We start from the raw sequence: 69,390 nt of genomic DNA, 5'->3' as shown, positions 1-69,390 counted from the left end.
TTCCATCATGGGTGGGCAGGGTAGGCCAGGGCGTGTGGCTGCAAATTGAGGCCATTTTCCATGGGAAAAAGTAGTCATTTGCCCAGCCTCTGGGCATCAGATGAAAGCTGGCGTTTGGGGCTATAAGTTTCTGGATTGGCCTAGATTCTGACCACTTTGGTTTTGGAGAAATCCAGCAAAATTTGGAAATTTCTGTCTTGGGTGGCCAGGGTGGGCCAGGGCGAGTGGCCGCAAAGAGAGGCAATTTTCCAGGGGAAAAAGAAGTCATTTGCCTAGGGTCTGGGCATCAGAAGAAAGCTGGCGTTTGGGGCTCTAAGGACTTACATTGGCCTCACTTCTGACCACTTAAGTTTTGGAGAAATCCAGCAAAATTTGCAAATTTGCAGCTTAGGTGGGCGGGATGGCCGGGGCGAGTGGCCGCAAAGAGAGGCCACTTTGCAGGGGAAAAGGAAGTCATTTGCCCAGGCTCTGGGCATCAGATGAAAGCTGGCGTTTGGGGCTCCGAGCAATGACTGGGACCTGGATTCTGACCACTTGAGTTTTGGAGAAATCCACCAAAATTTGGACATTTCTAGCTTGGGTCGGCAGGGTAGGCCAGGGCGAGTGGCCGCAAAGTGAAGCAATTTTCCTTGGGAAAAAGATGTCACTTGCCCAGGCTCTGGGCATCAGATGAAAGCTGGCGTTTGGGGCTCTAAGGACTTGCATTGGCCTCGCTTCTGACCACTTTGGTTTTGGAGAAATCCAGCAAAATTTGCAAATTTCCAGCTTGGGTGGCCAGGGTGGGCCAGGGCGAGTGGCCGCAAAGAGAGGCCATTTTGCAGGGGAAAAGGAAGTCATTTGCCCGGCCTCTGGGCATCAGATGAAAGCTGGCGTTTGGGGCTATAAGGACCTGTATTGGCCTAGATTCTGACCACTTTGGTTTTGGAGAAATCCAGCAAAATTTGGAAATTTCTGTCTTGGGTGGCCAGGGTGGGCCAGGGCAAGTGGACTCAAAGAGAGGCAATTTTCCAGGAGAAAAAGAAGTCATTTGCCCAGGCTCTGGGCATCAGATGAAAGCTGGCGTTTGGGGCTCTAAGGACTTGCATTGGCCTCACTTCTGACCAATTGAGTTTTGGAGAAATCCAGCAAAATTTGGAAATTTCCAGCTTGGGTGGCCAGGGTGGGCCAGGGCGTGTGGCCGCAAATTGAGGCCATTTTCCATGGGAAAAAGAAGTCATTTGGCCAGGCTCTGGGCATCAGATGAAAGCTGGCGTTTGGGGCTCCGAGCAGTGGCTGGGACCTGGATTCTGACCACTTGAGTTTTGGAGAAATCCAGCAAAATTTGGACATTTCTAGCTTGGGTGGGCAGGGTAGGCCAGGGCGTGTGGCCGCAAAGAGAGGCCACTTTGCAGGGGAAAAAGAAGTCATTTGCCTAGGGTCTGGGCATCAGAAGAAAGCTGGCGTTTGGGGCTCTAAGGGCTTACATTGGCCTCACTTCTGACCACTTTGGTTTTGGAGAAATCCAGCAAAATTTGGTAATTTCTGTCTCGGGTGGCCAGGGTGGGGTCAGGGCGTGTGGCCGCAAATTGAGGCCATTTTCCATGGGAAAAAGAAGTCATTTGCCCAGGCTCTGGGCATCAGATGAAAGCTGGCGTTTGGGGCTCCGAGCAATGACTGGGACCTGGATTCTGACCACTTGAGTTTTGGAGAAATCCACCAAAATTTGGACATTTCTAGCTTGGGTCGGCAGGGTAGGCCAGGGCGAGTGGCCGCAAAGTGAAGCAATTTTCCTTGGGAAAAAGATGTCACTTGCCCAGGCTCTGGGCATCAGATGAAAGCTGGCGTTTGGGGCTCTAAGGACTTGCATTGGCCTCGCTTCTGACCACTTTGGTTTTGGAGAAATCCAGCAAAATTTGCAAATTTCCAGCTTGGGTGGCCAGGGTGGGCCAGGGCGAGTGGCCGCAAAGGGAGGCCATTTTGCAGGGGAAAAGGAAGTCATTTGCCCGGCCTCTGGGCATCAGATGAAAGCTGGCATTTGGGGCTATAAGGACCTGTATTGGCCTAGATTCTGACCACTTTGGTTTTGGAGAAATCCAGCAAAATTTGGAAATTTCTGTCTTGGGTGGCCAGGGTGGGCCAGGGCAAGTGGACTCAAAGAGAGGCAATTTTCCATGGGAAAAGGAAGTCATTTGCCTAGGGTCTGGGCATCAGATGAAAGCTGGCGTTTGGGGCTCTAAGGACTTGCATTGGCCTCACTTCTGACCAATTGAGTTTTGGAGAAATCCAGCAAAATTTGCAAATTTCCAGCTTGGGTGGCCAGAGTGGGCCAGGGCGTGTGGCCGCAAATTGAGGCCATTTTCCATGGGAAAAAGAAGTCATTTGGCCAGGCTCTGGGCATCAGATGAAAGCTGGCGTTTGGGGCTCCGAGCAGTGGCTGGGACCTGGATTCTGACCACTTTGGTTTTGGAGAAATCCAGCAAAATTTGGAAATTTCTGTCTTGGGTGGCCAGGGTGGGCCAGGGCGAGTGGCCGCAAAGAGAGGCAATTTTCCAGGGGAAAAAGAAGTCATTTGCCTAGGGTCTGGGCATCAGAAGAAAGCTGGCGTTTGGGGCTCTAAGGACTTGCATTGGCCTCGCTTCTGAAGACTTTGGTTTTGGAGAAATCCAGCAAAATTTGCAAATTTCCAGCTTGGGTGGCCAGGGTGGGCCAGGGCGAGTGGCCGCAAAGAGAGGCCATTTTGCAGGGGAAAAGGAAGTCATTTGCCCGGCCTCTGGGCATCAGATGAAAGCTGGCGTTTGGGGCTATAAGGACCTGTATTGGCCTAGATTCTGACCACTTTGGTTTTGGAGAAATCCAGCAAAATTGGGAAATTTCTGTCTTGGGTGGCCAGGGTGGGCCAGGGCAAGTGGACTCAAAGAGAGGCAATTTTCCAGGTGAAAAAGAAGTCATTTGCCCAGGCTCTGGGCATCAGATGAAAGCTGGCGTTTGGGGCTCTAAGGACTTGCATTGGCCTCACTTCTGACCAATTGAGTTTTGGAGAAATCCAGCAAAATTTGGAAATTTCCAGCTTGGGTGGCCAGGGTGGGCCAGGGCGTGTGGCCGCAAATTGAGGCCATTTTCCATGGGAAAAAGAAGTCATTTGGCCAGGCTCTGGGCATCAGATGAAAGCTGGCGTTTGGGGCTCCGAGCAGTGGCTGGGACCTGGATTCTGACCACTTGAGTTTTGGAGAAATCCAGCAAAATTTGGACATTTCTAGCTTGGGTGGGCAGGGTAGGCCAGGGCGTGTGGCCGCAAAGAGAGGCCACTTTGCAGGGGAAAAAGAAGTCATTTGCCTAGGGTCTGGGCATCAGAAGAAAGCTGGCGTTTGGGGCTCTAAGGACTTACATTGGCCTCACTTCTGACCACTTTGGTTTTGGAGAAATCCAGCAAAATTTGGTAATTTCTGTCTCGGGTGGCCAGGGTGGGGTCAGGGCGTGTGGCCGCAAATTGAGGCCATTTTCCATGGGAAAAAGAAGTCATTTGCCCAGGCTCTGGGCATCAGATGAAAGCTGGCGTTTGGGGCTCCGAGCAATGACTGGGACCTGGATTCTGACCACTTGAGTTTTGGAGAAATCCACCAAAATTTGGACATTTCTAGCTTGGGTCGGCAGGGTAGGCCAGGGCGAGTGGCCGCAAAGTGAAGCAATTTTCCTTGGGAAAAAGATGTCACTTGCCCAGGCTCTGGGCATCAGATGAAAGCTGGCGTTTGGGGCTCTAAGGACTTGCATTGGCCTCGCTTCTGACCACTTTGGTTTTGGAGAAATCCAGCAAAATTTGCAAATTTCCAGCTTGGGTGGCCAGGGTGGGCCAGGGCGAGTGGCCGCAAAGAGAGGCCATTTTGCAGGGGAAAAGGAAGTCATTTGCCCGGCCTCTGGGCATCAGATGAAAGCTGGCGTTTGGGGCTATAAGGACCTGTATTGGCCTAGATTCTGACCACTTTGGTTTTGGAGAAATCCAGCAAAATTTGGAAATTTCTGTCTTGGGGGGCCAGGGTGGGCCAGGGCAAGTGGACTCAAAGAGAGGCAATTTTCCATGGGAAAAAGAAGTCATTTGGCCAGGCTCTGGGCATCAGATGAAAGCTGGCGTTTGGGGCTCCGAGCAGTGGCTGGGACCTGGATTCTGACCACTTGAGTTTTGGAGAAATCCAGCAAAATTTGGACATTTCTAGCTTGGGTGGGCAGGGTAGGCCAGGGCGTGTGGCCGCAAACTGAGGCCATTTTCCATGGGAAAAAGTAGTCATTTGCCCAGCCTCTGGGCATCAGATGAAAGCTGGCGTTTGGGGCTATAAGTTTCTGGATTAGCCTCGATTCTGACCACTTCGGTTTTGGAGAAATCCAGCAAAATTTGGAAATTTCTGTCTTGGGTGGCCAGGGTGGGCCAGGGCGAGTGGCCGCAAAGAGAGGCAATTTTCCAGGGGAAAAAGAAGTCATTTGCCTAGGGTCTGGGCATCAGATGAAAGCTGGCGTTTGGGGCTCTAAGGACTTGCATTGGCCTCACTTCTGACCACTTGAGTTTTGGAGAAATCCAGCAAAATTTGGTAATTTCTGTCTTGGGTGGCCAGGGTGGGCCAGGGCGTGTGGCCGCAAATTGAGGCCATTTTCCATGGGAAAAAGAAGTCATATGCCCAGGCTCTGGGCATCAGATGAAAGCTGGCGTTTGGGGCTCCGAGCAATGGCTGGGACCTGGATTCTGACCACTTGAGTTTTGGAGAAATCCAGCAAAATTTGGACATTTCTAGCTTGGGTCGGCAGGGTGGGCCAGGGCGAGTGGCCGCAAAGTGAAGCAATTTTCCTTGGGAAAAAGATGTCACTTGCCCAGGCTCTGGGCATCAGATGAAAGCTGGCGTTTGGGGCTCTAAGGACTTGCATTGGCCTCGCTTCTGACCACTTTGGTTTTGGAGAAATCCAGCAAAATTTGGAAATTTCCAGCTTGGGTGGCCAGGGTGGGCCAGGGCGAGTGGCCGCAAAGAGAGGCCATTTTGCAGGGGAAAAGGAAGTCATTTGCCCGGCCTCTGGGCATCAGATGAAAGCTGGCGTTTGGGGCTATAAGGACCTGTATTGGCCTAGATTCTGACCACTTTGGTTTTGGAGAAATCCAACAAAATTTGGAAATTTCTGTCTTGGGTGGCCAGGGTGGGCCAGGGCAAGTGGACTCAAAGAGAGGCAATTTTCCATGGGAAAAGGAAGTCATTTGCCTAGGGTCTGGGCATCAGATGAAAGCTGGCGTTTGGGGCTCTAAGGACTTGCATTGGCCTCACTTCTGACCAATTGAGTTTTGGAGAAATCCAGCAAAATTTGCAAATTTCCAGCTTGGGTGGCCAGAGTGGGCCAGGGCGTGTGGCCGCAAATTGAGGCCATTTTCCATGGGAAAAAGAAGTCATTTGGCCAGGCTCTGGGCATCAGATGAAAGCTGGCGTTTGGGGCTCCGAGCAGTGGCTGGGACCTGGATTCTGACCACTTGAGTTTTGGAGAAATCCAGCAAAATTTGGACATTTCTAGCTTGGGTGGGCAGGGTAGGCCAGGGCGTGTGGCCGCAAATTGAGGCCATTTTCCATGGGAAAAAGTAGTCATTTGCCCAGCCTCTGGGCATCAGATGAAAGCTGGCGTTTGGGGCTATAAGGTTCTGGATTAGCCTAGATTCTGACCACTTCGGTTTTGGAGAAATCCAGCAAAATTTGGAAATTTCTGTCTTGGGTGACCAGGGTGGGCCAGGGCGAGTGGCCGCAAAGAGAGGCAATTTTCCAGGGGAAAAAGAAGTCATTTGCCTAGGGTCTGGGCATCAGAAGAAAGCTGGCGTTTGGGGCTCTAAGGACTTACATGGGCCTCACTTCTGACCACTTAAGTTTTGGAGAAATCCAGCAAAATTTGCAAATTTGCAGCTTAGGTGGGCGGGATGGCCGGGGTGAGTGGCCGCAAAGAGAGGCCACTTTGCAGGGGAAAAGGAAGTCATTTGCCCAGGCTCTGGGCATCAGATGAAAGCTGGCGTTTGGGGCTCCGAGCAATGACTGGGACCTGGATTCTGACCACTTGAGTTTTGGAGAAATCCACCAAAATTTGGACATTTCTAGCTTGGGTCGGCAGGGTAGGCCAGGGCGAGTGGCCGCAAAGTGAAGCAATTTTCCTTGGGAAAAAGATGTCACTTGCCCAGGCTCTGGGCATCAGATGAAAGCTGGCGTTTGGGGCTCTAAGGACTTGCATTGGCCTCGCTTCTGACCACTTTGGTTTTGGAGAAATCCAGCAAAATTTGCAAATTTCCAGCTTGGGTGGCCAGGGTGGGCCAGGGCGAGTGGCCGCAAAGAGAGGCCATTTTGCAGGGGAAAAGGAAGTCATTTGCCCGGCCTCTGGGCATCAGATGAAAGCTGGCGTTTGGGGCTATAAGGACCTGTATTGGCCTAGATTCTGACCACTTTGGTTTTGGAGAAATCCAGCAAAATTTGGAAATTTCTGTCTTGGGTGGCCAGGGTGGGCCAGGGCAAGTGGCCGCAAAGAGCGGCCATTTTCCAGGAGAAAAAGAAGTCATTTGCCCAGGCTCTGGGCATCAGATGAAAGCTGGCGTTTGGGGCTCTAAGGACTTGCATTGGCCTCACTTCTGACCAATTGAGTTTTGGAGAAATCCAGCAAAATTTGGAAATTTCCAGCTTGGGTGGCCAGGGTGGGCCAGGGCGTGTGGCCGCAAATTGAGGCCATTTTCCATGGGAAAAAGAAGTCATTTGGCCAGGCTCTGGGCATCAGATGAAAGCTGGCGTTTGGGGCTCCGAGCAGTGGCTGGGACCTGGATTCTGACCACTTGAGTTTTGGAGAAATCCAGCAAAATTTGGACATTTCTAGCTTGGGTGGGCAGGGTAGGCCAGGGCGTGTGGCCGCAAAGAGAGGCCACTTTGCAGGGGAAAAAGAAGTCATTTGCCTAGGGTCTGGGCATCAGAAGAAAGCTGGCGTTTGGGGCTCTAAGGGCTTACATTGGCCTCACTTCTGACCACTTAAGTTTTGGAGAAATCCAGCAAAATTTGGAAATTTGCAGCTTAGGTGGGCGGGATGGCCGGGGCGAGTGGCCGCAAAGAGAGGCCACTTTGCAGGGGAAAAGGAAGTCATTTGCCCAGGCTCTGGGCATCAGATGAAAGCTGGCTTTTGGGGCTCTAAGGCCGTGCATTGGCCTCGCTTCTGACCACTTTGGTTTTGGAGAAATCCAGCAAAATTTGGTAATTTCTGTCTCGGGTGGCCAGGGTGGGGTCAGGGCGTGTGGCCGCAAATTGAGGCCATTTTCCATGGGAAAAAGAAGTCATTTGCCCAGGCTCTGGGCATCAGATGAAAGCTGGCGTTTGGGGCTCCGAGCAATGACTGGGACCTGGATTCTGACCACTTGAGTTTTGGAGAAATCCACCAAAATTTGGACATTTCTAGCTTGGGTCGGCAGGGTAGGCCAGGGCGAGTGGCCGCAATATGAAGCAATTTTCCTTGGGAAAAAGATGTCACTTGCCCAGGCTCTGGGCATCAGATGAAAGCTGGCGTTTGGGGCTCTAAGGACTTGCATTGGCCTCACTTCTGACCATTTGAGTTTTGGAGAAATCCAGCAAAATTTGGAAATTTCCAGCTTGGGTGGCCAGGGTGGGCCAGGGCGTGTGGCCGCAAATTGAGGCCATTTTCCATGGGAAAAAGAAGTCATTTGGCCAGGCTCTGGGCATCAGATGAAAGCTGGCGTTTGGGGCTCCGAGCAGTGGCTGGGACCTGGATTCTGACCACTTGAGTTTTGGAGAAATCCAGCAAAATTTGGACATTTCTAGCTTGGGTGGGCAGGGTAGGCCAGGGCGTGTGGCCGCAAACTGAGGCCATTTTCCATGGGAAAAAGTAGTCATTTGCCCAGCCTCTGGGCATCAGATGAAAGCTGGCGTTTGGGGCTATAAGGTTCTGGATTAGCCTAGATTCTGACCACTTCGGTTTTGGAGAAATCCAGCAAAATTTGGAAATTTCTGTCTTGGGTGGCCAGGGTGGGCCAGGGCGAGTGGCCGCAAAGAGAGGCAATTTTCCAGGGGAAAAAGAAGTCATTTGCCTAGGGTCTGGGCATCAGATGAAAGCTGGCGTTTGGGGCTCTAAGGACTTGCATTGGCCTCACTTCTGACCACTTGAGTTTTGGAGAAATCCAGCAAAATTTGGTAATTTCTGTCTTGGGTGGCCAGGGTGGGCCAGGGCGTGTGGCCGCAAATTGAGGCCATTTTCCAGGAGAAAAAGAAGTCATTTGCCCAGGCTCTGGGCATCAGATGAAAGCTGGCGTTTGGGGCTCCGAGCAATGGCTGGGACCTGGATTCTGACCACTTGAGTTTTGGAGAAATCCAGCAAAATTTGGACATTTCTAGCTTGGGTGGGCAGGGTAGGCCAGGGCGAGTGGCCGCAAAGTGAAGCAATTTTCCTTGGGAAAAAGATGTCACTTGCCCAGGCTCTGGGCATCAGATGAAAGCTGGCGTTTGGGGCTCTAAGGACTTGCATTGGCCTCGCTTCTGACCACTTTGGTTTTGGAGAAATCCAGCAAAATTTGGAAATTTCCAGCTTGGGTGGCCAGGGTGGGCCAGGGCGAGTGGCCGCAAAGAGAGGCCATTTTGCAGGGGAAAAGGAAGTCATTTGCCCGGCCTCTGGGCATCAGATGAAAGCTGGCGTTTGGGGCTATAAGGACCTGTATTGGCCTAGATTCTGACCACTTTGGTTTTGGAGAAATCCAACAAAACTTGGAAATTTCTGTCTTGGGTGGCCAGGGTGGGCCAGGGCGAGTGGACTCAAAGAGAGGCAATTTTCCAGGGGAAAAAGAAGTCATTTGCCTAGGGTCTGGGCATCAGACGAAAGCTGGCATTTGGTGCTCTAAGGACTTGCATTGGCCTCACTTCTGACCAATTGAGTTTTGGAGAAATCCAGCAAAATTTGCAAATTTCCAGCTTGGGTGGCCAGGGTGGGCCAGGGCATGTGGCCGAAAATTGAGGCCATTTTCCATGGGAAAAAGAAGTCATTTGGCCAGGCTCTGGGCATCAGATGAAAGCTGGCGTTTGGGGCTCCGAGCAGTGGCTGGGACCTGGATTCTGACCACTTGAGTTTTGGAGAAATCCAGCAAAATTTGGACATTTCTAACTTGGGTGGGCAGGGTAGGCCAGGGCGTGTGGCCGCAAATTGAGGCCATTTTCCATGGGAAAAAGAAGTCATTTGGCCAGGCTCTGGGCATCAGATGAAAGCTGGCGTTTGGGGCTATAAGGTTCTGGATTAGCCTAGATTCTGACCACTTCGGTTTTGGAGAAATCCAGCAAAATTTGGAAATTTCTGTCTTGGGTGGCCAGGGTGGGCCAGGGCGAGTGGCCGCAAAGAGAGGCAATTTTGCAGGGGAAAAAGAAGTCATTTGCCCAGGCTCTGGGCATCAGATGAAAGCTGGCGTTTGGGGCTCTAAGGACTTGCATTGGCCTCGCTTCTGACCACTTTGGTTTTGGAGAAATCCAGCAAAATTTGCAAATTTCCAGCTTGGGTGGCCAGGGTGGGCCAGGGCGAGTGGCCGCAAAGAGAGGCCATTTTGCAGGGGAAAAGGAAGTCATTTGCCCGGCCTCTGGGCATCAGATGAAAGCTGGCATTTGGGGCTCTAAAGACCTGTATTGGCCTAGATTCTGACCACTTTGGTTTTGGAGAAATCCAGCAAAATTTGGAAATTTCTGTCTTGGGTGGCCAGGGTGGGCCAGGGCAAGTGGACTCAAAGAGAGGCAATTTTCCAGGGGAAAAAGAAGTCATTTGCCTAGGGTCTGGGCATCAGATGAAAGCTGGCGTTTGGGGCTCTAAGGACTTGCATTGGCCTCACTTCTGACCAATTGAGTTTTGGAGAAATCCAGCAAAATTTGCAAATTTCCAGCTTGGGTGGCCAGGGTGGGCCAGGGCGTGTGGCCGCAAATTGAGGCCATTTTCCATGGGAAAAAGAAGTAATTTGGCCAGGCTCTGGGCATCAGATGAAAGCTGGTGTTTGGGGCTCCGAGCAATGGCTGGGACCTGGATTCTGACCACTTGAGTTTTGGAGAAATCCAGCAAAATTTGGACATTTCTAGCTTGGGTGGGCAGGGTAGGCCAGGGCGTGTGGCCGCAAATTGAGGCCATTTTCCATGGGAAAAAGTAGTCATTTGCCCAGCCTCTGGGCATCAGATGAAAGCTGGCGTTTGGGGCTATAAGGTTCTGGATTAGCCTAGATTCTGACCACTTGAGTTTTGGAGAAATCCAGCAAAATTTGGAAATTTCTGTCTTGGGTGGCCAGGGTGGGCCAGGGCGACTGGCCGCAAAGAGAGGCAATTTTCCAGGGGAAAAAGAAGTCATTTGCCTAGGGTCTGGGCATCAGATGAAAGCTGGCGTTTGGGGCTCTAAGGACTTGCATTGGCCTCACTTCTGACCACTTACGTTTTGGAGAAATCCCGCAAAATTTGGAAATTTGCAGCTTAGGTGGGCGGGATGGCCGGGGCGAGTGGCCGCAAAGAGAGGCCATTTTGCAGGGGAAAAGGAAGTCATTTGCCCAGGCTCTGGGCATCAGATGAAAGCTGGCATTTGGGTCTCTGAGAACATGCTGGGACCAGGATTCTGACCACTTGAGTTTTGGAGAAATCCAGCAAAATTTGGACATTTCTAGCTTGGGTGGGCAGGGTAGGCCAGGGCGTGTGGCCGCAAATTGAGGCCATTTTCCATGGGAAAAAGTAGTCATTTGCCCAGCCTCTGGGCATCAGATGAAAGCTGGCGTTTGGGGCTATAAGGTTCTGCATTAGCCTAGATTCTGACCACTTTGGTTTTGGCGAAATCCAGCAAAATTTGCAAATTTGCAGCTTGGGTGGGCAGGGTGGGCCAGGGCGAGTGGCCGCAAAGAGAGGCCATTTTGCAGGGGAAAAGGAAGTCATTTGCCCAGCCTCTGGGCATCAGATGAAAGCTGGTGTTTGGGGCTATAAGGACCTGTATTGGCCTAGATTCTGACCACTTTGGTTTTGGAGAAATCCAGCAAAATTTGGAAATTTCTGTCTTGGGTGGCCCGGGTGGGCCAGGGCGAGTGTATTCAAAGAGAGGCAATTTTCCAGGGGAAAAAGAAGTCATTTGCCTAGGGTCTGGGCATCAGACGAAAGCGGGCATTTGGGTCTCTAAGGACATGCATTGGCCTCACTTCTGGCCAATTGAGTTTTGGAGAAATCCAGCAAAATTTGGTAATTTCTGTCTTGGGTGGCCAGGGTGGGCCAGGGCGTGTGGCCGCAAATTGAGGCCATTTTCCATGGGAAAAAGAAGTCATTTGGCCAGCCTCTGGGCATCAGATGAAAGCTGGCGTTTGGGGCTCCGAGCAATGGCTGGGACCTGGATTCTGACCACTTGAGTTTTGGAGAAATCCAGCAAAATTTGGACATTTCTAGCTTGGGTGGGCAGGGTAGGCCAGGGCGAGTGGCCGCAAAGTGAAGCAATTTTCCTTGGGAAAAAGATGTCACTTGCCCAGGCTCTGGGCATCAGATGAAAGCTGGCGTTTGGGGCTCTAAGGACTTGCATTGGCCTCGCTTCTGACCACTTTGGTTTTGGAGAAATCCAGCAAAATTTGCAAATTTCCAGCTTGGGTGGGCAGGGTGGGCCAGGGCGAGTGGCCGCAAAGAGAGGCCATTTTGCAGGGGAAAAGGAAGTCATTTGCCCGGCCTCTGGGCATCAGATGAAAGCTGGCGTTTGGGGCTCCGAGCAATGGCTGGGACCTGGATTCTGACCACTTGAGTTTTGGAGAAATCCAGCAAAATTTGGACATTTCTAGCTTGGGTGGGCAGGGTAGGCCAGGGCGTGTGGCCGCAAATTGAGGCCATTTTCCATGGGAAAAAGTAGTCATTTGCCCAGCCTCTGGGCATCAGATGAAAGCTGGCGTTTGGGGCTATAAGGTTCTGGATTAGCATAGATTCTGACCACTTGAGTTTTGGAGAAATCCAGCAAAATTTGGAAATTTCTGTCTTGGGTGGCCAGGGTGGGCCAGGGCGAGTGGCCGCAAAGAGAGGCAATTTTCCAGGGGAAAAAGAAGTCATTTGCCTAGGGTCTGGGCATCAGAAGAAAGCTGGCGTTTGGGGCTCTAAGGACTTGCATTGGCCTCACTTCTGACCACTTAGGTTTTGGAGAAATCCCGCAAAATTTGGAAATTTGCAGCTTAGGTGGGCGGGATGGCCGGGGCGAGTGGCCGCAAAGAGAGGCCATTTTGCAGGGGAAAAGGAAGTCATTTGCCCAGGCTCTGGGCATCAGATGAAAGCTGGCATTTGGGTCTCTGAGAACATGCTGGGACCAGGATTCTGACCACTTGAGTTTTGGAGAAATCCAGCAAAATTTGGACATTTCTAGCTTGGGTGGGCAGGGTAGGCCAGGGCGTGTGGCCGCAAATTGAGGCCATTTTCCATGGGAAAAAGTAGTCATTTGCCCAGCCTCTGGGCATCAGATGAAAGCTGGCGTTTGGGGCTATAAGGTTCTGCATTAGCCTAGATTCTGACCACTTTGGTTTTGGCGAAATCCAGCAAAATTTGCAAATTTGCAGCTTGGGTGGGCAGGGTGGGCCAGGGCGAGTGGCCGCAAAGAGAGGCCATTTTGCAGGGGAAAAGGAAGTCATTTGCCCAGCCTCTGGGCATCAGATGAAAGCTGGCTTTTGGGGCTATAAGGACCTGTATTGGCCTAGATTCTGACCACTTTGGTTTTGGAGAAATCCAGCAAAATTTGGAAATTTCTGTCTTGGGTGGCCCGGGTGGGCCAGGGCGAGTGTATTCAAAGAGAGGCAATTTTCCAGGGGAAAAAGAAGTCATTTGCCTAGGGTCTGGGCATCAGACGAAAGCGGGCATTTGGGTCTCTAAGGACATGCATTGGCCTCACTTCTGGCCAATTGAGTTTTGGAGAAATCCAGCAAAATTTGGTAATTTCTGTCTTGGGTGGCCAGGGTGGGCCAGGGCGTGTGGCCGCAAATTGAGGCCATTTTCCATGGGAAAAAGAAGTCATTTGGCCAGCCTCTGGGCATCAGATGAAAGCTGGGGTTTGGGGCTCCGAGCAATGGCTGGGACCTGGATTCTGACCACTTGAGTTTTGGAGAAATCCACCAAAATTTGGACATTTCTAGCTTGGGTCGGCAGGGTAGGCCAGGGCGAGTGGCCGCAAAGTGAAGCAATTTTCCTTGGGAAAAAGATGTCACTTGCCCAGGCTCTGGGCATCAGATGAAAGCTGGCGTTTGGGGCTCTAAGGACTTGCATTGGCCTCGCTTCTGACCACTTTGGTTTTGGAGAAATCCAGCAAAATTTGCAAATTTCCAGCTTGGGTGGGCAGGGTGGGCCAGGGCGAGTGGCCGCAAAGAGAGGCCATTTTGCAGGGGAAAAGGAAGTCATTTGCCCGGCCTCTGGGCATCAGATGAAAGCTGGCGTTTGGGGCTATAAGGACCTGTATTGGCCTAGATTCTGACCACTTTGGTTTTGGAGAAATCCAGCAAAATTTGGAAATTTCTGTCTTGGGTGGCCAGGGTGGGCCAGGGCAAGTGGACTCAAAGAGAGGCAATTTTCCAGGGGAAAAAGAAGTCATTGGCCTAGGGTCTGGGCATCAGATGAAAGCTGGCGTTTGGGGCTCTAAGGACTTGCATTGGCCTCACTTCTGACCAATTGAGTTTTGGAGAAATCCAGCAAAATTTGCAAATTTCCAGCTTGGGTGGCCAGGGTGGGCCAGGGCGTGTGGCCGCAAATTGAGGCCATTTTCCATGGGAAAAAGAAGTCATTTGGCCAGGCTCTGGGCATCAGATGAAAGCTGGCGTTTGGGGCTCCGAGCAGTGGCTGGGACCTGGATTCTGACCACTTGAGTTTTGGAGAAATCCAGCAAAATTTGGACATTTCTAGCTTGGGTGGGCAGGGTAGTCCAGGGCGTGTGGCCGCAAATTGAGGCCATTTTCCATTGGGAAAAGAAGTCATTTGCCCAGCCTCTGGGCATCAGATGAAAGCTGGCGTTTGGGTCTATAAGGTTCTGGATTAGCCTAGATTCTGACCACTTCGGTTTTGGAGAAATCCAGCAAAATTTGGAAATTTCTGTCTTGGGTGGCCAGGGTGGGCCAGGGCGAGTGGCCGCAAAGAGAGGCAATTTTCCAGGGGAAAAAGAAGTCATTTGCCTAGGGTCTGGGCATCAGAAGAAAGCTGGCGTTTGGGGCTCTAAGGACTTACATTGGCCTCACTTCTGACCACTTAAGTTTTGGAGAAATCCGGCAAAATTTGGAAATTTGCAGCTTAGGTGGGCGGGATGGCCGGGGCGAGTGGCCGCAAAGAGAGGCCACTTTGCAGGGGAAAAGGAAGTCATTTGCCCAGGCTCTGGGCATCAGATGAAAGCTGGCTTTTGGGGCTCTAAGGCCGTGCATTGGCCTAGATTCTGACCACTTTGGTTTTGGAGAAATCCAGCAAAATTTGGTAATTTCTGTCTCGGGTGGCCAGGGTGGGCCAGGGCGTGTGGCCGCAAATTGAGGCCATTTTCCATGGGAAAAAGAAGTCATTTGGCCAGGCTCTGGGCATCAGATGAAAGCTGGCGTTTGGGGCTCCGAGCAATGACTGGGACCTGGATTCTGACCACTTGAGTTTTGGAGAAATCCACCAAAATTTGGACATTTCTAGCTTGGGTCGGCAGGGTAGGCCAGGGCGAGTGGCCGCAAAGTGAAGCAATTTTCCTTGGGAAAAAGATGTCACTTGCCCAGGCTCTGGGCATCAGATGAAAGCTGGCGTTTGGGGCTCTAAGGACTTGCATTGGCCTCGCTTCTGACCACTTTGGTTTTGGAGAAATCCAGCAAAATTTGCAAATTTCCAGCTTGGGTGGCCAGGGTGGGCCAGGGCGAGTGGCCGCAAAGAGAGGCCATTTTGCAGGGGAAAAGGAAGTCATTTGCCCGGCCTCTGGGCATCAGATGAAAGCTGGTGTTTGGGGCTATAAGGACCTGTATTGGCCTAGATTCTGACCACTTTGGTTTTGGAGAAATCCAGCAAAATTTGGAAATTTCTGTCTTGGGTGGCCAGGGTGGGCCAGGGCAAGTGGACTCAAAGAGAGGCAATTTTCCAGGAGAAAAAGAAGTCATTTGCCCAGGCTCTGGGCATCAGATGAAAGCTGGCGTTTGGGGCTCCGAGCAATGACTGGGACCAGGATTCTGACCACTTGAGTTTTGGAGAAATCCAGCAAAATTTGGACATTTGCAGCTTGGGTCGGCAGGGTAGGCCAGGGCGAGTGGCCGCAAAGTGAAGCAATTTTCCATGGGAAAAAGATGTCACTTGCCCAGGGTCTGGGCATCAGATGAAAGCTGGCGTTTGGGGCTCTAAGGACTTGCATTGGCCTCGCTTCTGACCACTTTGGTTTTGGAGAAATCCAGCAAAATTTGGAAATTTCTGTCTTGCGTGGCCAGGGTGGGCCAGGGCGAGTGGACTCAAAGAGAGGCAATTTTCCAGGGGAAAAGGAAGTCATTTGCCTAGGGTCTGGGCATCAGACGAAAGCTGGCATTTGGGGCTCTAAAGAGTTGCATTGGCCTCACTTCTGACCAATTGAGTTTTGGAGAAATCCAGCAAAATTTGGAAATTTCTTTCTTGGGTGGCCAGGGTGGGCCAGGGCGTGTGGCCGCAAATTGAGGCCATTTTCCATGGGAAAAAGAAGTCTTTTGGCCAGGCTCTGGGCATCAGATGAAAGCTGGCGTTTGGGGCTCCGAGCAGTGGCTGGGACCTGGATTCTGACCACTTGAGTTTTGGAGAAATCCAGCAAAATTTGGACATTTCTAGCTTGGGTGGGCAGGGTAGGCCAGGGCGTGTGGCCGCAAATTGAGGCCATTTTCCATGGGAAAAAGTAGTCATTTGCCCAGCCTCTGGGCATCAGATGAAAGCTGGCGTTTGGGGCTATAAGGTTCTGGATTAGCCTAGATTCTGACCACTTCGGTTTTGGAGAAATCCAGCAAAATTTGCAAATTTCCAGCTTGGGTGGGCAGGGTGGGCCAGGGCGAGTGGCCGCAAAGAGAGGCAATTTTCCAGGGGAAAAAGAAGTCATTTGCCTAGGGTCTGGGCATCAGATGAAAGCTGGCGTTTGGGGCTCTAAGGACTTGCATTGGCCTCACTTCTGACCACTTGAGTTTTGGAGAAATCCAGCAAAATTTGGTAATTTCTGTCTTGGGTGGCCAGGGTGGGCCAGGGCGTGTGGCCGCAAAGAGAGGCCATTTTGCAGGGGAAAAGGAAGTCATTTGCCCAGCCTCTAGGCATCAGATTAAAGCTGGCGTTTGGGGCTATAAGGACCTGTATTGGCCTAGATTCTGACCACTTTGGTTTTGGAGAAATCCAGCAAAATTTGGAAATTTCTGTCTTGGGTGGCCAGGGTGGGCCAGGGCAAGTGGACTCAAAGAGAGGCAATTTTCCAGGGGAAAAAGAAGTCATTGGCCTAGGGTCTGGGCATCAGATGAAAGCTGGCGTTTGGGGCTCTAAGGACTTGCATTGGCCTCACTTCTGACCAATTGAGTTTTGGAGAAATCCAGCAAAATTTGCAAATTTCCAGCTTGGGTGGCCAGGGTGGGCCAGGGCGTGTGGCCGCAAATTGAGGCCATTTTCCATGGGAAAAAGAAGTCATTTGGCCAGGCTCTGGGCATCAGATGAAAGCTGGCGTTTGGGGCTCCGAGCAGTGGCTGGGACCTGGATTCTGACCACTTGAGTTTTGGAGAAATCCAGCAAAATTTGGACATTTCTAGCTTGGGTGGGCAGGGTAGTCCAGGGCGTGTGGCCGCAAATTGAGGCCATTTTCCATGGGGAAAAGAAGTCATTTGCCCAGCCTCTGGGCATCAGATGAAAGCTGGCGTTTGGGTCTATAAGGTTCTGGATTAGCCTAGATTCTGACCACTTCGGTTTTGGAGAAATCCAGCAAAATTTGGAAATTTCTGTCTTGGGTGGCCAGGGTGGGCCAGGGCGAGTGGCCGCAAAGAGAGGCAATTTTCCAGGGGAAAAAGAAGTCATTTGCCTAGGGTCTGGGCATCAGAAGAAAGCTGGCGTTTGGGGCTCTAAGGACTTACATTGGCCTCACTTCTGACCACTTAAGTTTTGGAGAAATCCAGCAAAATTTGGAAATTTGCAGCTTAGGTGGGCGGGATGGCCGGGGCGAGTGGCCGCAAAGAGAGGCCACTTTGCAGGGGAAAAGGAAGTCATTTGCCCAGGCTCTGGGCATCAGATGAAAGCTGGCTTTTGGGGCTCTAAGGCCGTGCATTGGCCTAGATTCTGACCACTTTGGTTTTGGAGAAATCCAGCAAAATTTGGTAATTTCTGTCTCGGGTGGCCAGGGTGGGCCAGGGCGTGTGGCCGCAAATTGAGGCCATTTTCCATGGGAAAAAGAAGTCATTTGGCCAGGCTCTGGGCATCAGATGAAAGCTGGCGTTTGGGGCTCCGAGCAATGACTGGGACCTGGATTCTGACCACTTGAGTTTTGGAGAAATCCACCAAAATTTGGACATTTCTAGCTTGGGTCGGCAGGGTAGGCCAGGGCGAGTGGCCGCAAAGTGAAGCAATTTTCCTTGGGAAAAAGATGTCACTTGCCCAGGCTCTGGGCATCAGATGAAAGCTGGCGTTTGGGGCTCTAAGGACTTGCATTGGCCTCGCTTCTGACCACTTTGGTTTTGGAGAAATCCAGCAAAATTTGCAAATTTCCAGCTTGGGTGGCCAGGGTGGGCCAGGGCGAGTGGCCGCAAAGAGAGGCCATTTTGCAGGGGAAAAGGAAGTCATTTGCCCGGCCTCTGGGCATCAGATGAAAGCTGGCGTTTGGGGCTATAAGGACCTGTATTGGCCTAGATTCTGACCACTTTGGTTTTGGAGAAATCCAGCAAAATTTGGAAATTTCTGTCTTGGGTGGCCAGGGTGGGCCAGGGCAAGTGGACTCAAAGAGAGGCAATTTTCCAGGAGAAAAAGAAGTCATTTGCCCAGGCTCTGGGCATCAGATGAAAGCTGGCGTTTGGGGCTCCGAGCAATGACTGGGACCAGGATTCTGACCACTTGAGTTTTGGAGAAATCCAGCAAAATTTGGACATTTGCAGCTTGGGTCGGCAGGGTAGGCCAGGGCGAGTGGCCGCAAAGTGAAGCAATTTTCCATGGGAAAAAGATGTCACTTGCCCAGGGTCTGGGCATCAGATGAAAGCTGGCGTTTGGGGCTCTAAGGACTTGCATTGGCCTCGCTTCTGACCACTTTGGTTTTGGAGAAATCCAGCAAAATTTGGAAATTTCTGTCTTGCGTGGCCAGGGTGGGCCAGGGCGAGTGGACTCAAAGAGAGGCAATTTTCCAGGGGAAAAGGAAGTCATTTGCCTAGGGTCTGGGCATCAGACGAAAGCTGGCATTTGGGGCTCTAAAGAGTTGCATTGGCCTCACTTCTGACCAATTGAGTTTTGGAGAAATCCAGCAAAATTTGGAAATTTCTTGCTTGGGTGGCCAGGGTGGGCCAGGGCGTGTGGCCGCAAATTGAGGCCATTTTCCATGGGAAAAAGAAGTCTTTTGGCCAGGCTCTGGGCATCAGATGAAAGCTGGCGTTTGGGGCTCCGAGCAGTGGCTGGGACCTGGATTCTGACCACTTGAGTTTTGGAGAAATCCAGCAAAATTTGGAAATTTCTAGCTTGATTGGGCAGGGTAGGCCAGGGCGTGTGGCCGCAAATTGAGGCCATTTTCCATGGGAAAAAGTAGTCATTTGCCCAGCCTCTGGGCATCAGATGAAAGCTGGCGTTTGGGGCTATAAGGTTCTGGATTAGCCTAGATTCTGACCACTTCGGTTTTGGAGAAATCCAGCAAAATTTGCAAATTTCCAGCTTGGGTGGGCAGGGTGGGCCAGGGCGAGTGGCCGCAAAGAGAGGCAATTTTCCAGGGGAAAAAGAAGTCATTTGCCTAGGGTCTGGGCATCAGATGAAAGCTGGCGTTTGGGGCTCTAAGGACTTGCATTGGCCTCACTTCTGACCACTTGAGTTTTGGAGAAATCCAGCAAAATTTGGTAATTTCTGTCTTGGGTGGCCAGGGTGGGCCAGGGCGTGTGGCCGCAAAGAGAGGCCATTTTGCAGGGGAAAAGGAAGTCATTTGCCCAGCCTCTAGGCATCAGATTAAAGCTGGCGTTTGGGGCTATAAGGACCTGTATTGGCCTAGATTCTGACCACTTTGGTTTTGGAGAAATCCAGCAAAATTTGGAAATTTCTGTCTTGGGTGGCCAGGGTGGGCCAGGGCAAGTGGACTCAAAGAGAGGCAATTTTCCAGGGGAAAAAGAAGTCATTGGCCTAGGGTCTGGGCATAAGATGAAAGCTGGCGTTTGGGGCTCTAAGGACTTGCATTGGCCTCACTTCTGACCAATTGAGTTTTGGAGAAATCCAGCAAAATTTGCAAATTTCCAGCTTGGGTGGCCAGGGTGGGCCAGGGCGTGTGGCCGCAAATTGAGGCCATTTTCCATGGGAAAAAGAAGTAATTTGGCCAGGCTCTGGGCATCAGATGAAAGCTGGCGTTTGGGGCTCCGAGCAGTGGCTGGGACCTGGATTCTGACCACTTGAGTTTTGGAGAAATCCAGCAAAATTTGGACATTTCTAGCTTGGGTGGGCAGGGTAGTCCAGGGCGTGTGGCCGCAAATTGAGGCCATTTTCCATGGGGAAAAGAAGTCATTTGCCCAGCCTCTGGGCATCAGATGAAAGCTGGCGTTTGGGTCTATAAGGTTCTGGATTAGCCTAGATTCTGACCACTTCGGTTTTGGAGAAATCCAGCAAAATTTGGAAATTTCTGTCTTGGGTGGCCAGGGTGGGCCAGGGCGAGTGGCCGCAAAGAGAGGCAATTTTCCAGGGGAAAAAGAAGTCATTTGCCTAGGGTCTGGGCATCAGAAGAAAGCTGGCGTTTGGGGCTCTAAGGACTTACATTGGCCTCACTTCTGACCACTTAAGTTTTGGAGAAATCCAGCAAAATTTGGAAATTTGCAGCTTAGGTTGGCGGGATGGCCGGGGCGAGTGGCCGCAAAGAGAGGCCACTTTGCAGGGGAAAAGGAAGTCATTTGCCCAGGCTCTGGGCATCAGATGAAAGCTGGCTTTTGGGGCTCTAAGGCCGTGCATTGGCCTAGATTCTGACCACTTTGGTTTTGGAGAAATCCAGCAAAATTTGGTAATTTCTGTCTCGGGTGGCCAGGGTGGGCCAGGGCGTGTGGCCGCAAATTGAGGCCATTTTCCATGGGAAAAAGAAGTCATTTGGCCAGGCTCTGGGCATCAGATGAAAGCTGGCGTTTGGGGCTCCGAGCAATGACTGGGACCTGGATTCTGACCACTTGAGTTTTGGAGAAATCCACCAAAATTTGGACATTTCTAGCTTGGGTCGGCAGGGTAGGCCAGGGCGAGTGGCCGCAAAGTGAAGCAATTTTCCTTGGGAAAAAGATGTCACTTGCCCAGGCTCTGGGCATCAGATGAAAGCTGGCGTTTGGGGCTCTAAGGACTTGCATTGGCCTCACTTCTGACCACTTGAGTTTTGGAGAAATCCAGCAAAATTTGGTAATTTCTGTCTTGGGTGGCCAGGGTGGGCCAGGGCGTGTGGCCGCAAAGAGAGGCCATTTTGCAGGGGAAAAGGAAGTCATTTGCCCAGCCTCTAGGCATCAGATTAAAGCTGGCGTTTGGGGCTATAAGGACCTGTATTGGCCTAGATTCTGACCACTTTGGTTTTGGAGAAATCCAGCAAAATTTGGAAATTTCTGTCTTGGGTGGCCAGGGTGGGCCAGGGCAAGTGGACTCAAAGAGAGGCAATTTTCCAGGGGAAAAAGAAGTCATTGGCCTAGGGTCTGGGCATCAGATGAAAGCTGGCGTTTGGGGCTCTAAGGACTTGCATTGGCCTCACTTCTGACCAATTGAGTTTTGGAGAAATCCAGCAAAATTTGCAAATTTCCAGCTTGGGTGGCCAGGGTGGGCCAGGGCGTGTGGCCGCAAATTGAGGCCATTTTCCATGGGAAAAAGAAGTCATTTGGCCAGGCTCTGGGCATCAGATGAAAGCTGGCGTTTGGGGCTCCGAGCAGTGGCTGGGACCTGGATTCTGACCACTTGAGTTTTGGAGAAATCCAGCAAAATTTGGACATTTCTAGCTTGGGTGGGCAGGGTAGTCCAGGGCGTGTGGCCGCAAATTGAGGCCATTTTCCATGGGGAAAAGAAGTCATTTGCCCAGCCTCTGGGCATCAGATGAAAGCTGGCGTTTGGGGCTATAAGGTTCTGGATTAGCCTAGATTCTGACCACTTCGGTTTTGGAGAAATCCAGCAAAATTTGGAAATTTCTGTCTTGGGTGGCCAGGGTGGGCCAGGGCGAGTGGCCGCAAAGAGAGGCAATTTTCCAGGGGAAAAAGAAGTCATTTGCCTAGGGTCTGGGCATCAGAAGAAAGCTGGCGTTTGGGGCTCTAAGGACTTACATTGGCCTCACTTCTGACCACTTAAGTTTTGGAGAAATCCAGCAAAATTTGGAAATTTGCAGCTTAGGTTGGCGGGATGGCCGGGGCGAGTGGCCGCAAAGAGAGGCCACTTTGCAGGGGAAAAGGAAGTCATTTGCCCAGGCTCTGGGCATCAGATGAAAGCTGGCTTTTGGGGCTCTAAGGCCGTGCATTGGCCTAGATTCTGACCACTTTGGTTTTGGAGAAATCCAGCAAAATTTGGTAATTTCTGTCTCGGGTGGCCAGGGTGGGCCAGGGCGTGTGGCCGCAAATTGAGGCCATTTTCCATGGGAAAAAGAAGTCATTTGGCCAGGCTCTGGGCATCAGATGAAAGCTGGCGTTTGGGGCTCCGAGCAATGACTGGGACCTGGATTCTGACCACTTGAGTTTTGGAGAAATCCACCAAAATTTGGACATTTCTAGCTTGGGTCGGCAGGGTAGGCCAGGGCGAGTGGCCGCAAAGTGAAGCAATTTTCCTTGGGAAAAAGATGTCACTTGCCCAGGCTCTGGGCATCAGATGAAAGCTGGCGTTTGGGGCTATAAGGACCTGTATTGGCCTAGATTCTGACCACTTTGGTTTTGGAGAAATCCAGCAAAATTTGGAAATTTCTGTCTTGCGTGGCCAGGGTGGGCCAGGGCGAGTGGACTCAAAGAGAGGCAATTTTCCAGGGGAAAAGGAAGTCATTTGCCTAGGGTCTGGGCATCAGACGAAAGCTGGCATTTGGGGCTCTAAAGAGTTGCATTGGCCTCACTTCTGACCAATTGAGTTTTGGAGAAATCCAGCAAAATTTGGAAATTTCTTGCTTGGGTGGCCAGGGTGGGCCAGGGCGTGTGGCCGCAAATTGAGGCCATTTTCCATGGGAATAAGAAGTCATTTGGCCAGGCTCTGGGCATCAGATGAAAGCTGGCGTTTGGGGCTATAAGGTTCTGGATTAGCCTAGATTCTGACCACTTCGGTTTTGGAGAAATCCAGCAAAATTTGGAAATTTCTGTCTTGGGTGGCCAGGGTGGGCCAGGGCGAGTGGCCGCAAAGAGAGGCAATTTTGCAGGGGAAAAAGAAGTCATTTGCCCAGGCTCTGGGCATCAGATGAAAGCTGGCGTTTGGGGCTCCGAGCAATGGCTGGGACCAGGATTCTGACCACTTGAGTTTTGGAGAAATCCAGCAAAATTTGGACATTTCTAGCTTGGGTGGGCAGGGTGGGCCAGGGCGAGTGGCCGCAAAGAGAGGCAATTTTCCAGGGGAAAAAGAAGTCATTTGCCTAGGGTCTGGGCATCAGATGAAAGCTGGCGTTTGGGGCTCTAAGGACTTGCATTGGCCTCACTTCTGACCACTTGAGTTTTGGAGAAATCCGGCAAAATTTGGTAATTTCTGTCTTGGGTGGCCAGGGTGGGCCAGGGCGTGTGGCCGCAAAGAGAGGCCATTTTGCCGGGGAAAAGGAAGTCATTTGCCCAGCCTCTGGGCATCAGATGAAAGCTGGCTTTTGGGGCTCTAAGGCCGTGCATTGGCCTCGCTTCTGACCACTTTGGTTTTGGAGAAATCCAGCACAATTTGGTAATTTCTGTCTCGGGTGGCCAGGGTGGGCCAGGGCGTGTGGCCGCAAATTGAGGCCATTTTCCATGGGAAAAAGAAGTCATTTGCCCAGGCTCTGGGCATCAGATGAAAGCTGGCGTTTGGGGCTCCGAGCAATGGCTGGGACCAGGATTCTGACCACTTGAGTTTTGGAGAAATCCAGCAAAATTTGGACATTTGCAGCTTGGGTCGGCAGGGTAGGCCAGGGCGAGTGGCCGCAAAGTGAAGCAATTTTCCATGGGAAAAAGATGTCACTTGCCCAGGGTCGGGGCATCAGATGAAAGCTGGCGTTTGGGGCTCTAAGGACTTGCATTGGCCTCGCTTCTGACCACTTTGGTTTTGGAGAAATCCAGCAAAATTTGGAAATTTCTGTCTTGGGTGGCCAGGGTGGGCCAGGGCGAGTGGCCGCAAAGAGAGGCCATTTTGCCGGGGGAAAAGGAAGTCATTTGCCTAGGGTCTGGGCATCAGACGAAAGCTGGCATTTGGGGCTCTAAAGAGTTGCATTGGCCTCACTTCTGACCAATTGAGTTTTGGAGAAATCCAGCAAAATTTGGAAATTTCCTGCTTGGGTGGCCAGGGTGGGCCAGGGCGTGTGGCCGCAAAGAGAGGCAATTTTCCAGGGGAAAAAGAAGTCATTTGCCTAGGGTCTGGGCATCAGATGAAAGCTGGCGTTTGGGGCTCTAAGGACTTGCATTGGCCTCGCTTCTGACCACTTTGGTTTTGGAGAAATCCAGCAAAATTTGGACATTTCTAGCTTGGGTGGGCAGGGTAGGCCAGGGCGTGTGGCCGCAAATTGAGGCCATTTTCCATGGGAAAAAGTAGTCATTTGCCCAGCCTCTGGGCATCAGATGAAAGCTGGCGTTTGGGGCTATAAGGTTGTGGATTAGCCTAGATTCTGACCACTTCGGTTTTGGAGAAATCCAGCAAAATTTGCAAATTTCCAGCTTGGGTGGGCAGGGTGGGCCAGGGCGAGTGGCCGCAAAGAGAGGCAATTTTCCAGGGGAAAAAGAAGTCATTTGCCTAGGGTCTGGGCATCAGATGAAAGCTGGCGTTTGGGGCTCTAAGGACTTGCATTGGCCTCACTTCTGACCTCTTGAGTTTTGGAGAAATCCAGCAAAATTTGGTAATTTCTGTCTTGGGTGGCCAGGGTGGGCCAGGGCGTGTGGCCGCAAAGAGAGGCCATTTTGCAGGGGAAAAGGAAGTCATTTGCCCAGCCTCTGGGCATCAGATGAAAGCTGGCTTTTGGGGCTCTGAGGCCGTGCATTGGCCTCGCTTCTGACCACTTTGGTTTTGGAGAAATCCAGCAAAATTTGGTAATTTCTGTCTCGGGTGGCCAGGGTGGGCCAGGGCGTGTGGCCGCAAATTGAGGCCATTTTCCATGGGAAAAAGAAGTCATTTGCCCAGGCTCTGGGCATCAGATGAAAGCTGGCGTTTGGGGCTCCGAGCAGTGGCTGGGACCTGGATTCTGACCACTTGAGTTTTGGAGAAATCCAGCAAAATTTGGACATTTCTAGCTTGGGTGGGCAGGGTAGGCCAGGGCGTGTGGCCGCAAATTGAGGCCATTTTCCATGGGAAAAAGTAGTCATTTGCCCAGCCTCTGGGCATCAGATGAAAGCTGGCGTTTGGGGCTATAAGGTTGTGGATTAGCCTAGATTCTGACCACTTCGGTTTTGGAGAAATCCAGCAAAATTTGCAAATTTCCAGCTTGGGTGGGCAGGGTGGGCCAGGGCGAGTGGCCGCAAAGAGAGGCAATTTTCCAGGGGAAGAAGAAGTCATTTGCCTAGGGTCTGGGCATCAGATGAAAGCTGGCGTTTGGGGCTCTAAGGACTTGCATTGGCCTCACTTCTGACCACTTGAGTTTTGGAGAAATCCAGCAAAATTTGGTAATTTCTGTCTTGGGTGGCCAGGGTGGGCCAGGGCGTGTGGCCGCAAAGAGAGGCCATTTTGCAGGGGAAAAGGAAGTCATTTGCCCAGCCTCTGGGCATCAGATGAAAGCTGGCTTTTGGGGCTGTAAGGCCGTGCATTGGCCTCGCTTCTGACCACTTTGGTTTTGGAGAAATCCAGCAAAATTGGGTAATTTCTGTCTCAGGTGGCCAGGGTGGGCCAGGGCGTGTGGCCGCAAATTGAGGCCATTTTCCACGGGAAAAAGAAGTCATTTGCCCAGGCTCTGGGCATCAGATGAAAGCTGGCGTTTGGGGCTCCGAGCAGTGGCTGGGACCTGGATTCTGACCACTTGAGTTTTGGAGAAATCCAGCAAAATTTGGATATTTCTAGCTTGGGTGGGCAGGGTAGGCCAGGGCGTGTGGCCGCAAATTGAGGCCATTTTCCATGGGAAAAAGTAGTCATTTGCCCAGCCTCTGGGCATCAGATGAAAGCTGGCGTTTGGGGCTATAAGGTTCTGGATTAGCCTAGATTCTGACCACTTCGGTTTTGGAGAAATCCAGCAAAATTTGGAAATTTCTGTCTTGGGTGGCCAGGGTGGGCCAGGGCGAGTGGCCGCAAAGAGAGGTAATTTTCCAGGGGAAAAAGAAGTCATTTGCCTAGGGTCTGGGCATCAGATGAAAGCTGGCGTTTGGGGCTCTAAGGACTTGCATTGGCCTCACTTCTGACCAATTGAGTTTTGGAGAAATCCAGCAAAATTTGGAAATTTCCAGCTTGGGTGGCCAGGGTGGGCCAGGGCATGTGGCCGCAAATTGAGGCCATTTTCCATGGGAAAAAGAAGTCATTTGCCCAGGCTCTGGGCATCAGATGAAAGCTGGCGTTTGGGGCTCCGAGCAGTGGCTGGGACCTGGATCCTGACCACTTGAGTTTTGGAGAAATCCAGCAAAATTTGGACATTTCTAGCTTGGGTGGGCAGGGTAGGCCAGGGCGTGTGGCCGCAAATTGAGGCCATTTTCCATGGGAAAAAGAAGTCATTTGGCCAGGCTCTGGGCATCAGATGAAAGCTGGCGTTTGGGGCTATAAGGTTCTGGATTAGCCTAGATTCTGACCACTTCGGTTTTGGAGAAATCCAGCAAAATTTGGAAATTTCTGTCTTGGGTGGCCAGGGTGGGCCAGGGCGAGTGGCCGCAAAGAGAGGCAATTTTGCAGGGGAAAAAGAAGTCATTTGCCCAGGCTCTGGGCATCAGATGAAAGCTGGCGTTTGGGGCTCCGAGCAATGGCTGGGACCAGGATTCTGACCACTTGAGTTTTGGAGAAATCCAGCAAAATTTGGACATTTGCAGCTTGGGTCGGCAGGGTAGGCCAGGGCGAGTGGCCGCAAAGTGAAGCAATTTTCCATGGGAAAAAGATGTCACTTGCCCAGGGTCTGGGCATCAGATGAAAGCTGGCGTTTGGGGCTCTAAGGACTTGCATTGGCCTCGCTTCTGACCACTTTGGTTTTGGAGAAATCCAGCAAAATTTGGAAATTTCTGTCTTGGGGGGCCAGGGTGGGCCAGGGCGAGTGGCCGCAAAGAGAGGCCATTTTGCCGGGGGAAAAGGAAGTCATTTGCCTAGGGTCTGGGCATCAGACGAAAGCTGGCATTTGGGGCTCTAAAGAGTTGCATTGGCCTCACTTCTGACCAATTGAGTTTTGGAGAAATCCAGCAAAATTTGGAAATTTCCTGCTTGGGTGGCCAGGGTGGGCCAGGGCGTGTGGCCGCAAATTGAGGCCATTTTCCATGGGAAAAAGAAGTCATTTGGCCAGGCTCTGGGCATCAGATGAAAGCTGGCGTTTGGGGCTCCGAGCAGTGGCTGGGACCTGGATTCTGACCACTTGAGTTTTGGAGAAATCCAGCAAAATTTGGACATTTCTAGCTTGGGTGGGCAGGGTAGGCCAGGGCGTGTGGCCGCAAATTGAGGCCATTTTCCATGGGAAAAAGTGGTAATTTGCCCAGCCTCTGGGCATCAGATGAAAGCTGGCGTTTGGGGCTATAAGGTTCTGGATTAGCCTAGATTCTGACCACTTCGGTTTTGGAGAAATCCAGCAAAATTTGGAAATTTCTGTCTTGGGTGGCCAGGGTGGGCCAGGGCGAGTGGCCGCAAAGAGAGGCAATTTTCCAGGGGAAAAAGAAGTCATTTGCCTAGGGTCTGGGCATCAGACGAAAGCTGGCATTTGGGGCTCTAAGGACTTGCATTGGCCTCACTTCTGACCAATTGAGTTTTGGAGAAATCCAGCAAAATTTGGAAATTTCCTGCTTGGGTGGCCAGGGTGGGCCAGGGCGTGTGGCCGCAAATTGAGGCCATTTTCCATGGGAAAAAGAAGTCATTTGGCCAGGCTCTGGGCATCAGATGAAAGCTGGCGTTTGGGGCTCCGAGCAGTGGCTGGGACCTGGATTCTGACCACTTGAGTTTTGGAGAAATCCAGCAAAATTTGGACATTTCTAGCTTGGGTGGGCATGGTAGGCCAGGGCGTGTGGCCGCAAATTGAGGCCATTTTCCATGGGAAAAACTAGTCATTTGCCCAGCCTCTGGGCATCAGATGAAAGCTGGCGTTTGGGGCTATAAGGTTCTGGATTTGCCTAGATTCTGACCACTTAAATTTTGGAGAAATCCAGCAAAATTTGGAAATTTGCAGCTTAGGTGGGCGGGGTGGCCAGGGCGAGTGGCCGCAAAGAGAGGCCATTTTGCAGGGGAAAAGGAAGTCATTTGCCCAGCCTCTGGGCATCAGATGAAAGCTGGCTTTTGGGGCTCTAAGGCCGTGCATTGGCCTCGCTTCTGACCACTTTGGTTTTGGAGAAATCCAGCAAAATTTGGTAATTTCTGTCTCGGGTGGCCAGGGTGGGCCAGGGCGTGTGGCCGCAAATTGAGGCCATTTTCCATGGGAAAAAGTAGTCATTTGCCCAGCCTCTGGGCATCAGATGAAAGCTGGCGTTTGGGGCTATAAGGTTCTGCATTAGCCTAGATTCTGACAACTTTGGTTTTGGAGAAATCCAGCAAAATTTGGAAATTTCCAGCTTGGGTGGCCAGCGTGGACCAGGGCGAGTGGCCGCAAAGCGAGGCCATTTTCCATGGGAAAAAGAAGTCATTTGCCCAGGCTCTGGGCATCAGATGAAAGCTGGCGTTTGGGGCTCTGAGCAATGACTGGGACCAGGATTCTGACCACTTGAGTTTTGGAGAAATCCAGCAAAATTTGGACATTTGCAGCTTGGGTCGGCAGGGTAGGCCAGGGCGAGTGGCCGCAAAGTGAAGCAATTTTCCATGGGAAAAAGATGTCACTTGCCCAGGGTCTGGGCATCAGATGAAAGCTGGCGTTTGGGGCTCTAAGGACTTGCATTGGCCTCGCTTCTGACCACTTGAGTTTTGGAGAAATCCAGCAAAATTTGCAAATTTCTGTCTTCGGTGGCCAGGGTGGGCCAGGGCGAGTGGACTCAAAGAGAGGCCATTTTGCAGGGGAAAAGGAAGTCATTTGCCTAGGGTCTGGGCATCAGACGAAAGCTGGCATTTGGGGCTCTAAAGAGTTGCATTGGCCTCACTTCTGACCAATTGAGTTTTGGAGAAATCCAGCAAAATTTGGAAATTTCCTGCTTGGGTGGCCAGGGTGGGCCAGGGCGTGTGGCCGCAAATTGAGGCCATTTTCCATGGGAAAAAGAAGTCATTTGCCTAGGGTCTGGGCATCAGATGAAAGCTGGCGTTTGGGGCTCCGAGCAGTGGCTGGGACCTGGATTCTGACCACTTGAGTTTTGGAGAAATCCAGCAAAATTTGGACATTTCTAGCTTGGGTGGGCAGGGTAGGCCAGGGCGTGTGGCCGCAAATTGAGGCCATTTTCCATGGGAAAAAGTAGTCATTTGCCCAGCCTCTGGGCATCAGATGAAAGCTGGCGTTTGGGGCTATAAGGTTCTGGATTAGCCTGGATTCTGACCACTTCGGTTTTGGAGAAATCCAGCAAAATTTGGAAATTTCTGTCTTGGGTGGCCAGGGTGGGCCAGGGCGAGTGGCCGCAAAGAGAGGCAATTTTCCAGGGGAAAAAGAAGTCATTTGCCTAGGGTCTGGGCATCAGATGAAAGCTGGCGTTTGGGGCTCTAAGGACTTGCATTGGCCTCACTTCTGACCACTTGAGTTTTGGAGAAATCCAGCAAAATTTGGTAATTTCTGTCTTGGGTGGCCAGGGTGGGCCAGGGCGTGTGGCCGCAAATTGAGGCCATTTTCCAGGGGAAAAAGAAGTCATTTGCCCAGGCTCTGGGCATCAGATGAAAGCTGGCGTTTGGGGCTCCGAGCAGTGGCTGGGACCTGGATTCTGACCACTTGAGTTTTGGAGAAATCCAGCAAAATTTGGACATTTCTAGCTTGGGTCGGCAGGGTAGGCCAGGGCGAGTGGCCGCAAAGTGAAGCAATTTTCCTTGGGAAAAAGATGTCACTTGCCCAGGCTCTGGGCATCAGATGAAAGCTGGCGTTTGGGGCTCTAAGGACTTGCATTGGCCTCGCTTCTGACCACTTTGGTTTTGGAGAAATCCAGCAAAATTTGCAAATTTCCAGCTTGGGTGGCCAGGGTGGGCCAAGGCGAGTGGCCGCAAAGAGAGGCCATTTTGCAGGGGAAAAGGAAGTCGTTTGCCCGGCCTCTGGGCATCAGATGAAAGCTGGCGTTTGGGGCTATAAGGACCTGTATTGGCCTAGATTCTGACCACTTTGGTTTTGGAGAAATCCAGCAAAATTTGGAAATTTCTGTCTTGGGTGGCCAGTGTGGGCCAGGGCGAGTGGACTCAAAGAGAGGCAATTTTCCAGGGGAAAAAGAAGTCATTTGCCTAGGGTCTGGGCATCAGACGAAAGCTGGCGTTTGGGGCTCTAAGGACTTGCATTGGCCTCACTTCTGACCAATTGAGTTTTGGAGAAATCCAGCAAAATTTGGAAATTTCCAGCTTGGGTGGCCAGGGTGGGCCAGGGCGTGTGGCCGCAAATTGAGGCCATTTTCCATGGGAAAAAGAAGTCATTTGGCCAGGCTCTGGGCATCAGATGAAAGCTGGCATTTGGGTCTCTGAGAACATGCTGGGACCTAGATTTTGACCACTTCAGTTTTGGAGAAATCCAGCAAAATTTGGAAATTTACAGCTTGGGTGGGCAGGGTGGGCCAGGGCGAGTGGCCGCAAAGAGAGGCCATTTTCCATGGGAAAAAGAAGTCATTTGCCCAGCCTCTGGGCATCAGATGAAAGCTGGCGTTTGGGGCTATAAGGTTCTGGATTGGCCTAGATTCTGACCACTTTGGTTTTGGAGAAATCCAGCAAAATTTGGAAATTTGCAGCTTATGTGGGCAGGGTGGGCCAGGCCGAGTGGACGCAAAGAGAGGCCATTTTGCAGGGGAAAAAGAAGTCATTTGCCCAGCCTCTGTGCATCAGATGAAAGCTGGCGTTTGGGGCTATAAGGATCTGGATTGGCCTAGATTCTGACCACTTCGGTTTTGGAGAAATCCAGCAAAATTTGGAAATTTCCAGACTGGGTGGCCAGGGTGGGCCAGGGCGAGTGGCCGCAAAGAGAGGCCATTTTGCAGGGGAAAAAGAAGTCATTTGCCTAGGGTCTGGGCATCAGATGAAAGCTGGCGTTTGGGGCCCTGAGATCTTGCGGGGACCTAGATTCTGACACCTTGAGTTTTGGGGAAATACAGCAAAATTTGGAAATTTCTGTCTTGGGTCGGCAGGGTTGGCCAGGGCGAGTGGCCGCAAAGAGAGGCCATTTTCCAGGGGAAAAAGAAGTCATTTGCCTAGGGTCTGGGCATCAGATGAAAGCTGGCGTTTGGGGCTCTAAGGACTTGCATTGGCCTCACTTCTGACCACTTGAGTTTTGGAGAAATCCAGCAAAATTTGGAAATTTGCAGCTTAGGTGGGCGGGGAGGGCCAGGGCGAGTGGCCGCAAAGAGAGGCCATTTTGCAGGGGAAAAGGAAGTCATTTGCCCAGCCTCTGGGCATCTTATGAAAGCTGGCGTTTGGGGCTCTAGGGACCTGGATTGGCCTAGATTCTGACCACTTTGGTTTTGGAGAAATCCAGCAAAATTTGGAAATTTCTGTCTTGGGTGGGCAGGGTGGGCCAGGGCGAGTGGACTCAAAGAGAGGCAATTTTCCAGGGGAAGAAGAAGTCATTTGCCTAGGGTCTGGGCATCAAACGAAAGCTGGCATTTGGGGCTCTAAGGACTTGCATTGGCCTCACTTCTGACCAATTGAGTTTTGGAGAAATCCAGCAAAATTTGGAAATTTCCAGCTTGGGTGGCCAGGGTAGGCCAGGGCGTGTGGCCGCAAATTGAGGCCATTTTCCATGGGAAAAAGATGTCATTTGCCCAGCCTCTGGGCATCAGATGAAAGCTCGTGTTTGGGGCTCTGAGAACATGCTGGGACCTAGATTCTGACCACTTCAGTTTTGGAGAAATCCAGCAAAATTTGGAAATTTCCAGCTTGGGTGGCCAGGGTGGTCCAGGGCGTGTGGCCGCAAAGCGAGGCCATTTTCCATGGGAAAAAGGAGTCATTTGCCCAGGCTCTGGGCATCCGATGAAAGCTGGCGTTTGGGGCTCTGAGAACTTGCGGGGACCTAGATTCTGACCACTTTGGTTTTGGAGAAATCCAGCAAAATTTGCAAATTTCCAGCTTGGGTGGCCAGGGTGGGCCAGGGCGAGTGGCCGCAAAGAGAGGACATTTTGCAGGGGAAAAGGAAGTCATTTGCCCAGCCTCTGGGCATCAGATGAAAGCTGGCGTTTGGGGCTATAAGGACCTGTATTGGCCTAGATTCTGACCACTTTGGTTTTGGAGAAATCCAGCAAAATTTGGACATTTCTGTCTTGGGTCGGCAGGGTAGGCCAGGGCGAGTGGCCGCAAAGAGAGGCCATTTTCCAGGGGAAAAAGAAGTCATTTGCCTAGGGTCTGGGCATCAGATGAAAGCTGGCGTTTGGGGCTCTAAGGACTTGCATTGGCCTCACTTCTGACCACTTGAGTTTTGGAGAAATCCAGCAAAATTTGGAAATTTGCAGCTTAGGTGGGCGGGGAGGGCCAGGGCGAGTGGCCGCAAAGAGAGGCCATTTTGCAGGGGAAAAGGAAGTCATTTGCCCAGCCTCTGGGCATCTTATGAAAGCTGGCGTTTGGGGCTCTAGGGACCTGGATTGGCCTAGATTCTGACCACTTTGGTTTTGGAGAAATCCAGCAAAATTTGGAAATTTCTGTCTTGGGTGGGCAGGGTGGGCCAGGGCGAGTGGACTCAAAGAGAGGCAATTTTCCAGGGGAAAAAGAAGTCATTTGCCTAGGGTCTGGGCATCAGATGAAAGCTGGCATTTGGGGCTCTAAGGACTTGCATTGGCCTCACTTCTGACCAATTGAGTTTTGGAGAAATCCAGCAAAATTTGGAAATTTCCAGCTTGGGTGGCCAGGGTGGGCCAGGGCGTGTGGCCGCAAATTGAGGCCATTTTCCATGGGAAAAAGATGTCATTTGCCCAGCCTCTGGGCATCAGATGAAAGCTGGCGTTTGGGGCTCAGAGAACATGCTGGGACCTAGATTCTGACCACTTCAGTTTTGGAGAAATCCAGCAAAATTTGGAAATTTCCAGCTTGGGTGGCCAGGGTGGGCCAGGGCGTGTGGCCGCAAATTGAGGCCATTTTCCATGGGAAAAAGTAGTCATTTGCCCAGCCTCTGGGCATCAGATGAAAGCTGGCGTTTGGGGCTATAAGGTTCTGCATTAGCCTAGATTCTGACAACTTTGGTTTTGGAGAAATCCAGCAAAATTTGGAAATTTCCAGCTTGGGTGGCCAGCGTGGGCCAGGGCGAGTGGCCGCAAAGCGAGGCCATTTTCCATGGGAAAAAGGAGTCATTTGCCCAGGCTCTGGACATCCGATGAAAGCTGGCGTTTGGGGCTCTGAAAACTTGCGGGGACCTAGATTCTGACCACTTTGGTTTTGGAGAAATCCAGCAAAATTTGCAAATTTCCAGCTTGGGTGGCCAGGGTGGGCCAAGGCGAGTGGCCGCAAAGAGAGGCCATTTTGCAGGGGAAAAGGAAGTCATTTGCCCAGCCTCTGGGCATCAGATGAAAGCTGGCGTTTGGGGCTATAAGGACCTGTATTGGCCTAGATTCTGACCACTTTGGTTTCGGAGAAATCCAGCAAAATTTGGAAATTTCCAGCTTGGGTGGCCAGGGTGGGCCAGGGCGTGTGGCCGCAAATTGAGGCCATTTTCCATGGGAAAAAGAAGTCTTTTGCCCAGGCTCTGGGCATCAGATGAAAGCTGGCGTTTGGGGCTCCGAGCAGTGGCTGGGACCTGGATTCTGACCACTTGAGTTTTGGAGAAATCCAGCAAAATTTGGAAATTTCCAGCTTGGGTGGGCAGGGTAGGCCAGGGCGTGTGGCCGCAAATTGAGGCCATTTTCCATGGGAAAAAGAAGTCATTTGGCCAGCCTCTGGGCATCAGATGAAAGCTGGCGTTTGGGGCTCTAAGGACTTGCATTGGCCTCACTTCTGACCAATTGAGTTTTGGAGAAATCCAGCAAAATTTGGAAATTTGCAGCTTAGGTGGGCGGGGTAGGCCAGGGCGAGTGGTTGCAAAGAGAGGCCATTTTGCAGGGGAAAAGGAAGTCATTTGCCTAGGGTCTGGGCATCAGACGAAAGCTGGCATTTGGGGCTCTGAGGACTTGCATTGGCCTCGCTTCTGACCACTTGAGTTTTGGAGAAATCCAGCAAAATTTGGAAATTTCCAGCTTGGGTGGCCAGGGTGGGCCAGGGTGTGTGGCCGCGAATTGAGGCCATTTTCCATGGGAAAAAGAAGTCATTTGGCCAGGCTCTGGGCATCAGATGAAAGCTGGCATTTGGGTCTCTGAGAACATGCTGGGACCTAGATTCTGACCACTTCAGTTTTGGAGAAATCCAGCAAAATTTGGAAATTTCCAGCTTGGGTGGCCAGGGTGGGCCAGGGCGAGTGGCCGCAAAGAGAGGCCATTTTCCATGGGAAAAAGAAGTCATTTGGCCAGGCTGTTGGCATCAGATGAAAGCTGGCGTTTGGGGCACCGAGCAGTGGCTGGGACCCGGATTCTGACCACTTGAGTTTTGGAGAAATCCAGCAAAATTTGGACATTTCCATCATGGGTGGGCAGGGTAGGCCAGGGCGTGTGGCTGCAAATTGAGGCCATTTTCCATGGGAAAAAGTAGTCATTTGCCCAGCCTCTGGGCATCAGATGAAAGCTGGCGTTTGGGGCTATAAGTTTCTGGATTGGCCTAGATTCTGACCACTTTGGTTTTGGAGAAATCCAGCAAAATTTGGAAATTTGCCGCTTATGTGGGCAGGGTGGGCCAGGCCGAGTGGACGCAAAGAGAGGCCATTTTGCAGGGGGAAAAGAAGTCATTTGCCCAGCCTCTGGGCATCAGATGAAAGCTGGCGTTTGGGGCTATAAGGATCTGGATTGGCCAAGATTCTGACCATTTTAGTTTGGGAGAAATAGAGCAAAATTTGGAAATTTCCAGCCTGGGTGGCCAGGGTGGGCCAGGGCGAGTGGCCGCAAAGCGAGGCCATTTTGCAGGGGAAAAAGAAGTCATTTGCCCAGCCTCTGGGCATCCGATGAAAGCTGGCGTTTGGGGCCCTGAGAACTAGCGGGGACCTAGATTCTGACCACTTTGGTTTTGGAGAAATCCAGCAAAATTTGGAAATTTCTAGCTTGGGTCGGCAGGGTAGGCCAGGGCGAGTGGCCGCAAAGAGAGGCAATTTTCCAGGGGAAAAAGAAGTCATTTGCCTAGGGTCTGGGCATCAGATGAAAGCTGGCGTTTGGGGCTCTAAGGACTTGCATTGGCCGCACTTCTGACCACTTGAGTTTTGGAGAAATCCAGCAAAATTTGCAAATTTCTGTCTTGGGTGGCCAGGGTGGGCCAGGGCGAGTGGCCGCAAAGAGAGGCCATTTTCCATGGGAAAAAGTAGTCATTTGCCCAGCCTCTGGGCATCAGATGAAAGCTGGCGTTTGGGGCTATAAGGTTCTGGATTAGCCTAGATTCTGACCACTTCGGTTTTGGAGAAATCCAGCAAAATTTGGAAATTTCTGTCTTGGGTGGCCAGGGTGGGCCAGGGCGTGTGGCCGCAAATTGAGGCCATTTTCCATGGGAAAAAGAAGTCATTTGCCCAGCCTCTGGGCATCCGAATAAAGCTGGCGTTTGGGGCTCCGAGCAGTGGCTGGGACCTAGATTCTGACCACTTTGGTTTTGGAGAAATCCAGCAAAATTTGGACATTTCCAGCTTGGGTGGGCAGGGTAGGCCAGGGCGTGTGGCCGCAAATTGAGGCCATTTTCCATGGGAAAAAGTAGTCATTTGCCCAGCCTCTGGGCATCAGATGAAAGCTGGCGTTTGGGGCTATAAGGTTCTGGATTAGCCTAGATTCTGACCACTTCGGTTTTGGAGAAATCCAGCAAAATTTGGAAATTTCCTGCTTGGGTGGCCAGGGTGGGCCAGGGCGTGTGGCCGCAAATTTAGGCCATTTTCCATGGGAAAAAGAAGTCTTTTGCCCAGGCTCTGGGCATCAGATGAAAGCTGGCGTTTGGGGCTCTAAGGACTTGCATTGGCCTCACTTCTGACCACTTGAGTTTTGGAGAAATCCAGCAAAATTTGGAAATTTGCAGCTTAGGTGGGCGGGGTGGGCCAGGGCGAGTGGCCGCAAAGAGAGGCCATTTTGCAGGGGAAAAGGAAGTCATTTTCCCAGCCTCTGGGCATCAGATGAAAGCTGGCGTTTGGGGCTCTAAGGACTTGCATTGGCCTCGCTTCTGACCACTTTGGTTTTGGCGAAATCCAGAAAAAATTTGGAAATTCCTAGCTTGGGTTGTCAGGGTAGGCCAGGGTGAGTGGCCGCAAAGTGAAAAAATTTTCCAGGGGAAAAAGAAGTCATTTGCCTAGGGTCTGGGCATCAGACGAAAGCTGGCATTTGGGTCTCTGAGGACTTGCATTGGCCTCGCTTCTGACCACTTGAGTTTTGGAGAAATCCAGCAAAATTTGGAAATTTCCAGCTTGGATGGGCGGGGTGGGCCGGGGCGAGTGGCCGCAAATTGAGGCCATTTTCCATGGGAAAAAGAAGTCATTTGGCCAGGCTCTGGGCATCAGATGAAAGCTGGCATTTGGGTCTCTGAGAACATGCTGGGACCTAGATTCTGACCACTTCAGTTTTGGAGAAATCCAGCAAAATTTGCAAATTTGCAGCTTGGGTGGGCAGGGTGGGCCAGGGCGAGTGGTCGAAAAGAGAGGCCATTTTCCATGGGAAAAAGAAGTCATTTGGCCAGGATGTTGGCATCAGATGAAAGCTGGCGTTTGGGGCTCCGAGCAGCGGCTGGGACCTGGATTCTGACCACTTGAGTTTTGGAGAAATCCAGCAAAATTTGGAAATTTCTAGCTTGGGTGGGCAGGGTAGGCCAGGGCGTGTGGCCGCAAATTGAGGCCATTTTCCATGGGAAAAAGAAGTCATTTGCCCAGGCTCTGGGCATCAGATGAAAGCTGGCGTTTGGGGCTATAAGGTTCTGGATTGGCCTAGATTCTGACCACTTTGGTTTTGGAGAAATCCAGCAAAATTTGGAAATTAGCCGCTTATGTGGGCAGGGTGGGCCAGGCCGAGTGGACGCAAAGAGAGGCCATTTTGCAGGGGGAAAAGAAGTCATTTGCCCAGCCTCTGGGCATCAGATGAAAGCTGGCGTTTGGGGCTATAAGGATTTGGATTGGCCCAGATTCTGACCATTTTTGTTTTGGAGAAATCCAGCAAAATTTGCAAATTTCCAGCTTGGGTGGCCAGGGTGGGCCAGGGCGAGTGGCCGCAAAGAGAGGCCATTTTGCAGGGGAAAAAGAAGTCATTTGCCCAGGCTCTGGGCATCAGATGAAAGCTGGCGTTTGGGGCTCTGAGAACTTGCGGGGACCTAGATTCTGACCACATGAGTTTTGGAGAAATCCAGCAAAATTTGGAAATTTCCAGCTTGGGTGGCCAGGGTGGGCCAGGGTGTGTGGCCGCAAATTGAGGCCATTTTCCATGGGAAAAAGAAGTCATTTGGCCAGGCTCTGGGCATCAGATGAAAGCTGGCATTTGGGTCTCTGAGAACATGCTGGGACCTAGATTCTGACCACTTCAGTTTTGGAGAAATCCAGCAAAATTTGCAAATTTGCAGCTTGGGTGGGCAGGGTGGGCCAGGGCGAGTGGCCGCAAAGAGAGGCCATATTCCATGGGAAAAAGAAGTCATTTGCCCAGCCTCTGGGCATCAGATGAAAGCTGGCGTTTGGGGCTATAAGGATCGGTATTGGCCTAGATTCCGACCATTTTAGTTTTGGAGAAATCCAGCAAAATTTGGAAATTTCTAGCTTGGGTGGGCAGGGTAGGCCAGGGCGTGTGGCCGCAAATTGAGGCCATTTTCCAGGGGAAAAAGAAGTCATTTGCCCAGGCTCTGAGCATCAGATGAAAGCTGGCGTTTGGGGCTCTGAGCAGTGGCTGGGACCTAGATTCTGACCACTTGAGTTTTGGAGAAATCCAGCAAAATTTGGAAATTTCTAGCTTGGGTGGGCAGGGTAGGCCAGGGCGTGTGGCCGCAAATTGAGGCCATTTTCCATGGGAAAAAGAAGTCATTTACCCAGGCTCTGGGCATCAGATGAAAGCTGGCGTTTGGGGCTATAAGGTACTGGATTGGCCTAGATTCTGACCACTTTGGTTTTGGAGAAATCCAGCAAAATTTGGAAATTTGCCGCTTATGTGGGCAGGGTGGGCCAGGCCGAGTGGACGCAAAGAGAGGCCATTTTGCAGGGGGAAAAGGAGTCATTTGCCCAGGCTCTGGGCATCAGATGAAAGCTGGCGTTTGGGGCTATAAGGATCTGTATTGGCCTAGATTCCGACCATTTTAGTTTTGGAGAAATCCAGCAAAATTTGGAAATTTCCAGCCTGGGTGGCCAGGGTGGGCCAGGGCGAATGTCCGCAAAGAGAGGCCATTTTGCAGGGGAAAAAGAAGTCATTTGCCCAGGCTCTGGGCATCAGATGAAAGCTGGCATTTGGGTCTCTGAGAACATGCTGGGACCTAGATTCTGACCACTTGAGTTTTGGAGAAATCCAGCAAAATTTGGAAATTTCCAGCTTGGGTGGCCAGGGTGGGCCAGGGCGTGTGGCCGCAAATTGAGGCCATTTTCCATGGGAAAGAGAAGTCTTTTGGCCAGGCTCTGGGCATCAGAGGAAAGCTGGCGTTTGGGGCTCCGAGCAATGGCTGGGACCTGGATTCTGACCACTTGAGTTTTGGAGAAATGCAGCAAAATTTGGAAATTTCTAGCTTGGGTGGGCAGGGTAGGCCAGGGCGTGTGGCCGCAAATTGAGGCCATTTTCCATGGGAAAAAGAAGTCATTTGCCCAGGCTCTGAGCATCAGATGAAAGCTGGCGTTTGGGGCTCCGAGCAGTGGCTGGGACCTGGATTCTGACCACTTGAGTTTTGGAGAAATCCAGCAAAATTTGGAAATTTCTAGCTTGGGTGGGCAGGGTAGGCCAGGGCGTGTGGCCGCAAATTGAGGCCATTTTCCATGGGAAAAAGAAGTCATTTGCCCAGGCTCTGGGCATCAGATGAAAGCTGGCGTTTGGGGCTATAAGGTTCTGGATTGGCCTAGATTCTGACCACTTTGGTTTTGGAGAAATCAGGCAAAATTTGGAAATTTGCCGCTTATGTGGGCAGGGTGGGCCAGGGCGAGTGGCCGCAAAGAGAGGCCATTTTGCAGGGGAAAAAGAAGTCATTTGCCCAGCCTCTGGGCATCAGATGAAAGCTGGCGTTTGGCGCCCTGAGAACTAGCGGGGACCTAGATTCTGACCACTTTGGTTTTGGAGAAATCCAGCAAAACTTGGAAATTTCTAGCTTGGGTCGGCAGGGTAGGCCAGGGCGAGTGGCCGCAAAGAGAGGCAATTTTCCAGCGGAAAAAGAAGTCATTTGCCTAGGGTCTGGGCATCAGATGAAAGCTGGCGTTTGGGGCTCTAAGGACTTGCATTGGCCTCACTTCTGACCACTTGAGTTTTGGAGAAATCCAGCAAAATTTGCAAATTTCTGTCTTGGGTGGCCAGGGTGGGCCAGGGCGAGTGGCCGCAAAGAGAGGCCATTTTGCAGGGGAAAAGGAAGTCATTTGCCCAGCCTCTGGGCATCAGATGAAAGCTGGCGTTTGGGGCTCTAGGGACCTGGATTGGCCTAGATTCTGACCACTTCAGTTTTGGAGAAATCCAGCAAAATTTGGAAATTTCCAGCTTGGGTGGCCAGGGTGGGCCAGGGCGTGTGGCCGCAAATTGAGGCCATTTTCCAGGGGAAAAAGAAGTCATTTGCCCAGGCTCTGGGCATCAGATGAAAGCTGGCGTTTGGGGCTCCGAGCAGTGGCTGGGACCTGGATTCTGACCACTTGAGTTTTGGAGAAATCCAGCAAAATTTGGACATTTCCAGCTTGGGTGGGCAGGGTAGGCCAGGGCGTGTGGCCGCAAATTGAGGCCATTTTCCATGGGAAAAAGTAGTCATTTGCCCAGGCTCTGGGCATCAGATGAAAGCTGGCGTTTGGGGCTATAAGGTTCTGGATTAGCCTAGATTCTGACCACTTCGGTTTTGGAGAAATCCAGCAAAATTTGGAAATTTCTGTCTTGGGGGGCCAGGGTGGGCCAGGGCGAGTGACTGCAAAGAGAGGCCATTTTGCAGGGGAAAAAGAAGTCATTTGCCCAGCCTCTGGGCATCAGATGAAAGCTGGCGTTTGGGGCTCGAAGGATTTGGATTGGCCCAGATTCTCACCATTTTTGCTTTGGAGAAATCCAGCAAAATTTGGACATTTCCAGCTTGGGTGGGCAGGGTGGGCCAGGGCGTGTGGCCGCAAATTGAGGCCATTTTCCATGGGAAAAAGTAGTCATTTGCCCAGGCTCTGGGCATCAGATGAAAGCTGGCGTTTGGGGCTCTGAGAACTTGCGGGGACCTAGATTCTGACCACATGAGTTTTGGAGAAATCCAGCAAAATTTGGAAATTTCCAGCTTGGGTGGCCAGGGTCGGCCAGGGTGTGTGGCCGCAAATTGAGGCCATTTTCCATGGGAAAAAGAAGTCATTTGGCCAGGCTCTGGGCATCAGATGAAAGCTGGCATTTGGGTCTCTGAGAACATGCTGGGACCTAGATTCTGACCACTTCAGTTTTGGAGAAATCCAGCAAAATTTGCAAATTTGCAGCTTGGGTGGGCAGGGTGGGCCAGGGCGAGTGGCCGCAAAGAGAGGCCATATTCCATGGGAAAAAGAAGTCATTTGCCCAGGCTCTGGCCATCAGATGAAAGCTGGCGTTTGGGGCTATAAGGTTCTGGATTGGCCTAGATTCTGACCACTTTGGTTTTGGAGAAATCCAGCAAAATTTGGAAATTTGCAGCTTATGTGGGCAGGGTGGGCCAGGCTGAGTGGACGCAAAGAGAGGCCATTTTGCAGGGAGAAAAGAAGTCATTTGCCCAGCCTCTGGGCATCAGATGAAAGCTGGCGTTTGGGGCTATAAGGATCTGGATTGGCCAAGATTCTGACCATTTTAGTTTTGGAGAAATCCAGCAAAATTTGGAAATTTCCAGCCTGGGTGGCCAGGGTGGGCCAGGGCGAATGTCCGCAAAGAGAGGCCATTTTGCAGGGGAAAAAGAAGTCATTTGCCCAGGCTCTGGGCATCAGATGAAAGCTGGCATTTGGGTCTCTGAGAACATGCTGGGACCTAGATTCTGACCACTTGAGTTTTGGAGAAATCCAGCAAAATTTGGAAATTTCCAGCTTGGGTGGCCAGGGTGGGCCAGGGCGTGTGGCCGCAAATTGAGGCCATTTTCCATGGGAAAGAGAAGTCTTTTGGCCAGGCTCTGGGCTTCAGAGGAAAGCTGGCGTTTGGGGCTCCGAGCAATGGCTGGGACCTGGATTCTGACCACTTGAGTTTTGGAGAAATCCAGCAAAATTTGGACATTTCCAGCTTGGGTGGGCAGGGTAGGCCAGGGCGTGTGGCCGCAAATTGAGGCCATTTTCCATGGGAAAAAGTAGTCATTTGCCCAGCCTCTGGGCATCAGATGAAAGTTGGCGTTTGGGGCTATAAGGTTCTGGATTAGCCTAGATTCTGACCACTTCGGTTTTGGAGAAATCCAGCAAAATTTGGAAATTTCTGTCTTGGGTGGCCAGGGTGGGCCAGGGCGAGTGGCCGCAAAGAGAGGCCATTTTGCAGGGGAAAAAGAAGTCATTTGCCCAGCCTCTGGGCATCAGATGAAAGCTGGCGTTTGGGGCTCGAAGGATTTGTATTGGCCCAGATTCTGACCATTTTTGTTTTGGAGAAATCCAGCAAAATTTGCAAATTTCCAGCTTGGGTGGCCAGGGTGGGCCAGGGCGAGTGGCCGCAAAGAGAGGCCATTTTGCAGGGGAAAAAGAAGTCATTTGCCCAGGCTCTGGGCATCAGATGAAAGCTGGCGTTTGGGGCTCTGAGAACTTGCGGGGACCTAGATTCTGACCACATGAGTTTTGGAGAAATCCAGCAAAATTTGGAAATTTCCAGCTTGGGTGGGCAGGGTGGGCCAGGGCGAGTGGCCGCAAAGAGAGGCCATATTCCATGGGAAAAAGAAGTCATTTGCCCAGGCTCTGGGCATCAGATGAAAGCTGGCGTTTGGGGCTATAAGGTTCTGGATTGGCCTAGATTCTGACCACTTTGGTTTTGGAGAAATCCAGCAAAATTTGGAAATTTGCCGCTTATGTTGGCTGGGTGGGCCCGGCCGAGTGGACGCCAAGAGAGGCCATTTTGCAGGGGGAAAAGAAGTCATTTGCCCAGCCTCTGGGCATCAGATGAAAGCTGGCGTTTGGGGCTATAAGGATTTGGATTGGCCCAGATTCTGACCATTTTTGTTTTGGAGAAATCCAGCAAAATTTGCAAATTTCCAGCTTGGGTGGCCAGGGTGGGCCAGGGCGAGTGGCCGCAAAGAGAGGCCATTTTGCAGGGGAAAAAGAAGTCATTTGCCCAGGCTCTGGGCATCAGATGAAAGCTGGCGTTTGGGGCTCTGAGAATTTGCGGGGACCTAGATTCTGACCACATGAGTTTTGGAGAAATCCAGCAAAATTTGGAAATTTCCAGCTTGGGTGGCCAGGGTGCGCCAGGGTGTGTGGCCGCAAATTGAGGCCATTTTCCATGGGAAAAAGAAGTCATTTGGCCAGGCTCTGGGCATCAGATGAAAGCTGGCATTTGGGTCTCTGAGAACATGCTGGGACCTAGATTCTGACCACTTCAGTTTTGGAGAAATCCAGCAAAATTTGCAAATTTGCAGCTTGGGTGGGCAGGGTGGGCCAGGGCGAGTGGCCGCAAAGAGAGGCCATATTCCATGGGAAAAAGAAGTCATTTGCCCAGCCTCTGGGCATCAGATGAAAGCTGGCGTTTGGGGCTATAAGGATCGGTATTGGCCTAGATTCCGACCATTTTAGTTTTGGAGAAATCCAGCAAAATTTGGAAATTTCTAGCTTGGGTGGGCAGGGTAGGCCAGGGCGTGTGGCCGCAAATTGAGGCCATTTTCCAGGGGAAAAAGAAGTCATTTGCCCAGGCTCTGAGCATCAGATGAAAGCTGGCGTTTGGGGCTCTGAGCAGTGGCTGGGACCTGGATTCTGACCACTTGAGTTTTGGAGAAATCCAGCAAAATTTGGAAATTTCTAGCTTGGGTGGGCAGGGTAGGCCAGGGCGTGTGGCCGCAAATTGAGGCCATTTTCCATGGGAAAAAGAAGTCATTTGCCCAGGCTCTGGGCATCAGATGAAAGCTGGCGTTTGGGGCTATAAGGTACTGGATTGGCCTAGATTCTGACCACTTTGGTTTTGGAGAAATCCAGCAAAATTTGGAAATTTGCCGCTTATGTGGGCAGGGTGGGCCAGGCCGAGTGGACGCAAAGAGAGGCCATTTTGCAGGGGGAAAAGGAGTCATTTGCCCAGGCTCTGGGCATCAGATGAAAGCTGGCGTTTGGGGCTATAAGGATCTGTATTGGCCTAGATTCCGACCATTTTAGTTTTGGAGAAATCCAGCAAAATTTGGAAATTTCCAGCCTGGGTGGCCAGGGTGGGCCAGGGCGAATGTCCGCAAAGAGAGGCCATTTTGCAGGGGAAAAAGAAGTCATTTGCCCAGGCTCTGGGCATCAGATGAAAGCTGGCATTTGGGTCTCTGAGAACATGCTGGGACCTAGATTCTGACCACTTGAGTTTTGGAGAAATCCAGCAAAATTTGGAAATTTCCAGCTTGGGTGGCCAGGGTGGGCCAGGGCGTGTGGCCGCAAATTGAGGCCATTTTCCATGGGAAAGAGAAGTCTTTTGGCCAGGCTCTGGGCATCAGAGGAAAGCTGGCGTTTGGGGCTCCGAGCAATGGCTGGGACCTGGATTCTGACCACTTGAGTTTTGGAGAAATCCAGCAAAATTTGGAAATTTCTAGCTTGGGTGGGCAGGGTAGGCCAGGGCGTGTGGCCGCAAATTGAGGCCATTTTCCATGGGAAAAAGAAGTCATTTGCCCAGGCTCTGAGCATCAGATGAAAGCTGGCGTTTGGGGCTCCGAGCAGTGGCTGGGACCTGGATTCTGACCACTTGAGTTTTGGAGAAATCCAGCAAAATTTGGAAATTTCTAGCTTGGGTGGGCAGGGTAGGCCAGGGCGTGTGGCCGCAAATTGAGGCCATTTTCCATGGGAAAAAGAAGTCATTTGCCCAGGCTCTGGGCATCAGATGAAAGCTGGCGTTTGGGGCTATAAGGTTCTGGATTGGCCTAGATTCTGACCACTTTGGTTTTGGAGAAATCAGGCAAAATTTGGAAATTTGCCGCTTATGTGGGCAGGGTGGGCCAGGGCGAGTGGCCGCAAAGAGAGGCCATTTTGCAGGGGAAAAAGAAGTCATTTGCCCAGCCTCTGGGCATCAGATGAAAGCTGGCGTTTGGCGCCCTGAGAACTAGCGGGGACCTAGATTCTGACCACTTTGGTTTTGGAGAAATCCAGCAAAACTTGGAAATTTCTAGCTTGGGTCGGCAGGGTAGGCCAGGGCGAGTGGCCGCAAAGAGAGGCAATTTTCCAGCGGAAAAAGAAGTCATTTGCCTAGGGTCTGGGCATCAGATGAAAGCTGGCGTTTGGGGCTCTAAGGACTTGCATTGGCCTCACTTCTGACCACTTGAGTTTTGGAGAAATCCAGCAAAATTTGCAAATTTCTGTCTTGGGTGGCCAGGGTGGGCCAGGGCGAGTGGCCGCAAAGAGAGGCCATTTTGCAGGGGAAAAGGAAGTCATTTGCCCAGCCTCTGGGCATCAGATGAAAGCTGGCGTTTGGGGCTCTAGGGACCTGGATTGGCCTAGATTCTGACCACTTCAGTTTTGGAGAAATCCAGCAAAATTTGGAAATTTCCAGCTTGGGTGGCCAGGGTGGGCCAGGGCGTGTGGCCGCAAATTGAGGCCATTTTCCAGGGGAAAAAGAAGTCATTTGCCCAGGCTCTGGGCATCAGATGAAAGCTGGCGTTTGGGGCTCCGAGCAGTGGCTGGGACCTGGATTCTGACCACTTGAGTTTTGGAGAAATCCAGCAAAATTTGGACATTTCCAGCTTGGGTGGGCAGGGTAGGCCAGGGCGTGTGGCCGCAAATTGAGGCCATTTTCCATGGGAAAAAGTAGTCATTTGCCCAGGCTCTGGGCATCAGATGAAAGCTGGCGTTTGGGGCTATAAGGTTCTGGATTAGCCTAGATTCTGACCACTTCGGTTTTGGAGAAATCCAGCAAAATTTGGAAATTTCTGTCTTGGGGGGCCAGGGTGGGCCAGGGCGAGTGACTGCAAAGAGAGGCCATTTTGCAGGGGAAAAAGAAGTCATTTGCCCAGCCTCTGGGCATCAGATGAAAGCTGGCGTTTGGGGCTCGAAGGATTTGGATTGGCCCAGATTCTGACCATTTTTGCTTTGGAGAAATCCAGCAAAATTTGGACATTTCCAGCTTGGGTGGGCAGGGTGGGCCAGGGCGTGTGGCCGCAAATTGAGGCCATTTTCCATGGGAAAAAGTAGTCATTTGCCCAGGCTCTGGGCATCAGATGAAAGCTGGCGTTTGGGGCTCTGAGAACTTGCGGGGACCTAGATTCTGACCACATGAGTTTTGGAGAAATCCAGCAAAATTTGGAAATTTCCAGCTTGGGTGGCCAGGGTCGGCCAGGGTGTGTGGCCGCAAATTGAGGCCATTTTCCAGGGGAAAAAGAAGTCATTTGGCCAGGCTCTGGGCATCAGATGAAAGCTGGCATTTGGGTCTCTGAGAACATGCTGGGACCTAGATTCTGACCACTTCAGTTTTGGAGAAATCCAGCAAAATTTGCAAATTTGCAGCTTGGGTGGGCAGGGTGGGCCAGGGCGAGTGGCCGCAAAGAGAGGCCATATTCCATGGGAAAAAGAAGTCATTTGCCCAGGCTCTGGCCATCAGATGAAAGCTGGCGTTTGGGGCTATAAGGTTCTGGATTGGCCTAGATTCTGACCACTTTGGTTTTGGAGAAATCCAGCAAAATTTGGAAATTTGCAGCTTATGTGGGCAGGGTGGGCCAGGCCGAGTGGACGCAAAGAGAGGCCATTTTGCAGGGAGAAAAGAAGTCATTTGCCCAGCCTCTGGGCATCAGATGAAAGCTGGCGTTTGGGGCTATAAGGATCTGGATTGGCCAAGATTCTGACCATTTTAGTTTTGGAGAAATCCAGCAAAATTTGGAAATTTCCAGCCTGGGTGGCCAGGGTGGGCCAGGGCGAATGTCCGCAAAGAGAGGCCATTTTGCAGGGGAAAAAGAAGTCATTTGCCCAGGCTCTGGGCATCAGATGAAAGCTGGCATTTGGGTCTCTGAGAACATGCTGGGACCTAGATTCTGACCACTTGAGTTTTGGAGAAATCCAGCAAAATTTGGAAATTTCCAGCTTGGGTGGCCAGGGTGGGCCAGGGCGTGTGGCCGCAAATTGAGGCCATTTTCCATGGGAAAGAGAAGTCTTTTGGCCAGGCTCTGGGCTTCAGAGGAAAGCTGGCGTTTGGGGCTCCGAGCAATGGCTGGGACCTGGATTCTGACCACTTGAGTTTTGGAGAAATCCAGCAAAATTTGGAAATTTCTGTCTTGGGTGGCCCGGGTGGGCCAGGGCGTGTGGCCGCAAATTGAGGCCATTTTCCATGGGAAAAAGTAGTCATTTGCCCAGCCTCTGGGCATCAGATGAAAGCTGGCGTTTGGGGCTATAAGGTTCTGGATTAGCCTAGATTCTGACCACTTCGGTTTTGGAGAAATCCAGCAAAATTTGGAAATTTCTGTCTTGGGTGGCCAGGGTGGGCCAGGGCGAGTGGCCGCAAAGAGAGGCCATTTTGCAGGGGAAAAAGAAGTCATTTGCCCAGCCTCTGGGCATCAGATGAAAGCTGGCGTTTGGGGCTCGAAGGATTTGTATTGGCCCAGATTCTGACCATTTTTGTTTTGGAGAAATCCAGCAAAATTTGCAAATTTCCAGCTTGGGTGGCCAGGGTGGGCCAGGGCGAGTGGCCGCAAAGAGAGGCCATTTTGCAGGGGAAAAAGAAGTCATTTGCCCAGGCTCTGGGCATCAGATGAAAGCTGGCGTTTGGGGCTCTGAGAACTTGCGGGGACCTAGATTCTGACCACATGAGTTTTGGAGAAATCCAGCAAAATTTGGAAATTTCCAGCTTGGGTGGGCAGGGTGGGCCAGGGCGAGTGGCCGCAAAGAGAGGCCATTTTGCAGGGGAAAAGGAAGTTATTTGCCCAGCCTCTGGGCATCAGATGAAAGCTGGCGTTTGGGGCTATAAGGTTCTGGATTGGCCTAGATTCTGACCACTTTGGTTTTGGAGAAATCCAGCAAAATTTGGAAATTTGCCGCTTATGTTGGCTGGGTGGGCCCGGCCGAGTGGACGCCAAGAGAGGCCATTTTGCAGGGGGAAAAGAAGTCATTTGCCCAGCCTCTGGGCATCAGATGAAAGCTGGCGTTTGGGGCTATAAGGATTTGGATTGGCCCAGATTCTGACCATTTTTGTTTTGGAGAAATCCAGCAAAATTTGCAAATTTCCAGCTTGGGTGGCCAGGGTGGGCCAGGGCGAGTGGCCGCAAAGAGAGGCCATTTTGCAGGGGAAAAAGAAGTCATTTGCCCAGGCTCTGGGCATCAGATGAAAGCTGGCGTTTGGGGCTCTGAGAACTAGCGGGGACCTAGATTCTGACCACATGAGTTTTGGAGAAATCCAGCAAAATTTGGAAATTTCCAGCTTGGGTGGCCAGGGTGCGCCAGGGTGTGTGGCCGCAAATTGAGGCCATTTTCCATGGGAAAAAGTAGTCATTTGCCCAGCCTCTGGGCATCAGATGAAAGCTGGCATTTGGGTCTCTGAGAACATGCTGGGACCTAGATTCTGACCACTTCAGTTTTGGAGAAATCCAGCAAAATTTGCAAATTTCTGTCTTGGGTGGCCAGGGTGGGCCAGGGCGAGTGGCCGCAAAGAGAGGCCATTTTGCAGGGGAAAAGGAAGTCATTTGCCCAGCCTCTGGGCATCAGATGAAAGCTGGCGTTTGGGGCTCTAGGGACCTGGATTGGCCTAGATTCTGACCACTTTGGTTTAGGAGAAATCCAGCAAAATTTGGAAATTTCCAGCCTGGGTGGCCAGGGTGGGCCAGGGCGAATGTCCGCAAAGAGAGGCCATTTTGCAGGGGAAAAAGAAGTCATTTGCCCAGGCTCTGGGCATCAGATGAAAGCTGGCATTTGGGTCTCTGAGAACATGCTGGGACCTAGATTCTGACCACTTGAGTTTTGGAGAAATCCAGCAAAATTTGGAAATGTCCAGCTTGGGTGGCCAGGGTGGGCCAGGGCGTGTGGCCGCAAATTGAGGCCATTTTCCATGGGAAAGAGAAGTCTTTTGGCCAGGCTCTGGGCATCAGAGGAAAGCTGGCGTTTGGGGCTCCGAGCAATGGCTGGGACCTGGATTCTGACCACTTGAGTTTTGGAGAAATCCAGCAAAATTTGGAAATTTCTAGCTTGGGTGGGCAGGGTAGGCCAGGGCGTGTGGCCGCAAATTGAGGCCATTTTCCATGGGAAAAAGAAGTCATTTGCCCAGGCTCTGAGCATCAGATGAAAGCTGGCGTTTGGGGCTCCGAGCAGTGGCTGGGACCTGGATTCTGACCACTTGAGTTTTGGAGAAATCCAGCAAAACTTGGAAATTTCTAGCTTGGGTCGGCAGGGTAGGCCAGGGCGAGTGGCCGCAAATTGAGGCCATTTTCCATGGGAAAAAGAAGTCATTTGCCTAGGGTCTGGGCATCAGAGGAAAGCTGGCGTTTGGGGCTCTAAGGACTTGCATTGGCCTCACTTCTGACCACTTGAGTTTTGGAGAAATCCAGCAAAATTTGCAAATTTCTGTCTTGGGTGGCCAGGGTGGGCCAGGCCGAGTGGCCGCAAAGAGAGGCCATTTTGCAGGGGAAAAGGAAGTCATTTGCCCAGCCTCTGGGCATCAGATGAAAGCTGGCGTTTGGGGCTCTAGGGACCTGGATTGGCCTAGATTCTGACCACTTGAGTTTTGGAGAAATCCAGCAAAATTTGGAAATTTCCAGCTTGGGTGGCCAGGGTGGGCCAGGGCGTGTGGCCGCAAATTGAGGCCATTTTCCAGGGGAAAAAGAAGTCATTTGCCCAGGCTCTGGGCATCAGATGAAAGCTGGCGTTTGGGGCTCCGAGCAGTGGCTGGGACCTGGATTCTGACCACTTGAGTTTTGGAGAAATCCAGCAAAATTTGGACATTTCCAGCTTGGGTGGGCAGGGTAGGCCAGGGCGTGTGGCCGCAAATTGAGGCCATTTTCCATGGGAAAAAGTAGTCATTTGCCCAGGCTCTGGGCATCAGATGAAAGCTGGCGTTTGGGGCTATAAGGTTCTGGATTAGCCTAGATTCTGACCACTTCGGTTTTGGAGAAATCCAGCAAAATTTGGAAATTTCTGTCTTGGGGGGCCAGGGTGGGCCAGGGCGAGTGACTGCAAAGAGAGGCCATTTTGCAGGGGAAAAAGAAGTCATTTGCCCAGCCTCTGGGCATCAGATGAAAGCTGGCGTTTGGGGCTCGAAGGATTTGGATTGGCCCAGATTCTGACCATTTTTGTTTTGGAGAAATCCAGCAAAATTTGGACATTTCCAGCTTGGGTGGGCAGGGTGGGCCAGGGCGTGTGGCCGCAAATTGAGGCCATTTTCCATGGGAAAAAGTAGTCATTTGCCCAGGCTCTGGGCATCAGATGAAAGCTGGCGTTTGGGGCTCTGAGAACTTGCGGGGACCTAGATTCTGACCACATGAGTTTTGGAGAAATCCAGCAAAATTTGGAAATTTCCAGCTTGGGTGGCCAGGGTCGGCCAGGGTGTGTGGCCGCAAATTGAGGCCATTTTCCAGGGGAAAAAGAAGTCATTTGGCCAGGCTCTGGGCATCAGATGAAAGCTGGCATTTGGGTCTCTGAGAACATGCTGGGACCTAGATTCTGACCACTTCAGTTTTGGAGAAATCCAGCAAAATTTGCAAATTTGCAGCTTGGGTGGGCAGGGTGGGCCAGGGCGAGTGGCCGCAAAGAGAGGCCATATTCCATGGGAAAAAGAAGTCATTTGCCCAGGCTCTGGCCATCAGATGAAAGCTGGCGTTTGGGGCTATAAGGTTCTGGATTGGCCTAGATTCTGACCACTTTGGTTTTGGAGAAATCCAGCAAAATTTGGAAATTTGCAGCTTATGTGGGCAGGGTGGGCCAGGCCGAGTGGACGCAAAGAGAGGCCATTTTGCAGGGAGAAAAGAAGTCATTTGCCCAGCCTCTGGGCATCAGATGAAAGCTGGCGTTTGGGGCTATAAGGATCTGGATTGGCCAAGATTCTGACCATTTTAGTTTTGGAGAAATCCAGCAAAATTTGGAAATTTCCAGCCTGGGTGGCCAGGGTGGGCCAGGGTGAATGTCCGCAAAGAGAGGCCATTTTGCAGGGGAAAAAGAAGTCATTTGCCCAGCCTCTGGGCATCAGATGAAAGCTGGCATTTGGGTCTCTGAGAACATGCTGGGACCTAGATTCTGACCACTTGAGTTTTGGAGAAATCCAGCAAAATTTGGAAATTTCCAGCTTGGGTGGCCAGGGTGGGCCAGGGCGTGTGGCTGGAAATTGAGGCCATTTTCCATGGGAAAGAGAAGTCTTTTGGCCAGGCTCTGGGCATCAGAGGAAAGCTGGCGTTTGGGGCTCCGAGCAATGGCTGGGACCTGGATTCTGACCACTTGAGTTTTGGAGAAATCCAGCAAAATTTGGACATTTCCAGCTTGGGTGGGCAGGGTAGGCCAGGGCGTGTGGCCGCAAATTGAGGCCATTTTCCATGGGAAAAAGTAGTCATTTGCCCAGGCTCTGGGCATCAGATGAAAGCTGGCGTTTGGGGCTATAAGGTTCTGGATTGGCCTAGATTCTGACCACTTTGGTTTTGGAGAAATCCAGCAAAATTTGGAAATTTGCCGCTTATGTTGGCTGGGTGGGCCCGGCCGAGTGGACGCAAAGAGAGGCCATTTTGCAGGGGGAAAAGAAGTCATTTGCCCAGCCTCTGGGCATCAGATGAAAGCTGGCGTTTGGGGCTATAAGGATTTGGATTGGCCCAGATTCTGACCATTTTTGTTTTGGAGAAATCCAGCAAAATTTGCAAATTTCCAGCTTGGGTGGCCAGGGTGGGCCAGGGCGAGTGGCCGCAAAGAGAGGCCATTTTGCAGGGGAAAAAGAAGTCATTTGCCCAGGCTCTGGGCATCAGATGAAAGCTGGCGTTTGGGGCTCTGAGAACTTGCGGGGACCTAGATTCTGACCACATGAGTTTTGGAGAAATCCAGCAAAATTTGGAAATTTCCAGCTTGGGTGGCCAGGGTGCGCCAGGGTGTGTGGCCGCAAATTGAGGCCATTTTCCATGGGAAAAAGTAGTCATTTGCCCAGCCTCTGGGCATCAGATGAAAGCTGGCATTTGGGTCTCTGAGAACATGCTGGGACCTAGATTCTGACCACTTCAGTTTTGGAGAAATCCAGCAAAATTTGCAAATTTCTGTCTTGGGTGGCCAGGGTGGGCCAGGGCGAGTGGCCGCAAAGAGAGGCCATTTTGCAGGGGAAAAGGAAGTCATTTGCCCAGCCTCTGGCCATCAGATGAAAGCTGGCCTTTGGGGCTCTAGGGACCTGGATTGGCCTAGATTCTGACCACTTTGGTTTAGGAGAAATCCAGCAAAATTTGGAAATTTCCAGCCTGGGTGGCCAGGGTGGGCCAGGGCGAATGTCCGCAAAGTGAGGCCATTTTGCAGGGGAAAAAGAAGTCATTTGCCCAGGCTCTGGGCATCAGATGAAAGCTGGCATTTGGGTCTCTGAGAACATGCTGGGACCTAGATTCTGACCACTTGAGTTTTGGAGAAATCCAGCAAAATTTGGAAATTTCCAGCTTGGGTGGCCAGGGTGGGCCAGGGCGTGTGGCCGCAAATTGAGGCCATTTTCCATGGGAAAGAGAAGTCTTTTGGCCAGGCTCTGGGCATCAGAGGAAAGCTGGCGTTTGGGGCTCCGAGCAATGGCTGGGACCTGGATTCTGACCACTTGAGTTTTGGAGAAATCCAGCAAAATTTGGAAATTTCTAGCTTGGGTGGGCAGGGTAGGCCAGGGCGTGTGGCCGCAAATTGAGGCCATTTTCCATGGGAAAAAGAAGTCATTTGCCCAGGCTCTGAGCATCAGATGAAAGCTGGCGTTTGGGGCTCCGAGCAGTGGCTGGGACCTGGATTCTGACCACTTGAGTTTTGGAGAAATCCAGCAAAATTTGGAAATTTCTAGCTTGGGTGGGCAGGGTAGGCCAGGGCGTGTGGCCGCAAATTGAGGCCATTTTCCATGGGAAAAAGAAGTCATTTGCCCAGGCTCTGGGCATCAGATGAAAGCTGGCGTTTGGGGCTATAAGGTTCTGGATTGGCCTAGATTCTGACCACTTTGGTTTTGGAGAAATCAGGCAAAATTTGGAAATTTGCCGCTTATGTGGGCAGGGTGGGCCAGGGCGAGTGGCCGCAAAGAGAGGCCATTTTGCAGGGGAAAAAGAAGTCATTTGCCCAGCCTCTGGGCATCAGATGAAAGCTGGCGTTTGGCGCCCTGAGAACTAGCGGGGACCTAGATTCTGACCACTTTGGTTTTGGAGAAATCCAGCAAAACTTGGAAATTTCTAGCTTGGGTCGGCAGGGTAGGCCAGGGCGAGTGGCCGCAAAGAGAGGCAATTTTCCAGCGGAAAAAGAAGTCATTTGCCTAGGATCTGGGCATCAGATGAAAGCTGGCGTTTGGGGCTCTAAGGACTTGCATTGGCCTCACTTCTGACCACTTGAGTTTTGGAGAAATCCAGCAAAATTTGCAAATTTCTGTCTTGGGTGGCCAGGGTGGGCCAGGGCGAGTGGCCGCAAAGAGAGGCCATTTTGCAGGGGAAAAGGAAGTCATTTGCCCAGCCTCTGGGCATCAGATGAAAGCTGGCGTTTGGGGCTCTAGGGACCTGGATTGGCCTAGATTCTGACCACTTCAGTTTTGGAGAAATCCAGCAAAATTTGGAAATTTCCAGCTTGGGTGGCCAGGGTGGGCCAGGGCGTGTGGCCGCAAATTGAGGCCATTTTCCAGGGGAAAAAGTAGTCATTTGCCCAGGCTCTGGGCATCAGATGAAAGCTGGCGTTTGGGGCTCTGAGAACTTGCGGGGACCTAGATTCTGACCACATGAGTTTTGGAGAAATCCAGCAAAATTTGGAAATTTCCAGCTTGGGTGGCCAGGGTCGGCCAGGGTGTGTGGCCGCAAATTGAGGCCATTTTCCAGGGGAAAAAGAAGTCATTTGGCCAGGCTCTGGGCATCAGATGAAAGCTGGCATTTGGGTCTCTGAGAACATGCTGGGACCTAGATTCTGACCACTTCAGTTTTGGAGAAATCCAGCAAAATTTGCAAATTTGCAGCTTGGGTGGGCAGGGTGGGCCAGGGCGAGTGGCCGCAAAGAGAGGCCATATTCCATGGGAAAAAGAAGTCATTTGCCCAGGCTCTGGCCATCAGATGAAAGCTGGCGTTTGGGGCTATAAGGTTCTGGATTGGCCTAGATTCTGACCACTTTGGTTTTGGAGAAATCCAGCAAAATTTGGAAATTTGCAGCTTATGTGGGCAGGGTGGGCCAGGCCGAGTGGACGCAAAGAGAGGCCATTTTGCAGGGAGAAAAGAAGTCATTTGCCCAGCCTCTGGGCATCAGATGAAAGCTGGCGTTTGGGGCTATAAGGATCTGGATTGGCCAAGATTCTGACCATTTTAGTTTTGGAGAAATCCAGCAAAATTTGGAAATTTCCAGCCTGGGTGGCCAGGGTGGGCCAGGGAGAGTGGCCGCAAAGAGAGGCCATTTTCCATGGGAAAAAGAAGTCATTTGCCCAGCCTCTGGGCATGAGATGAAAGCTGGCCTTTGGGGCCCTGAGAACTTGCGGGGACCTAGATTCTGACCACTTGAGTTTTGGAGAAATCCAGCAAAATTTGCAAATTTCTGTCTTGGGTGGCCAGGGTGGGCCAGGGCGAGTGGCCGCAAAGAGAGGCCATTTTGCAGGGGAAAAGGAAGTCATTTGCCCAGCCTCTGGGCATCAGATGAAAGCTGGCGTTTGGGGCTCTAGGGACCTGGATTGGCCTAGATTCTGACCACTTTGGTTTAGGAGAAATCCAGCAAAATTTGGAAATTTCCAGCTTGGGTGGCCAGGGTGGGCCAGGGCGTGTGGCCGCAAATTGAGGCCATTTTCCATGGGAAAGAGAAGTCTTTTGGCCAGGCTCTGGGCATCAGAGGAAAGCTGGCGTTTGGTGCTCCGAGCAATGGCTGGGACCTGGATTCTGACCACTTGAGTTTTGGAGAAATCCAGCAAAATTTGGACATTTCCAGCTTGGGTGGGCAGGGTAGGCCAGGGCGTGTGGCCGCAAATTGAGGCCATTTTCCATGGGAAAAAGTAGTCATTTGCCCAGCCTCTGGGCATCAGATGAAAGCTGGCGTTTGGGGCTATAAGGTTCTGGATTAGCCTAGATTCTGACCACTTCGGTTTTGGAGAAATCCAGCAAAATTTGGAAATTTCTGTCTTGGGTGGCCAGGGTGGGCCAGGGCGAGTGGCCGCAAAGAGAGGCCATTTTGCAGGGGAAAAAGAAGTCATTTGCCCAGCCTCTGGGCATCAGATGAAAGCTGGCGTTTGGGGCTCGAAGGATTTGTATTGGCCCAGATTCTGACCATTTTTGTTTTGGAGAAATCCAGCAAAATTTGCAAATTTCCAGCTTGGGTGGCCAGGGTGGGCCAGGGCGAGTGGCCGCAAAGAGAGGCCATTTTGCAGGGGAAAAAGAAGTCATTTGCCCAGGCTCTGGGCATCAGATGAAAGCTGGCGTTTGGGGCTCTGAGAACTTGCAGGGACCTAGATTCTGACCACATGAGTTTTGGAGAAATCCAGCAAAATTTGGAAATTTCCAGCTTGGGTGGGCAGGGTGGGCCAGGGCGAGTGGCCGCAAAGAGAGGCCATATTCCATGGGAAAAAGAAGTCATTTGGCCAGGCTCTGGCCATCAGATGAAAGCTGGCGTTTGGGGCTATAAGGTTCTGGATTGGCCTAGATTCTGACCACTTTGGTTTTGGAGAAATCCAGCAAAATTTGGAAATTTGCATCTTATGTGGGCAGGGTGGGCCAGGCCGAGTGGACGCAAAGAGAGGCCATTTTGCAGGGAGAAAAGAAGTCATTTGCCCAGCCTCTGGGCATCAGATGAAAGCTGGCGTTTGGGGCTATAAGGATCTGGATTGGCCAAGATTCTGACCATTTTAGTTTTGGAGAAATCCAGCAAAATTTGGAAATTTCCAGCCTGGGTGGCCAGGGTGGGCCAGGGCGAGTGGCCGCAAAGAGAGGCCATTTTCCATGGGAAAAAGAAGTCATTTGCCCAGGCTCTGAGCATCAGATGAAAGCTGGCGTTTGGGGCTCTGAGAACTTGCGGGGACCTGGATTCTGACCACTTGAGTTTTGGAGAAATCCAGCCAAATTTGGATATTTGCAGCTTCGGTGGTGGGGGTGGGCCAGGGCGAGTGGCCGCAAAGAGAGGCCATTTTGCAGGGGAAAGTGAAGTCATTTGCCCAGGCTCTGGGCATCAGATGAAAGCTGGTGTTTCGGGCTCTAGGGACCTGAATTGGCCTATATTCTGACCACTTTGGTTTTGGAGAAATCCAGCAAAATTTGAAAATTTCTAGCTTGGGTGGCCAGGGAGGGCCAGAGCGAGTGGCCGCAAATTGAAGCAATTTTCCATGGGAAAAAGATGTCACTTGCCTATGTTCTGGGCATCAGATGAAAACTGGCATTTGGGGCTCTGAGGACTTGCATTGGCCTCACTTTTGACCACTTTGGTTTTGGAGACATCCCGCAAAATTTGGAAATTTCTAGCTTGGGTCGGCAGGGTAGGCCAGGGCGAGTGGCCACAAAGAGAGGCCATTTTCCATGGGAAAAAGAAGTCATTTGACCAGCCTCTGGGCATCAAATGAAAGCTGGCGTTTGGGGCTCCAAGCACTGGCTGGGGCCAAGATTCTGACCACTTGAGTTTTGGAGAAATCCAGCAAAACTTGGAAATTTCTGTCTTGGGTGGCCAGGGTGGGCCAGGGCGAATGGCAAACAGAGGCCATTTTGCAGGGGAAAAGGAAGTTATTTGCCCAGCCTCTGGGCATCAGATGAAAGCTGGCTTTTGGGGCTCTAAGGATTTGCAATGGCCTATATTCTGACCAATTGAGTTTTGGAGAAATCCAGCAAAATTTGGAAATTTCTAGCTTGGGGGGCCAGGGAGGGCCAGGGCAAGTGGCCGCAAAGAGAGGCCATTTTGCAGGGGAAAAAGAAGTCATTTGCCTAGGGTCTGGGTATCAGATGAAAGCTGGCATTTGGGGCTCTAAGGTCTTGCATTGGCCTCACTTCTGACCAATTGAGTTTTGGAGAAATCCAGCAAAATTTGGAAATTTCTGTCTTGGGTGACCAGGGTGGGCCAGGGCGAGTGGCCGCAAAGGGAGGTCATTTTGCTGGGGAAAAAGAAGTCATTTGCCCAGGCTCTGGGCATCAGATGAAAACTGGCGTTTGGGGCTCTGAGAACTTGCGGGGACCTAGATTCTGACCACGTGAGTTTTGGAGAAATCCAGCAAAATTTGCACATTTGCAGCTTGGGTGGCCAGGGTGGGCCAGGGCGAGTGGCCGCAAAGAGAGGCCATTTTGCCGGGGAAAAAGAAGTCATTTGGCCAGGCTCTGGTCATCAGATGAATGCTCGCGTTTGGGGCTCTGAGAAATTGCTGGGACCTAGATTATAACCACTTGAGTTTTGGAGAAATCCAGCAAAATTTGCAAATTTCTAGCTTGGGTGGCCGGTATGGGCCAGGGCGAATGGCTACAAAGAGAGGCCATTTTCCATGGGAAAAAGAAGTCATTTGCCCAGGCTCTGGGCATCAGATGAAAGCTGGCGTTTGGGGCTCTAGGGACCTGAATTGGCCTAGATTCTGACCACTTTGGTTTTGGAGAAATCCAGCAAAATTTGCAAATTTCCAGCTTGGGTGGCCAGGGTGGGCCAGGGCGAGTGGCCGCAAAGAGAGGGCATTTTGCAGGGGAAAAAGAAGTCATTTGCCCAGGCTCTGGGCATCAGATGAAAGCTGGCGTTTGGGGCTCTGAGAACTTGCGGGGACCTAGATTCTGACCACATGAGTTTTGGAGAAATCCAGCAAAATTTGGAAATTTCCAGCTTGGGTGGGCAGGGTGGGCCAGGGCGAGTGGCCGCAAAGAGAGGCCATATTCCATGGGAAAAAGAAGTCATTTGGCCAGGCTCTGGCCATCAGATGAAAGCTGGCGTTTGGGGCTATAAGGTTCTGGATTGGCCTAGATTCTGACCACTTTGGTTTTGGAGAAATCCAGCAAAATTTGGAAATTTGCAGCTTATGTGGGCAGGGTGGGCCAGGCCGAGTGGACGCAAAGAGAGGCCATTTTGCAGGGAGAAAAGAAGTCATTTGCCCAGCCTCTGGGCATCAGATGAAAGCTGGCGTTTGGGGCTATAAGGATCTGGATTGGCCAAGATTCTGACCATTTTAGTTTTGGAGAAATCCAGCAAAATTTGGAAATTTCCAGCCTGGGTGGCCAGGGTGGGCCAGGGAGAGTGGCCGCAAAGAGAGGCCATTTTCCATGGGAAAAAGAAGTCATTTGCCCAGCCTCTGGGCATGAGATGAAAGCTGGCCTTTGGGGCCCTGAGAACTTGCGGGGACCTAGATTCTGACCACTTGAGTTTTGGAGAAATCCAGCAAAATTTGCAAATTTCTGTCTTGGGTGGCCAGGGTGGGCCAGGGCGAGTGGCCGCAAAGAGAGGCCATTTTGCAGGGGAAAAGGAAGTCATTTGCCCAGCCTCTGGGCATCAGATGAAAGCTGGCGTTTGGGGCTCTAGGGACCTGGATTGGCCTAGATTCTGACCACTTTGGTTTAGGAGAAATCCAGCAAAATTTGGAAATTTCCAGCTTGGGTGGCCAGGGTGGGCCAGGGCGTGTGGCCGCAAATTGAGGCCATTTTCCATGGGAAAGAGAAGTCTTTTGGCCAGGCTCTGGGCATCAGAGGAAAGCTGGCGTTTGGTGCTCCGAGCAATGGCTGGGACCTGGATTCTGACCACTTGAGTTTTGGAGAAATCCAGCAAAATTTGGACATTTCCAGCTTGGGTGGGCAGGGTAGGCCAGGGCGTGTGGCCGCAAATTGAGGCCATTTTCCATGGGAAAAAGTAGTCATTTGCCCAGCCTCTGGGCATCAGATGAAAGCTGGCGTTTGGGGCTATAAGGTTCTGGATTAGCCTAGATTCTGACCACTTCGGTTTTGGAGAAATCCAGCAAAATTTGGAAATTTCTGTCTTGGGTGGCCAGGGTGGGCCAGGGCGAGTGGCCGCAAAGAGAGGCCATTTTGCAGGGGAAAAAGAAGTCATTTGCCCAGCCTCTGGGCATCAGATGAAAGCTGGCGTTTGGGGCTCGAAGGATTTGTATTGGCCCAGATTCTGACCATTTTTGTTTTGGAGAAATCCAGCAAAATTTGCAAATTTCCAGCTTGGGTGGCCAGGGTGGGCCAGGGCGAGTGGCCGCAAAGAGAGGCCATTTTGCAGGGGAAAAAGAAGTCATTTGCCCAGGCTCTGGGCATCAGATGAAAGCTGGCGTTTGGGGCTCTGAGAACTTGCGGGGACCTAGATTCTGACCACATGAGTTTTGGAGAAATCCAGCAAAATTTGGAAATTTCCAGCTTGGGTGGGCAGGGTGGGCCAGGGCGAGTGGCCGCAAAGAGAGGCCATATTCCATGGGAAAAAGAAGTCATTTGGCCAGGCTCTGGCCATCAGATGAAAGCTGGCGTTTGGGGCTATAAGGTTCTGGATTGGCCTAGATTCTGACCACTTTGGTTTTGGAGAAATCCAGCAAAATTTGGAAATTTGCAGCTTATGTGGGCAGGGTGGGCCAGGCCGAGTGGACGCAAAGAGAGGCCATTTTGCAGGGAGAAAAGAAGTCATTTGCCCAGCCTCTGGGCATCAGATGAAAGCTGGCGTTTGGGGCTATAAGGATCTGGATTGGCCAAGATTCTGACCATTTTAGTTTTGGAGAAATCCAGCAAAATTTGGAAATTTCCAGCCTGGGTGGCCAGGGTGGGCCAGGGCGAGTGGCCGCAAAGAGAGGCCATTTTCCATGGGAAAAAGAAGTCATTTGCCCAGGCTCTGAGCATCAGATGAAAGCTGGCGTTTGGGGCTCTGAGAACTTGCGGGGACCTGGATTCTGACCACTTGAGTTTTGGAGAAATCCAGCCAAATTTGGATATTTGCAGCTTCGGTGGTGGGGGTGGGCCAGGGCGAGGGGCCGCAAAGAGAGGCCATTTTGCAGGGGAAAGTGAAGTCATTTGCCCAGGCTCTGGGCATCAGATGAAAGCTGGTGTTTCGGGCTCTAGGGACCTGAATTGGCCTATATTCTGACCACTTTGGTTTTGGAGAAATCCAGCAAAATTTGAAAATTTCTAGCTTGGGTGGCCAGGGAGGGCCAGAGCGAGTGGCCGCAAATTGAAGCAATTTTCCATGGGAAAAAGATGTCACTTGCCTATGTTCTGGGCATCAGATGAAAACTGGCATTTGGGGCTCTGAGGACTTGCATTGGCCTCACTTTTGACCACTTTGGTTTTGGAGACATCCCGCAAAATTTGGAAATTTCTAGCTTGGGTCGGCAGGGTAGGCCAGGGCGAGTGGCCACAAAGAGAGGCCATTTTCCATGGGAAAAAGAAGTCATTTGACCAGCCTCTGGGCATCAAATGAAAGCTGGCGTTTGGGGCTCCAAGCACTGGCTGGGGCCAAGATTCTGACCACTTGAGTTTTGGAGAAATCCAGCAAAACTTGGAAATTTCTGTCTTGGGTGGCCAGGGTGGGCCAGGGCGAATGGCAAACAGAGGCCATTTTGCAGGGGAAAAGGAAGTTATTTGCCCAGCCTCTGGGCATCAGATGAAAGCTGGCTTTTGGGGCTCTAAGGATTTGCAATGGCCTATATTCTGACCAATTGAGTTTTGGAGAAATCCAGCAAAATTTGGAAATTTCTAGCTTGGGGGGCCAGGGAGGGCCAGGGCGTGTGGCCGCAAATTGAGGCCATTTTCCATGGGAAAAAGAAGTCATTTGCCTAGGGTCTGGGTATCAGATGAAAGCTGGCATTTGGGGCTCTAAGGTCTTGCATTGGCCTCACTTCTGACCAATTGAGTTTTGGAGAAATCCAGCAAAATTTGGAAATTTCTGTCTTGGGTGACCAGGGTGGGCCAGGGCGAGTGGCCGCAAAGGGAGGTCATTTTGCTGGGGAAAAAGAAGTCATTTGCCCAGGCTCTGGGCATCAGATGAAAACTGGCGTTTGGGGCTCTGAGAACTTGCGGGGACCTAGATTCTGACCACGTGAGTTTTGGAGAAATCCAGCAAAATTTGCACATTTGCAGCTTGGGTGGCCAGGGTGGGCCAGGGCGAGTGGCCGCAAAGAGAGGCCATTTTGCCGGGGAAAAAGAAGTCATTTGGCCAGGCTCTGGTCATCAGATGAATGCTCGCGTTTGGGGCTCTGAGAAATTGCTGGGACCTAGATTATAACCACTTGAGTTTTGGAGAAATCCAGCAAAATTTGCAAATTTCTAGCTTGGGTGGCCGGTATGGGCCAGGGCGAATGGCTACAAAGAGAGGCCATTTTCCATGGGAAAAAGAAGTCATTTGCCCAGGCTCTGGGCATCAGATGAAAGCTGGCGTTTGGGGCTCTAGGGACCTGAATTGGCCTAGATTCTGACCACTTTGGTTTTGGAGAAATCCAGCAAAATTTGCAAATTTCCAGCTTGGGTGGCCAGGGTGGGCCAGGGCGAGTGGCCGCAAAGAGAGGGCATTTTGCAGGGGAAAAAGAAGTCATTTGCCCAGGCTCTGGGCATCAGATGAAAGCTGGCGTTTGGGGCTCTGAGAACTTGCGGGGACCTAGATTCTGACCACATGAGTTTTGGAGAAATCCAGCAAAATTTGCAAATTTCTGTCTTGGGTGGCCAGGGTGGGCCAGGGCGAGTGGCCGCAAAGAGAGGCCATTTTGCAGGGGAAAAGGAAGTCATTTGCCCAGCCTCTGGGCATCAGATGAAAGCTGGCGTTTGGGGCTCTAGGGACCTGGATTGGCCTAGATTCTGACCACTTTGGTTTAGGAGAAATCCAGCAAAATTTGGAAATTTCCAGCCTGGGTGGCCAGGGTGGGCCAGGGCGAATGTCCGCAAAGAGAGGCCATTTTGCAGGGGAAAAAGAAGTCATTTGCCCAGGCTCTGGGCATCAGATGAAAGCTGGCATTTGGGTCTCTGAGAACATGCTGGGACCTAGATTCTGACCACTTGAGTTTTGGAGAAATCCAGCAAAATTTGGAAATTTCCAGCTTGGGTGGCCAGGGTGGGCCAGGGCGTGTGGCCGCAAATTGAGGCCATTTTCCATGGGAAAGAGAAGTCTTTTGGCCAGGCTCTGGGCATCAGAGGAAAGCTGGCGTTTGGGGCTCCGAGCAATGGCTGGGACCTGGATTCTGACCACTTGAGTTTTGGAGAAATCCAGCAAAATTTGGAAATTTCTGTCTTGGGTGGCCAGGGTGGGCCAGGGCGAGTGGCCGCAAAGAGAGGCCATTTTGCAGGGGAAAAGGAAGTCATTTGCCCAGCCTCTGGGCATCAGATGAAAGCTGGCGTTTGGGGCTATAAGGTTCTGGATTAGCCTAGATTCTGACCACTTCGGTTTTGGAGAAATCCAGCAAAATTTGGAAATTTCTGTCTTGGGTGGCCAGGGTGGGCCAGGGCGAGTGGCCGCAAAGAGAGGCCATTTTGCAGGGGAAAAAGAAGTCATTTGCCCAGCCTCTGGGCATCAGATGAAAGCTGGCGTTTGGGGCTCGAAGGATTTGTATTGGCCCAGATTCTGACCATTTTTGTTTTGGAGAAATCCAGCAAAATTTGCAAATTTCCAGCTTGGGTGGCCAGGGTGGGCCAGGGCGTGTGGCCGCAAATTGAGGCCATTTTCCATGGGAAAGAGAAGTCTTTTGGCCAGGCTCTGGGCATCAGAGGAAAGCTGGCGTTTGGGGCTCCGAGCAATGGCTGGGACCTGGATTCTGACCACTTGAGTTTTGGAGAAATCCAGCAAAATTTGGACATTTCCAGCTTCGGTGGGCAGGGTAGGCCAGGGCGTGTGGCCGCAAATTGAGGCCATTTTCCATGGGAACTAGTAGTCATTTGCCCAGCCTCTGGGCATCAGATGAAAGCTGGCGTTTGGGGCTCTGAGAACTTGCGGGGACCTAGATTCTGACCACATGAGTTTTGGAGAAATCCAGCAAAATTTGGAAATTTCCAGCTTGGGTGGCCAGGGTCGGCCAGGGTGTGTGGCCGCAAATTGAGGCCATTTTCCAGGGGAAAAAGAAGTCATTTGGCCAGGCTCTGGGCATCAGATGAAAGCTGGCATTTGGGTCTCTGAGAACATGCTGGGACCTAGATTCTGACCACTTCAGTTTTGGAGAAATCCAGCAAAATTTGCAAATTTGCAGCTTGGGTGGGCAGGGTGGGCCAGGGCGAGTGGCCGCAAAGAGAGGCCATATTCCATGGGAAAAAGAAGTCATTTGCCCAGGCTCTGGCCATCAGATGAAAGCTGGCGTTTGGGGCTATAAGGTTCTGGATTGGCCTAGATTCTGACCACTTTGGTTTTGGAGAAATCCAGCAAAATTTGGAAATTTGCAGCTTATGTGGGCAGGGTGGGCCAGGCCGAGTGGACGCAAAGAGAGGCCATTTTGCAGGGAGAAAAGAAGTCATTTGCCCAGCCTCTGGGCATCAGATGAAAGCTGGCGTTTGGGGCTATAAGGATCTGGATTGGCCAAGATTCTGACCATTTTAGTTTTGGAGAAATCCAGCAAAATTTGGAAATTTCCAGCCTGGGTGGCCAGGGTGGGCCAGGGAGAGTGGCCGCAAAGAGAGGCCATTTTCCATGGGAAAAAGAAGTCATTTGCCCAGCCTCTGGGCATGAGATGAAAGCTGGCCTTTGGGGCCCTGAGAACTTGCGGGGACCTAGATTCTGACCACTTGAGTTTTGGAGAAATCCAGCAAAATTTGCAAATTTCTGTCTTGGGTGGCCAGGGTGGGCCAGGGCGAGTGGCCGCAAAGAGAGGCCATTTTGCAGGGGAAAAGGAAGTCATTTGCCCAGCCTCTGGGCATCAGATGAAAGCTGGCGTTTGGGGCTCTAGGGACCTGGATTGGCCTAGATTCTGACCACTTTGGTTTAGGAGAAATCCAGCAAAATTTGGAAATTTCCAGCCTGGGTGGCCAGGGTGGGCCAGGGCGAATGTCCGCAAAGAGAGGCCATTTTGCAGGGGAAAAAGAAGTCATTTGCCCAGGCTCTGGGCATCAGATGAAAGCTGGCATTTGGGTCTCTGAGAACATGCTGGGACCTAGATTCTGACCACTTGAGTTTTGGAGAAATCCAGCAAAATTTGGAAATTTCCAGCTTGGGTGGCCAGGGTGGGCCAGGGCGTGTGGCCGCAAATTGAGGCCATTTTCCATGGGAAAGAGAAGTCTTTTGGCCAGGCTCTGGGCATCAGAGGAAAGCTGGCGTTTGGGGCTCCGAGCAATGGCTGGGACCTGGATTCTGACCACTTGAGTTTTGGAGAAATCCAGCAAAATTTGGACATTTCCAGCTTGGGTGGGCAGGGTAGGCCAGGGCGTGTGGCCGCAAATTGAGGCCATTTTCCATGGGAAAAAGTAGTCATTTGCCCAGCCTCTGGGCATCAGATGAAAGCTGGCGTTTGGGGCTATAAGGTTCTGGATTAGCCTAGATTCTGACCACTTCGGTTTTGGAGAAATCCAGCAAAATTTGGAAATTTCTGTCTTGGGTGGCCAGGGTGGGCCAGGGCGAGTGGCCGCAAAGAGAGGCCATTTTGCAGGGGAAAAAGAAGTCATTTGCCCAGCCTCTGGGCATCAGATGAAAGCTGGCGTTTGGGGCTCGAAGGATTTGTATTGGCCCAGATTCTGACCATTTTTGTTTTGGAGAAATCCAGCAAAATTTGCAAATTTCCAGCTTGGGTGGCCAGGGTGGGCCAGGGCGTGTGGCCGCAAATTGAGGCCATTTTCCATGGGAAAGAGAAGTCTTTTGGCCAGGCTCTGGGCATCAGAGGAAAGCTGGCGTTTGGGGCTCCGAGCAATGGCTGGGACCTGGATTCTGACCACTTGAGTTTTGGAGAAATCCAGCAAAATTTGGACATTTCTAGCTTGGGTGGGCAGGGTAGGCCAGGGCGTGTGGCCGCAAATTGAGGCCATTTTCCATGGGAAAAAGTAGTCATTTGCCCAGCCTCTGGGCATCAGATGAAAGCTGGCGTTTGGGGCTATAAGGTTCTGGATTAGCCTAGATTCTGACCACTTCGGTTTTGGAGAAATCCAGCAAAATTTGGAAATTTCTGTCTTGGGTGGCCAGGGTGGGCCAGGGTGAGTGGCCGCAAAGAGAGGCCATTTTGCAGGGGAAAAAGAAGTCATTTGCCCAGGCTCTGGGCATCAGATGAAAGCTGGCGTTTGGGGCTCTGAGAACTTGCGGGGACCTAGATTCTGACCACATGAGTTTTGGAGAAATCCAGCAAAATTTGGAAATTTCTGTCTTGGGTGGCCAGGGTGGGCCAGGGCGAGTGGCCGCAAAGAGAGGCCATATTCCATGGGAAAAAGAAGTCATTTGGCCAGGCTCTGGCCATCAGATGAAAGCTGGCGTTTGGGGCTATAAGGTTCTGGATTGGCCTAGATTCTGACCACTTTGGTTTTGGAGAAATCCAGCAAAATTTGGAAATTTGCAGCTTATGTGGGCAGGGTGGGCCAGGCCGAGTGGACGCAAAGAGAGGCCATTTTGCAGGGAGAAAAGAAGTCATTTGCCCAGCCTCTGGGCATCAGATGAAAGCTGGCGTTTGGGGCTATAAGGATCTGGATTGGCCAAGATTCTGACCATTTTAGTTTTGGAGAAATCCAGCAAAATTTGCAAATTTCCAGCCTGGGTGGCCAGGGTGGGCCAGGGCGAGTGGCCGCAAAGAGAGGCCATTTTCCATGGGAAAAAGAAGTCATTTGCCCAGGCTCTGAGCATCAGATGAAAGCTGGCGTTTGGGGCTCTGAGAACTTGCGGGGACCTGGATTCTGACCACTTGAGTTTTGGAGAAATCCAGCCAAATTTGGATATTTGCAGCTTCGGTGGTGGGGTGGGCCAGGGCGAGTGGCCGCAAAGAGAGGCCATTTTGCAGGGGAAAGTGAAGTCATTTGCCCAGGCTCTGGGCATCAGATGAAAGCTGGTGTTTCGGGCTCTAGGGACCTGAATTGGCCTATATTCTGACCACTTTGGTTTTGGAGAAATCCAGCAAAATTTGAAAATTTCTAGCTTGGGTGGCCAGGGAGGGCCAGAGCGAGTGGCCGCAAATTGAAGCAATTTTCCATGGGAAAAAGATGTCACTTGCCTATGTTCTGGGCATCAGATGAAAACTGGCGTTTGGGGCTCTGAGGACTTGCATTGGCCTCACTTTTGACCACTTTGGTTTTGGAGACATCCCGCAAAATTTGGAAATTTCTAGCTTGGGTCGGCAGGGTAGGCCAGGGCGAGTGGCCACAAAGAGAGGCCATTTTCCATGGGAAAAAGAAGTCATTTGACCAGCCTCTGGGCATCAAATGAAAGCTGGCGTTTGGGGCACCAAGCACTGGTTGGGGCCAAGATTCTGACCACTTGAGTTTTGGAGAAATCCAGCAAAACTTGGAAATTTCTGTCTTGGGTGGACAGGGTGGGCCAGGGCGAATGGCAAAGAGAGGCCATTTTGCAGGGGAAAAGGAAGTTATTTGCCCAGCCTCTCGGCATCAGATGAAAGCTGGCTTTTGGGGCTCTAAGGATTTGCAATGGCCTATATTCTGACCAATTGAGTTTTGGAGAAATCCAGCAAAATTTGGAAATTTCTAGCTTGGGTGGCCAGGGAGGGCCAGGGCAAGTGGCCGCAAAGAGAGGCCATTTTGCAGGGGAAAAAGAAGTCATTTGCCTAGGGTCTGGGTATCAGATGAAAGCTGGCATTTGGGGCTCTAAGGTCTTGCATTGGCCTCACTTCTGACCAATTGAGTTTTGGAGAAATCCAGCAAAATTTGGAAATTTCTGTCTTGGGTGACCAGGGTGGGCCAGGGCGAGTGGCCGCAAAGGGAGGTCATTTTGCTGGGGAAAAAGAAGTCATTTGCCCAGGCTCTGGGCATCAGATGAAAACTGGCGTTTGGGGCTCTGAGAACTTGCGGGGACCTAGATTCTGACCACGTGAGTTTTGGAGAAATCCAGCAAAATTTGCACATTTGCAGCTTGGGTGGCCAGGGTGGGCCAGGGCGAGTGGCCGCAAAGAGAGGCCATTTTGCCGGGGAAAAAGAAGTCATTTGGCCAGGCTCTGGTCATCAGATGAATGCTCGCGTTTGGGGCTCTGAGAAATTGCTGGGACCTAGATTATAACCACTTGAGTTTTGGAGAAATCCAGCAAAATTTGCAAATTTCTAGCTTGGGTGGCCGGTATGGGCCAGGGCGAATGGCTACAAAGAGAGGCCATTTTCCATGGGAAAAAGAAGTCATTTGCCCAGGCTCTGGGCATCAGATGAAAGCTGGCGTTTGGGGCTCTAGGGACCTGAATTGGCCTAGATTCTGACCACTTTGGTTTTGGAGAAATCCAGCAAAATTTGCAAATTTCCAGCTTGGGTGGCCAGGGTGGGCCAGGGCGAGTGGCCGCAAAGAGAGGGCATTTTGCAGGGGAAAAAGAAGTCATTTGCCCAGGCTCTGGGCATCAGATGAAAGCTGGCGTTTGGGGCTCTGAGAACTTGCGGGGACCTAGATTCTGACCACATGAGTTTTGGAGAAATCCAGCAAAATTTGGAAATTTCCAGCTTGGGTGGGCAGGGTGGGCCAGGGCGAGTGGCCGCAAAGAGAGGCCATATTCCATGGGAAAAAGAAGTCATTTGGCCAGGCTCTGGCCATCAGATGAAAGCTGGCGTTTGGGGCTATAAGGTTCTGGATTGGCCTAGATTCTGACCACTTTGGTTTTGGAGAAATCCAGCAAAATTTGGAAATTTGCAGCTTATGTGGGCAGGGTGGGCCAGGCCGAGTGGACGCAAAGAGAGGCCATTTTGCAGGGAGAAAAGAAGTCATTTGCCCAGCCTCTGGGCATCAGATGAAAGCTGGCGTTTGGGGCTATAAGGATCTGGATTGGCCAAGATTCTGACCATTTTAGTTTTGGAGAAATCCAGCAAAATTTGGAAATTTCCAGCCTGGGTGGCCAGGGTGGGCCAGGGCGAGTGGCCGCAAAGAGAGGCCATTTTCCATGGGAAAAAGAAGTCATTTGCCCAGGCTCTGAGCATCAGATGAAAGCTGGCGTTTGGGGCTCTGAGAACTTGCGGGGACCTGGATTCTGACCACTTGAGTTTTGGAGAAATCCAGCCAAATTTGGATATTTGCAGCTTCGGTGGTGGGGGTGGGCCAGGGCAAGTGGCCGCAAAGAGAGGCCATTTTGCAGGGGAAAGTGAAGTCATTTGCCCAGGCTCTGGGCATCAGATGAAAGCTGGTGTTTCGGGCTCTAGGGACCTGAATTGGCCTATATTCTGACCACTTTGGTTTTGGAGAAATCCAGCAAAATTTGAAAATTTCTAGCTTGGGTGGCCAGGGAGGGCCAGAGCGAGTGGCCGCAAATTGAAGCAATTTTCCATGGGAAAAAGATGTCACTTGCCTATGTTCTGGGCATCAGATGAAAACTGGCGTTTGGGGCTCTGAGGACTTGCATTGGCCTCACTTTTGACCACTTTGGTTTTGGAGACATCCCGCAAAATTTGGAAATTTCTAGCTTGGGTCGGCAGGGTAGGCCAGGGCGAGTGGCCACAAAGAGAGGCCATTTTCCATGGGAAAAAGAAGTCATTTGACCAGCCTCTGGGCATCAAATGAAAGCTGGCGTTTGGGGCTCCAAGCACTGGCTGGGGCCAAGATTCTGACCACTTGAGTTTTGGAGAAATCCAGCAAAACTTGGAAATTTCTGTCTTGGGTGGCCAGGGTGGGCCAGGGCGAATGGCAAAGAGAGGCCATTTTGCAGGGGAAAAGGAAGTTATTTGCCCAGCCTCTGGGCATCAGATGAAAGCTGGCTTTTGGGGCTCTAAGGATTTGCAATGGCCTATATTCTGACCAATTGAGTTTTGGAGAAATCCAGCAAAATTTGGAAATTTCTAGCTTGGGTGGCCAGGGAGGGCCAGGGCAAGTGGCCGCAAAGAGAGGCCATTTTGCAGGGGAAAAAGAAGTCATTTGCCTAGGGTCTGGGTATCAGATGAAAGCTGGCATTTGGGGCTCTAAGGTCTTGCATTGGCCTCACTTCTGACCAATTGAGTTTTGGAGAAATCCAGCAAAATTTGGAAATTTCTGTCTTGGGTGACCAGGGTGGGCCAGGGCGAGTGGCCGCAAAGGGAGGTCATTTTGCTGGGGAAAAAGAAGTCATTTGCCCAGGCTCTGGGCATCAGATGAAAACTGGCGTTTGGGGCTCTGAGAACTTGCGGGGACCTAGATTCTGACCACGTGAGTTTTGGAGAAATCCAGCAAAATTTGCACATTTGCAGCTTGGGTGGCCAGGGTGGGCCAGGGCGAGTGGTCGCAAAGAGAGGCCATTTTGCCGGGGAAAAAGAAGTCATTTGGCCAGGCTCTGGTCATCAGATGAATGCTCGCGTTTGGGGCTCTGAGAAATTGCTGGGACCTAGATTATAACCACTTGAGTTTTGGAGAAATCCAGCAAAATTTGCAAATTTCTAGCTTGGGTGGCCGGTATGGGCCAGGGGCGAATGGCTACAAAGAGAGGCCATTTTCCATGGGAAAAAGAAGTCATTTGCCCAGGCTCTGGGCATCAGATGAAAGCTGGCGTTTGGGGCTCTAGGGACCTGAATTGGCCTAGATTCTGACCACTTTGGTTTTGGAGAAATCCAGCAAAATTTGCAAATTTGCAGCTTATGTGGCCAGGGTGGGCCAGGGCGAGTGGCCGCAAAGAGAGGGCATTTTGCAGGGGAAAAAGAAGTCATTTGCCCAGGCTCTGGGCATCAGATGAAAGCTGGCGTTTGGGGCTCTGAGAACTTGCGGGGACCTAGATTCTGACCACATGAGTTTTGGAGAAATCCAGCAAAATTTGGAAATTTCCAGCTTGGGTGGGCAGGGTGGGCCAGGGCGAGTGGCCGCAAAGAGAGGCCATATTCCATGGGAAAAAGAAGTCATTTGGCCAGGCTCTGGCCATCAGATGAAAGCTGGCGTTTGGGGCTATAAGGTTCTGGATTGGCCTAGATTCTGACCACTTTGGTTTTGGAGAAATCCAGCAAAATTTGGAAATTTGCAGCTTATGTGGGCAGGGTGGGCCAGGCCGAGTGGACGCAAAGAGAGGCCATTTTGCAGGGAGAAAAGAAGTCATTTGCCCAGCCTCTGGGCATCAGATGAAAGCTGGCGTTTGGGGCTATAAGGATCTGGATTGGCCAAGATTCTGACCATTTTAGTTTTGGAGAAATCCAGCAAAATTTGGAAATTTCCAGCCTGGGTGGCCAGGGTGGGCCAGGGCGAGTGGCCGCAAAGAGAGGCCATTTTCCATGGGAAAAAGAAGTCATTTGCCCAGGCTCTGAGCATCAGATGAAAGCTGGCGTTTGGGGCTCTGAGAACTTGCGGGGACCTGGATTCTGACCACTTGAGTTTTGGAGAAATCCAGCCAAATTTGGATATTTGCAGCTTCGGTGGTGGGGGTGGGCCAGGGCGAGTGGCCGCAAAGAGAGGCCATTTTGCAGGGGAAAGTGAAGTCATTTGCCCAGGCTCTGGGCATCAGATGAAAGCTGGTGTTTCGGGCTCTAGGGACCTGAATTGGCCTATATTCTGACCACTTTGGTTTTGGAGAAATCCAGCAAAATTTGAAAATTTCTAGCTTGGGTGGCCAGGGAGGGCCAGAGCGAGTGGCCGCAAATTGAAGCAATT

Source organism: Passer domesticus, chromosome W (assembly GCF_036417665.1).
Source record: "Passer domesticus isolate bPasDom1 chromosome W, bPasDom1.hap1, whole genome shotgun sequence".
NCBI classification, from domain to species: Eukaryota; Metazoa; Chordata; class Aves; order Passeriformes; family Passeridae; genus Passer; species Passer domesticus.
The sequence above is the reverse complement of the archived record's forward strand: the minus strand, read 5'-3'. Positions refer to the sequence as shown.